The sequence below is a fragment of the Mizuhopecten yessoensis genome, unplaced genomic scaffold (assembly GCF_002113885.1).
Source record: "Mizuhopecten yessoensis strain PY_sf001 unplaced genomic scaffold, ASM211388v2 scaffold775, whole genome shotgun sequence".
Taxonomy (NCBI): domain Eukaryota; kingdom Metazoa; phylum Mollusca; class Bivalvia; order Pectinida; family Pectinidae; genus Mizuhopecten; species Mizuhopecten yessoensis.
The window spans coordinates 282,407-340,867 of record NW_018403715.1 but is presented as its reverse complement, the minus strand read 5'-3'; the positions used below and the strand labels follow the sequence as shown (position 1 = coordinate 340,867).

At 36.5% G+C, this 58,461-nt stretch overlaps 3 protein-coding genes and 2 long non-coding RNA genes across 7 annotated transcripts in view; 2 read left to right on the top strand and 3 right to left on the bottom strand.

Moving 5' to 3' along the window:
* LOC110452760 (muscle LIM protein Mlp84B-like) overlaps positions 1-7,565 on the bottom strand; it is a 32,900-nt gene extending 25,335 nt beyond the window's left edge. The window contains exon 1 of the mRNA XM_021501432.1: positions 7,465-7,565. The gene's annotated coding sequence lies outside the window, so the exon portion shown is untranslated. The remainder of the gene's footprint in view (positions 1-7,464) is intronic.
* Positions 7,566-10,217: 2,652 nt separating this feature from the next.
* Positions 10,218-27,803, top strand: LOC110452734 (vacuolar protein sorting-associated protein 26B-like). 3 transcript variants are annotated; one of them, XM_021501383.1, is made up of 10 exons: positions 10,222-10,276; positions 11,110-11,125; positions 15,622-15,765; positions 19,070-19,145; positions 19,657-19,813; positions 20,335-20,499; positions 23,201-23,307; positions 24,562-24,630; positions 25,805-25,947; positions 26,807-27,803. In XM_021501383.1, the coding sequence occupies exons 2-10, from the start codon at positions 11,120-11,122 to the stop codon at positions 26,954-26,956; spliced, it is 1,017 nt and encodes a 338-aa protein (XP_021357058.1). In that variant the 5' UTR covers positions 10,222-10,276; positions 11,110-11,119; the 3' UTR covers positions 26,957-27,803. The 3 variants fall into 3 exon arrangements, with proteins under 3 accessions (XP_021357076.1, XP_021357058.1, XP_021357068.1); XM_021501393.1 differs by lacking the exon at positions 23,201-23,307 and adding an exon at positions 21,118-21,224; XM_021501401.1 differs by lacking the exon at positions 11,110-11,125 and having other exon boundaries at positions 10,218-10,276.
* Positions 17,274-18,131, top strand: LOC110452750. The gene is made up of 3 exons (XR_002463222.1): positions 17,274-17,367; positions 17,535-17,654; positions 17,707-18,131. It is a non-coding gene; the product is annotated as an uncharacterized LOC110452750 (long non-coding RNA).
* Positions 27,804-28,751: 948 nt separating the features above from the next.
* LOC110452755 lies at positions 28,752-34,019 on the bottom strand. Its single transcript, XR_002463223.1, has 2 exons — positions 33,149-34,019; positions 28,752-32,934 (listed from the first exon to the last, which is right to left on the bottom strand). It is a non-coding gene; the product is annotated as an uncharacterized LOC110452755 (long non-coding RNA).
* Positions 34,020-45,171: 11,152 nt separating this feature from the next.
* Positions 45,172-57,372, bottom strand: LOC110452723 (probable nuclear hormone receptor HR3). Its single transcript, XM_021501373.1, has 7 exons — positions 57,295-57,372; positions 54,202-54,353; positions 53,560-53,701; positions 52,265-52,722; positions 50,834-51,062; positions 48,827-49,051; positions 45,172-47,069 (listed from the first exon to the last, which is right to left on the bottom strand). The coding sequence occupies exons 2-7, from the start codon at positions 54,313-54,315 to the stop codon at positions 46,819-46,821; spliced, it is 1,419 nt and encodes a 472-aa protein (XP_021357048.1). The 5' UTR covers positions 54,316-54,353; positions 57,295-57,372; the 3' UTR covers positions 45,172-46,818.
* Between the last annotated feature and the right edge of the window lie 1,089 nt (positions 57,373-58,461).

Sequence of the window (58,461 nt, the reverse complement as noted above, 5' to 3'; positions counted from 1 at the left end):
TTGGGGAATTGAGTGGGCGGCACCTCGACGATACACACCATCTAATCAGTCGCATGATGCGGTGTATTGCGTAAGCTCCGCCCATTATGACAGGAGGGCTACTGTGCTGAGGTGTGATTGACGTTTCAGACCAACCAATAATTTTTGGTGATTTCACAGTGCAGGGACAGTCGGCTTGTCCGCCTCGGTAGATTTTTCAATAAACTTATGTTGATCAGTAAACTGTGATAACATTTTATACAATGCATACTAAACGGAGACACTTATAATGATGTGTTAATTAACGTACCGGTCCTTTTCAATTATAATCTAGATTGTTTAAAGGGGAAATCGTGTAATCTAGTCAAATTAACCGACACTTGCACATCGTAAATGTTGCCCCAATGTTTATCACGTTACAAGGCAATGCTACTTTATATTAAGCATACATTGGTCATTTTAAATAGATCTCGTGGAACTCGTTTCTTTTTAAATATCCACTACAAGACGGGTTTTCCCCCCTAGTATGTGCTGGCATTTCTTTTCCGTTCGGGAAATTCATGCAAGTAGGGCTTTCTGTTCGGTGTGCCGATTGTTACTGTGCATCTATGGTACCGTAGACCGGAACAGCGGCCACAGCAGACACAAACATGGCCCAAAGTTTGAATAAAACTTAAACTAGTAATATACTGTATTTTCTCTGTCCAGACTTAATCCCCATCACCCATGAACGCGGGATAGTCGCGGAGGGCTTATCAATGTAAAGCCGGCGGATCTACCTTGATATAGCCGGCGTTTCTTCCGCGATCATCCCGCGGCTACGAGCGACAGGGATTAANTGGTCATTTTAAATAGATCTCGTGGAACTCGTTTCTTTTTAAATATCCACTACAAGACGGGTTTTCCCCCCTAGTATGTGCTGGCATTTCTTTTCCGTTCGGGAAATTCATGCAAGTAGGGCTTTCTGTTCGGTGTGCCGATTGTTACTGTGCATCTATGGTACCGTAGACCGGAACAGCGGCCACAGCAGACACAAACATGGCCCAAAGTTTGAATAAAACTTAAACTAGTAATATACTGTATTTTCTCTGTCCAGACTTAATCCCCATCACCCATGAACGCAGGATAGTCGCGGAGGGCTTATCAATGTAAAGCCGGCGGATCTACCTTGACATAGCCGGTGTTTCTTCCGCGATCATCCCGCGGCTACGAGCGACAGGGATTAAAATTTGTCGCTCAGCGGGCGACTGAGTACCAAATCACCTGACGCGTACTGTATGTACTATGTACAAATAGTGGTTCTGTCAGTCAGCTGAATTATGGTTTAAGCACCTTAATTGAGACCCTTACATCTATGAAGAGTATTTGATTCTACCATATCTGGATCTTGAGAAGAAGATTTTTGAAATTTTGGTCAATTTGATCCTTTTTGGCCCCGCCCCTCAGGCGCCTGGGGGCTGCGGACCATATAATTCACAATTTTGGTTGACCTTTGGCCATGGAAAATCAAAATTGAAATTGGTTCAGGGGTTTTGGAGAAGAAGTCGAAAATGTAAATTGTTTACGGACACACGACGGACAACGCACGTAAAAAGGCGATCGCAATAGGTCACTTGAGACTTTGTCTCAGGTGACCTAAAAAGTCACTTTCCTGAATCTATTTGAGGGATTTCCTCCATCTATGAATAGTGAATATAATGCACACAGTATCTTAAATTTCTTTCCTCGTCCTTTCTTTTTTCTTTTCATCATTTATTAGGAATCTCTCATGAGTATTTCTTTCATTAGAACAATGCCTCCATAAAAATGTATCAATATTGTTGGAATTTAATATTATTTCAAAATAGATCTAATTTCAACATCATTTATAAGAAGAAAACATAAATTTAAGTGAAACTCAGTGCCTGGCAGATCAAAAGACAGGCAGATAAATGATATTCAATGCCACAGTAGATCATTGTTGTTAACCCTTTTACCACTGTAGACCATAATGGACTCATTCAGATGAAGGTATGGTAGAGCCTACTCAAGTTACCGAGGGTGAAAGGGTTGAAGGAACTAAATAGAAATGTCATTTTCTTGGTCTTACATGAATTCTCCACTTCTAGAAAATTTGAAACTTTGTCACTAAAGAGTTCATTCCAGAGTTACCTTCCAAATCATAGGTCTGATATCTATCTACAGTTCTATGCCCTTGAATACATCATAACAAAATCACAAGGTTTTATAGGCATCACCTTGTGGATGATACAATACACTAGACTGATGATGTCTTTGATTAGGATGAAAGAAATTATGCAGTGATGCACCTTTATAGTTGACAGGCTTTGAAGTTCTGGGGTGGCTCCTCTAGATCTGTAATATCTGATTTCTGTCGATAAGTGTAATCAGAGCAGAGCCCTGAGATTTTGAAGATGTTCCATAGTCTGAGTTAGAGGTGTGTGTGACGTGTGAGAGAGAGATAAAGGAGGTGGGGGGAGGAGTTCAGATTATATCAGTTTTCTAATTTGGAGATATATTATGCGCATCAGCAAATTTGCAGTCAAGAGGACAACTTCGGAGAAAAAACACACTGCACAGGATTAAGCACTGACCTATAAAAAAAACAGTCCCAGATACAACTTATGATTTTATAATAATAATGAAGCATATTAATTATATAAGATATTATTTTAAATCACTCCTGTATGGAAGCATGCTTGAAATGTTGCAACATGTTTAATATGTACATTCTTGGTGTATCTAGTAAAACTTTGATATCGACATATTTCTAAACTGATGAGCTCATTGAACAAGCATGGTGGCAGGTACAAACTACTAAAAGGAAGAGAGTGAAATCAGCTTGAACAGAAACATGGACTTGAGGAATAGTTGTCAATATATTTTAGGAAACACCAATCAGGGTATTCTCACACTGGTAGTTATAGAGGTGCTCACTATAGACAGGCGATCATTAGGAAGGATTCACTGCATATTTATATTATCCTTAATTAACTGTAAGTGTCCATACACCTGAAGAAAGGAATTGGTCATAACCTCTTTGTGTTCCTTCAATTTAAATCAACTAAGGCTGGAGACTGTACTAGTTCTATTTTCTCAGCTGCATTTGAAATAAGGCCAACGACCCAACATACACAATCCAACCCCGTATAATGAACCGCATCCAAACCGTGTTATCAGCATTTGAAACAGGCTTTGTTGTATATACCGATAGCAGTAATAAAGTTTGGGGTGAAAACATAAACGGCACTATAAGAAATAAAATTACACAGGTCGTTAACCCTATAAACATTGTGATTAACCTTGCAATAATCTACTTTTAGGTCTAGTAATATACAAGTGTAGTTAATTTCACATTTAACCTTTCACCAATCTTACTTAACACTAAATATTCTTTTTTGCCCATTTCAAACACGAGATTCTTATCTTTCAACTCTATTTTTAGCAATACACTCCTTGTATTTCTAAAATTTACTGGTTTGCCAGATGTGAAAACATAACTACTGCATGGTAGAAACTTTTGTGGAAGTAACTCATCCGTGCCATGTGATTTCACACACAATTGCATGTTGACACACAACAGATGTAGTTCAATACACCATTGGATGGAGATCATGACACACAACAGCTGAGGGCTATGATCTAGCATATTTCCTGTACAATCAAAGTTTCCTGGCTGCTAGTGTATACAAATATATCCATCCTGGGTCAGGTTTTGAAGTCTGGTTAGCTTTATTGCAAATTTATGCAAATGTGTCATCTTTTACTTTTCCAAAATATTGGAATTCATTTAACAAAATTTGAATGTACATATCTAGGGATTCTGAATGGCTACTATAGGTTAAAAAGAAAAGAAAAAACTGAAGAAATTGAAAAAAATAGTCTTACAAAAATTAGAATTGCATCTTGTTAAGCTGATCAGACAAATGGTTCCAATATGCACTCTAGAATATTTTTATAATTATATCAGACATCTGTGGAACATTTCTATGAACAAGGATCTAATTATCTACATTGCAGTAATACAATTACCTACCTACATCTAGTATAATTATATGAGCCTATTTTATTGTAAAAATATATCACAATTTTTTTATCGAATTTAATATTGGCAATTGTAGTCATCATCATTCATCAATTAAAATGTTTCCTGTTTTTGTTTTTTTGTATTAATTAATTAAATGTACAGCTCTCCAAATCACAAGTTATTGCAGACATGATGTAGCTATTAGTGGAGGATCCAGACTTTCTGAAGGACTCTAGAGGTATCAGAACCTCAGAATTTTATTTTTACCTTCTCCAAACCCTACAATATCTATCTAATGGTGGGATGAACATCACAAAAAAAAACACTTGTATCGTCATGGCGAATGCTAAAAGAGGTCCATTGGACCTGTATCACATCTTCTTTTTTTTTTTTTTTTAATTTGAACTAGGCAAAGTTTGGAGTTTGTGCTTACTAGAGACTATATATGTAGTGGTCAACTGGTCATCTCAGATTTCCTTTTGACCTAAATATTCACAATTTATACTATAAAAGAAGAAATTCTCAATCTTGTGTGAAAATGTTCGCATTGCAACTCTTGGAACTGATTGGAGTATGGAAAATTTCACAATGGCAATAGTTCTGAAACCTATATATTTTTAAATCTATATGTTTTATATTAATCTATAAAGAAATATTTGCATGTGGACATTTTAAGGCTTATTCACTCAATGCCAAAAAAACCATGAGCATTTCGACACCACAATTTCGAAAATTTCATCTGATATACTATACAGGACAATGTATATAACATTGTATATAACGTGAGATAAGCCTGGAAAGGGCTTGAATAGGCAATGCCTGTGCCTAATACAATTGTGTTTTAAATGCAATGAAATTGATTTGAAATGAGAAATGAAATGTATATAACAATTATACTTGCTCCAGAGATGACAACTAGAAATAGAGATGAAATATCTCAGAACCCATTCCTTCTTTTGGGCTTTGCCCCTTTGTCTCCAATACGGTGCCATATTTTTCAATGATACAACATGTACAGGTTCAGATGTGCAATGCCAAATTGGCAATAGAGGTTAAAATCCTTCCATCCATTCTTAATTAGTATGTTTCAAAATTATTCTCTAACTTTTTACCTCTGATTCCCCAATTGAGCCCCAACTTTGTCCCTAGGGTCAGCATCCTTCATATAGATATCAATCCTGACAACTAAAGCTGATTGCATCTGACACAGGCCACAACTGTAGAATGTTTTAGAGCAATTGGGAAATTTAGAATGCATGCAAGCTGAAATGGGCCAAATCTATACAAAAGATAAATTTTGGTACAATTGTCTGGTAGATATATTCTGGATAACAATCTGGACATTCCCTTATTGACCATTCCAATTTGTCTAGTGTACTGGAAAAGATATTGGATATTCCCTTCCCCAATGTCTAGCATACTGGAAAATATATTGGATATTCCCTTCCCCAATGTCTATTTTACTGGAAAAGATATGGAGTATTCCCTTCCCCACTGTCTACTAGTAAACTAGAAAAGATATTGGGTATTCCCTTCCCCAATTTCTACTATACTGGAAAGATATGAAGTATTCCCTTCCTTATTGTGTTATTATACTGAACAACATTTCTGCTCAATATTCTGTATACATATTTTCCACTATAAAAAAAATCTCTGAGGGCCGGGGATGAATTTGCATACTTGCCAATTCTTCCTATTTAGGAAAGAGACTCCTGATTGTGTACCCTTAACATTGGTAGTTTCAGCCAGAGAGTTTTCTAAACTATACCTTTATTCTCAGATCTAATGATCTCCTCTTACAGATCAACTCAAAAGATATCTTTTTAAAGGGCTATTTTGTCTCTATCGGATATATACACATTAATGTTTTAATTTTGAGCATGCAGAACCTCCCCCATGGAAATTTCAAAAAGTTGGAAAGTATGCATTTGCAATACCTGAAAATAGCATAAGTTATGGAAACTGTATGGAATATGTTGGTTACACGATAAGAAGGATCTGCTGGTAGGTCTGGCATATATAGTTGTATACCAGTTTCCAGATTGAAAAAATGTTGGTTGATTTAATAAATTATACAATCCTATATATATATATATATATACAAATATAGGACTTATCCATTACACTTATCACATCACTTAATAACTTAGGTCACAACACACACAACATACATTAATGGGGGCTGTATAATGATTGAATTAGTTAAATATTATTGGTGTTAGACAAAATGCTGACTCATTACTTATTTAGGTCACACTCAAATTAGATTTCTCGTGACTGATTACCCCTCAATTATAGACAAGAAAAACATCAATATATAATTTTTAAAGGTGGAATAAATCAAAGACATTGTCATTGGCTTAATTGATATTATGAAAAACTTATAAAAATATATAATTGTCTGCTAAATTCAAATTTTGCATTAACATTTAAAATGCACAAGAATGCAATAAATGTGTTATGCATGTACAGCAATTTAGACAGACAACTTATAAGGGTAACATTTAAAAAAGTGTTAAACCAGTTTAAAATTGTACGTCTCTAGTCAAGGACAAACAACATTGTATTTTCAATCTGACTTGCAAATTTATCCACATAGACCATTATGCACATTTTGAAAAGAGAAAAAAACACAGAGTGTGACTGTCAGTATTATTCCTTCACATGTTTAAGAGAACTGTCTGTTATTTTAGCAAGTATATGGCATGATGAATTTACATAATACCAAAATACAAAAACCCTGGTCAGTCTGAATGCGATTTAGTTAAACCAATAAGGTCATCGACCACTGTACAACCATGATCTAAGATCAGAAATATCAATTAAGCTTATACACTAACATAAAACCAAAGGAATTCACTCAACATACCAGGGAGGCCTGTGGCAAGATAAGCACGTAAATTGAACACTCAATCTGACAAATCTCTACTGTAACATTAACAAACCTGTGGCTTAAAAGGTTGGCCAGCCCTTGTGAATTTTACTCTCAGGTAAACTAACACCTACTGCAGGAAATATACATTCATTATAATAATTTATAGACAACACCCTTCTGACAAGTCAAGTCTACCTATATCGCCCATCTCTCGCGGTCGTCTGCTGATAAACATTCATGCAAACAGCTGATGAACGCTTTTAAGCGCGATGATTCATACCGTTTCCCTAGAAGCATGCATACTAAGTTTTAAACTAACAGTTTAATATGTACATAAAAGGTAATGTGTTAATAGCCGTGACAAATCTCGATCAAACTAAACACTGATTATTAATACAGCAGACAGATCAAATGGTAATGTAAACACATGGTCACATATTATCCTTCAAGCATAACATGTTACCGGGAAAACAGCTTGAAGACAATGATGACAGCATATTTTTGACTGTTTTGTGTAACTGAAAACAAACTGACAAATTCAAGCAACAAATCTTAAGAACGAAATGTAACTTAAAACACTTACCTGCACGGTAACACACCTGTCTGGACGGATTTCCAGGTGAGAATAAGATAATTTCCGGTGTATGATCTGTCGGCGCCAACAAACATGTGTATTATACACAGAAACTAACGAACATTTTGCACACGACTCAAAACACATATTTCAGTAGGAGTTACTTCCCTTCGACCTGTATCTGTACGATTTCAGGGCATAACTCGGGGCCGAGTACTCGTTGAGTCAGTACGTCCTATATTACGGATGTGTCTTGGAGTTAGATTTATTTCAGTTAGCTTAATTCTGGCGAACTATTGATTTCACTAAAATAGTGTTTCATAAAACATCTGAAATGGAATATCTCTCTCTAAGTCTTTATAACAAAAAAATCGATTCGATTTTGATGTGTTATCTGACAGTAACAGTTACACACTAGAATGTTTTAGTAATGTTTTGCATGTTTAATTAAGTTCCTGCAGTGCAAATAAAAATACAGATCTGCATATGATTCCCTTTTATTTCTCAAAACTCTTTCTTCTCTTTCTGTTCTCCTTTCCGTTCTGTCTGCTCTCTTCCTGTTCTATCACTTAAATGTATGCCGGTAAGCATATCAAGAATGAAAGTGTGCGTAAGTAATTATGTAATAAGAACATATTGTTTGTACTTGTATATTGTACACTGTATAGATGAAAAAAACCAAATAAAAAATATTAAAAAATCGATTGAATAACGCTTATATCAATATCTTTTTTCCCGCTCTGACGTCATGATATTCTGGCAGTGCTTGTTAATCTATGACGTTGCTTCAGGATCATTTTATGACGTTAAAATATGCCAAATTATATTATATATAACGTCTCCACTTTACAATTAACATACAAATCACACAGTTTGTTGAGCTTCGTGTGTTTACAAAGGGTCGCGCTGGATCTATAATTAAGACGTCTGTACTAAAGATATTAAATGTAGCCGAAGAAGAAAGGCGAGTTTAAAACGTTTTACTTGATTTTTTTCGAGGGTTTCCGACTTTATGGTTACAGATTGAAAACTATTCCGTAATTGGAAACAATAGTATCAAGTGGTCAACGTATGATATTTTCGAACACATAGTAAGTCTAGGATTCTGACTTCAACTGCAGAGGATGTGATGGCTGATGAAGGTAGGGACAAACTCCTGTCGATAGTGAGGAGTTGTCCATTTAGTGCCTTGTATTTTTTACAGCAAAATTTTGTATTGCGGCCTATATCTCAAAGATAACCAGCGTAACAATTACAGCGAAGGTTATGACGACAAATCATCCAGATCTGTTATAAATAAAAGCAATATTTTCTTGGTTAAAACATTGAACCCTGAGAAAATCCGAAACGTAAAGGATTTTATTGTCTGGAGAAAATATATAATAGATCAAAGGCAACACACAACCGCCATCACTCAAATAGGAATGGATCCAGCATAGCCATGGTTTCAGCGGAAAGCACCATTCTGCACTGGATACAAAGGGTTGTGGCAATGTCCCCTAGACACGTAGGATGATCGCTCGTTAAAGTATCCCGTGCAGTAGACCTATTGCGAGATGTCATGGAGAATATTTTCATGAAGATAAACCACTAGCCGCTACAGGACACAATCTCCTCCGATATTTCAGATAGAAATGATACACTCCTTCTTGTCCATTACATGTTTCTTCAAGAGTGATCTTACATTTATTGTTTAATAAAACGGAACTGTTGCTTCAGCTAATGGCATACATGCGTTGATTATAAGGTTAAGAAAAGGAAGTAGTATACCAAGAAAACAATGCTCCAGATGTGACAAGCAAATTCAGCATACAGGTATTTGATTGCAAGTTTGTAACGACCTTGCGTTACTGGACCTGGGTTGTTGTTACGAGCTGTGCCAAGGGTTCAACATCGCGTTTAATGTCAGCAGTCATCACAATAGAGTGACCAACATCAATAGTTTGTCGGATAATGGTTATTGTATTCAAATAGAAATCGCCGATCTTGTTGGACAAGTCCTGTACAGCTTGGTAGGACCCATAAGGTTTCTGGTTGATCTAAAAAAAAAAGTCTGTTTATGATCCAAACCACATTCTTCGATTTTATCTAAATAACATCCCCTCTAACACTGAGAAAGAATTGAACTAGCTAGCCCTATCTGTTCTCATTACATCTGGTGGTGGATGGTCAATTTTGCCCTTCATGCACTATTTTCTTTCTGTACTTTGTTTTTGGCCCCTGTCTCATCTGAAACAATGTCCTTGCCTCCTGTAGTCCAAATCAAGAAAAATGTGCCATTTAGACAGGAGGAATTAAGAATCGTATTTGTTTAATATATGTGTATCCTCCTTACAAAAAAAACATCTGTCTCTCATGTTCCTTGGTTTTGTATCCAAATCCGTGTTTTGGTATACTGTTTAAATTGGCCTGTGATGTGGTAAGACTATAATATATAAATAAACTGTAAATGTGGCACTCTTAGTCTGTTGATTCACTAGGTTCACTGCGCGAATCGGATTATCCAGTCAACAGTTTAAGGAGATTTCGTTACTGTTCCAATCGTTCCGGCCAAATAAATGAGTACCACACAAGTGTCTAAAAATAACGTTTTAATCGAACGCACCTTAAAAAATAATTATCAAAAAATAGATGGAAATACATCAGAATACTTTTAAACTAGTTTTCATCCATTTGATAACATATAAAAATAAATTAAACAGAGGATTTACACAAATAACATAAACAAGTGTTGTTGTTTAATTTATGGAAATGTCACTTCCGCGAGATCTCGACGCCATATTTGATGTACTAGCCGAAAAGGAGGAGGGACCCAAAGATGGTAAATAAACGCAGTTCTCCCTGTCATATAAACGAATAATCGCGTTGGTTCAACATATGAATGCGTAAAGCATATATGTGTCTCCAACGACACAAACTATGTTATGATACCCCTGTCGTTTGACTTAAAATCCCGTGTAAGTGGGAGGTTATTTGAGGTTGTTGCTGCAGCATCATGTGACAGTACTCAAAAGCGAACTGAATGACACTTGTACCAATCTGCCACACAACTGATGTACTATGTATTGCTTTGTATTAAGGTCATAATCCAATCCCAGTAGATTATCAATTATTAATTCACCTCACTCGCCCGTTATATTAACCAGAAGACTCGCAACCCTGTGGTCTGGTCATTTATTATAAGATACCGGCTGGGGAGAAAATTGAAAAAAACACCTTCAAACACCCTTATTAAGTAGTGACTGCAATTATTTGTTCATACTAAGGCCTACTTAAGTTATTTGTTTATATAAATAAAACAGCTCCCTCCGTGTGGAAAGTTTGGATGTCTGTTGATCAAATTTCTAATATTCTGTTTATTTTTTCGTTTCCTTTAAAGACTAGATTCTACTTGTCCAGAACACCTTTAGAGATGTTCTGGAGCATTCATGGTCGCAGAGAATACATTTTGCATAAATATAGGAGTTGGCCTCTCTAGGGGCAGGTTTAGGGATATGTTTGAGGAAGCCCCAGACCTACATTTATTTATTTACATTTTTTCCCTTTTTCTATAAATGCCAAAGGTAAACCCTGGCTGTGAATACGATTAAATTATATCGGTCAATTGTCAGCTGTCTGAGATACTTTTCAGACTCTGTAAATAATCTCTTACAGATCTGAAACCATGATTGTAAGTGTTCACAAACTGCTTGTTCCTATGTTTTATTTTCCCTATAAACGTGTGTTCTACCTGCTGGGGCTGGCTACAGTACAAATCTGGCTTGGTATAATTATAAATATGAAAAGAAAGCATGTAATCAGATGCTGTATGTATATGCAGATATCACTTTCATGATATATAGGTACAGGTTTATCTTAAACATAACCTGGGTAGATACATTTATCTGACTTAAAGGTGGAATAAATATATTTCTCTAAATCAACTCTTGAACTGTCATGTCTCACTGAACTTTGTTACATGAAATTTACCACTTGATCATCCTGCAATAGACTTGTGTAACCCACAAACTGAATGCCACTATAACTGAGCATTTTAAATGTGTAACCTTCTTCTGTCCCTAATATTGATTTACTAATCTATTGAGGGTTTCAATCTGCTTACATTTTTGACAGGTTTCTGGCTAACACTGGAATGAGATAGATTTATTGATTTATTCAAAAGAGTGCACAAAATATTTGAACAGAAGAAGTGATAAAAATACTCTGCAAATAAATAAAAGGATTTAAAAATAACCTGACTTCCCTGAGTTCCATTTTACTTTTTTCTTTAAATCTGCTCTAAAATAAATCTGAAAACCTATCAAGGTTTCCTTTTTGAATAACTTCATATTTTCAACTGATTATATAATTTTCAATCTAAGCTCTTTGACTGTGTTGGCTCATATCCATTTCTAAAAAAACATGCTAGATTGTAGCTAGATAATGATCATGCAGTTGTGTTAAAATTAATGGTAGCTGTGAAGATGGTAAAGTAATATTGGTGATGTATAAGGCCAGCCCTCAGTGTTCTGTCTGGATGAGTCTAGGACAGTACTAGTGCTGTGAAGATGGTGATGTGTAAGGCCAGCCACCAATGTTCTGTCTGGATGAGTCTAGGACAGTACTAGTGTTGTGTAGATGGTGATGTGTAAGGCCAGCCCCCGATGTTCTGTCTGGATGAGTCTAGGACAGTACTAGTGCTGTGAAGATGGTGATGTGTAAGGCCAGCCCCCAATGTTCCGTCTGGATGAGTCTAGGACAGTACTAGTGCTGTGTAGATGGGGTTGTTTAAGGCCAGACCTCAGTGTTCTGTCTGGATGAGTCTAGGCCAGTACTAGTGCTGTGTAGATGGTGATGTGTAAGGCTAGCCCCCGATGTTCTGTCTGGATGAGTCTAGGACAGTACTAGGGCTGTGTAGATGGTGATGTGTAAGGCCAGCCCCCGATGTTCTGTCTGGACGAGTCTAGGCCAGTACTAGTGCTGTGTAGATGGGGATGTGTAAGGCCAGCCCCCGATGTTCTGTCTGGACGAGTCTAGGCCAGTACTAGTGCTGTGTAGATGGGGATGTGTAAGGCCAGCCCCCGATGTTCTGTCTGGATGAGTCTAGGACAGTTCTAGTGTTGTGTAGATGGTGATGTGTAAGGCTAGCCCCCGATGTTCTGTCTGGATGAGTCTAGGCCAGTACTAGTGCTGTGTAGATGGTGATGTGTAAGGCTAGCCCCCGATGTTCTGTCTGGATGAGTCTAGGACAGTACTAGGGCTGTGTAGATGGAGATGTATAAGGCCAGCCCCCAATGTTCTGTCTGGATGAGTGTAGGACAGTACTAGTGCTGTGTAGATGGTGATGTATAAGGCCAGCCCTCAGTGTTCTGTCTGGATGAGTCTAGGCCAGTACTAGTGCTGTGTAGATGGGGATGTGTAAGGCCAGCCCTCAGTGTTCTGTCAGGATGAGTCTAGGACAGTACTAGTGCTGTGTAGATGGTGATGTGTCAGGCCAGCCCCCAATGTTCTGTCTGGATGAGTCAAGGACAGTACTAGTTCTGTGTAGATGGTGATGTGTAAGGCCAGCCCTCAGTGTTCTGTCAGGATGAGTCTAGGACAGTACTAGTGCTGTGTAGATGGTGATGTGTAAGGCCAGCCCCCGATGTTCTGTCTGGATGAGTCTAGGCCAGTACTAGTGCTGTGTAGATGGTGATGTGTAAGGCCAGCCCTCAGTGTTCTGTCAGGATGAGTCTAGGACAGTACTAGTGCTGTGTAGATGGTGATGTATAAGGCCAGCCCCCAATGTTCTGTCTGGATGAGTCTAGGACAGTACTAGTGCTGTGTATCATAGTTGGTTTCCTGGTTGAACTGCTGTACATGTGTGCTGCAAGGTTTCTGTGTCACTGATATATGTATATGCATTGTATACTCCTTGTATCATCCTTGGTGCTGTTTAAAGGTTTACATGCTTAATATTAAATATTTATACACAGCTGTGAGTTTGTGACCATGAATACTGTACATTACATTGTAACTGACATACATAATATATTTAATATTTGATTTTTTCGTTATTGAGAGTAAAATACATACATGTGCCATATTATAAAGGTCATAAGTGTTTTTCCCTTCATGTTTCATGCATTTCTGCTTTTTCGTTGATTTTCCTGTAGACAATTATAATGCTCTTGAAACAAAAATTTGCATCATAAAAGAGAATTGTCTGAATTTTTCTTTAACAATATCTTATTGTCAATTTGTTGAGTGCTTTTCAAGATGTGACGAATTATTCAAAGGAAATTGTTTTTGTTAACTGCATTAACATTGTTTTTCTCTTATTTAAATTGTCAAGAGATAGAAAAAAAATCAAGAGATTAACTTGAATTGTCATTTCTAGAAAACTGCAGAACAGAAAATTATTCAAATATCATTAGATAAAAATTGAAATAATTCTAGCTCTTTCATGATGACAAATTTCTGTTTCTGATGTACATGTATTACAAAGGAATAAAACTTACGGAAAATTTACTGGGAACAAAATGCATGTAATAAAGTAGATAAGAATGCTTGTGATATTTTTTAAGCACAAGACTGCATCTGTAAACAGTCAAAGTTTTATACAATTGTGTTGAACATCAATTTCAAAGGTACATTACACATATTTAACAAGACAGCAATCTATACTTGCACATGCTACAACTTTTCTTGTGTGGAAGCTAAGCTAATGGTTATACAGTACATTTCACCTAATATCACGTCTGTTAATGTCACTTTTCGGTTATTATCATGTTTTTTTGATGCACCGTTTTTCCTGCTATATAATCTATGCAATTCAATTCTTTTATTATCACCTGATTTTATGTTGATTTCTCTTAATATCACTTTATTTTGGCCACTGCCACAAAAAAATACAGGTAAATGGTGGTAATGATTCATCATAAATGCCCTGGGGACCTTCTTTCACACCCTGGACGCATTATGTAAACAATGCCTTGACCTAACAGGGTATTTTTTACACCTGGCTGACTGTCAAACAATAGGTTACACCTGGCTGACTGTTAAACAATAGGTTGACTTACATACTTGTTAACATGATATTCACCTGTGGTTGGGGAGCTAGGGCAGTCTAACATCTGTAAACTTTTCTAATGCCAAGTGTGATGTATTCTTTCAACTAATTATAACATGTGTAACTATCTTCGATTACACACTTGCAGCAAATATCTAAGGAAATTAACCCATAAAAAGATGTTACTAGAGAAAGAACAGTATATATATCAAGATATAGGTAAATATTTACCAAGTCTCATGTTTACAATTGAATTTGATGCAGAAAACCAGCCAAACACTTGTATGCCTACATCACTACTGCAGTAAACAATCATAATTACAATCGTACTGATCGTCATTTTGCTACTTAACAATATGAAATGTAACTGCGTACTGAAATGAAATACAAATAATAAATTTATTTCTATACTTATATCTATATTTCAACTAGGGTAAAGAACAAGGTTAGTTACAAAATATCAATCTTCTTCATAGAGCCACATCACTTAGGCATTTGACTAAGTTCACTTCCGGTTTTGAGGGTTGAAAAACATCAGGAAATATGTATTCTGTTTATGTCATGTTTCGGTTAATATCATGTTTTTCTCTGACAAATGGGAAGTGATATTAAGAGGAATCTACTGTATTTTGAATTAAAGCATGGTGGTTGTTTGGACTGCAGAAAAATGAAACAGCCACCTGGTGTGGCTGATATCAATGTGCATGTATGTTAAAAACTGCATTCATTATTTTGCAGTGACAATTGCACTCCATCAAGGAGATCTGTCACTTAATGGAAGATGATGATGATGATTATACAGTTGTCTTCCCAACAACATGACTTACCTCCCTTGACTGTCTTTGTATACGTAGATACATACATGAATTAATTTATCAATTTTCTTAGTGATTTTTGTTTCTTTGAAAATCTTGTAGATTTAAAAGTTTAAGTTATGTAGATGAGTTGGAATGTAGATTTTCCATGATAAGATTAAATCAAGATGTAGTCAAACAACATTAACAGAATATACTACCAGTAATAACTTAGGTTTTTAAATTGATTTAATGTAATTAGACTGTTAATTGTGTAGTTTAGTAAGTCTGATGCTTTATGAAGCTGTGAGAAATTTCCTAACATAAGCCCATATGTTTCAGAGTTTCTTTGGATTTGGCCAGAGTGCCGACATCGATATCGTCTTGGACGGTCAAGAATCGAGAAAAACTGCAGAAATCAAAACAGAAGATGGTAAAAAAGAGAGACACTACTTGTATTACGATGGAGAGACAGTATCTGGTAAGGTAAGTGATGGAGAGACGGTATCGGGTAAGGTTATTATAAGTGATAGAGAGACAGTATCTGGTAAGATAAGTGATGGAGAGGCGGTATCTGGTAAGGTAATTATAAGTGATGGAGAGACAGTATCTGGGAAGATAAGTGATGGAGAGACGTTATCTGGTAAGGTAAGTGATGGAGAGACGGTATCTGGTAAGGTAAGTGATGGAGAGACAATATCTGGTAAGATAAGTGATGGAGAGATGGTATCTGGTTAGGTAAGTGATTGAGAGACAGTATCTGGTAAGGAAAGTGATTGAGAGACGGTATCTGGTAAGGTAATTATAAGTGATGGAGAGACGGTATCTGGTAAGGTTATTATAAGTGATGGAGAGACAGTATCTGGTAAGATAAGTGATGGAGAGACGGTATCTGGTAAGGTAATTATAAGTGATGGAGGGACGGTATATGGTAAGGTAAGTGATGGAGAGACGGTATCTGGTCAGTTAAGTGATGGAGTGACGGTATCTGGTAAGTTAAGTGATGGAGTGACGGTATCTGGTAAGATAAGTGATGGAGAGACGGTATCTGATAAGGTAAGTGATGGAGAGACGGTATCTGGTAAGATAATTATAAGTGATGGAGAGACGGTATCTGGTAAGGAAAGTGATGGAGAGACGGTATCTGGTAAGGGAAGTGATGGAGAGATGGTATCTGGTAAGATAAGTGATGGAGAGAAGGTATCTGGTAAGGTAAGTGATGGAGAGACGGTATCCGGTAAGGTAAGTGATGGAGAGACGGTATCTGGTCAGTTAAGTGATGGAGTGACGGTATCTGGTAAGTTAAGTGATGGAGTGACGGTATCTGGTAAGATAAGTGATGGAGAGACGGTATCTGATAAGGTAAGTGATGGAGAGACGGTATCTGGTAAGATAATTATAAGTGATGGAGAGACGGTATCTGGTAAGGTAATTATAAGTGATGGAGAGGCGGTATCTGGTAAGGTTATTATAAGTGATGGAGAGACAGTATCTGGTTAGATAAGTGATGGAGAGACGGTATCTGGTAAGGTAAGGGATGGAGAGACGGTTTCTGGTAAGGTAAGTGATGGAGAGATGGTATCTGGTAAGGTAAGTGATGGAGAGACGGTTTCTGGCAAGGTAAGTGACAGTGATGGAGAGACGGTATCTGGTAAGGTAAGTGACGGAGATACGGTATCTGGTAAGGTAAGTGATCGAGAGACGGTATCTGGTAAGGTAAGTGATGGAGTGACGGTTTCTGGTAAGGTAAGTGATGGAGGGACGGTATCTGGTAAGGTAATTATAAGTGATGGAGGGACGGTATATGGTAAGGTAAGTGATGGAGAGACGGTATCTGGTAAGATAATTATAAGTGATGGAGAGACGGTATCTGGTAATGTTATTATAAGTGATGGAGAGACAGTATCTGGTAAGATAAGTTATGGAGAGACGGTATCTGGTAAGGTAAGTGATGTAGAGACGGTATCTGGTAGTGATGGAGAGACAGTATCTGGTAAGGTAAGTGATGGAGAGCCGGTATCTGGTAAGGTAAGTGATGGAGAGACGGCATCTGGTAAGGTAAGTGATGGAGTGACGGTTTCTGGTAAGGTAAGAGACAGTATCTGGTAAGGAAAGTGATTGAGAGCCGGTATCTGGTAAGGTAAGTGATGGAGAGACGGTATCTTGATGGAGTGACGGTTTCTGGTAAGGTAAGTGATGGAGGGACGGTATCTGGTAAGGTAATTATAAGTGATGGAGGGACGGTATATGGTAAGGTAAGTGATGGAGAGACGGTATCTGGGAAGGGAAGTGATGGAGAGACGGTATCTGGTAAGGTAAGTGTTGGAGAGACGGTTTCTGGTAAGGTAAGTGATGGAGTGACGGTTTCTGGTAAGGTAAGAGACAGTATCTGGTAAGGAAAGTGATTGAGAGCCGGTATCTGGTAAGGTAAGTGATGGAGAGACGGTATCCGGTAAGGTAAGTGATGGAGAGACGGTATCTGGTCAGTTAAGTGATGGAGTGACGGTATCTGGTAAGTTAAGTGATGGAGTGACGGTATCTGGTAAGGTAAGTGATGGAGGGATGGTATCTGGTAAGATAAGTGATGGAGAGACGGTATCTGGTAAGGTGAGTGATGGAGAGACGGTATCTGGTAAGGTAAGTGACGGAGATACGGTATCTGGTAAGGTAAGTGATCGAGAGACGGTATCTGGTAAGGTAAGTGATGGAGAGGCAGTATCTGGTAAGGTAAGTGATGGAGAGACGGTATCCGGTAAGGTAAGTGATGGAGAGACGGTATCTGGTAAGGTAAGTGACGGAGATACGGTATCTGGTAAGGTAAGTGATCGAGAGACGGTATCTGGTAAGGTAAGTGATGGAGAGAGATGGAGAGACGGTATCTGGTAAGGTAAGTGATTGAGAGACGGTATCTGGAAAGGTAAGTGATGGAGAGACAGTATCTGGTAAGGTAAGTGATGGAGAGACAGTATCTGGTAAGGTATGTGATGGAGAGACGGTATCTGGTAAGGTAAGTGATAGAGAGACGGTATCTGGTAAGGTAAGTGATGGAGAGATGGTATCTTGTAAGGTAAGTGATGGAGAGACGGTATCTGGTAGTGATGGAGAGACAGTATCTGGTAAGGTAAGTGATGGAGAGCCGGTATCTGGTAAGGTAAGTGATGGAGAGACGGTTTCTGGCAAGGTAAGTGACAGTGATGGAGAGACGGTATCTGGTAAGGTAAGTGATTGAGAGACGGTATCTGGAAAGGTAAGTGATGGAGAGACAGTATCTGGTAAGGTATGTGATGGAGAGACGGTATCTGGTAAGGTAAGTGATGGAGAGACGGTATCTGGTAAGGTAAGTGATGTAGAGACGGTATCTGGTAAGGTAAGTGTTGGAGAGACGGTTTCTGGTAAGGTAAGTGATGGAGAGACGGTATCTGGTAAGGTAAGTGATGGAGAGACGGTTTCTGGTAAGGTAAGTGATGATTTCCGAAGCAATCTCACCACTGTCTTGCAATTCAATGAAGTATGAAGAAATGGTGACAGAAATTTTGAGAACACTTGAACTTTCGAAATTCTTTATTAAAACTGTTTGATGTAAAAGAGGTATTAAATGGCTATCATTGACAGTTTTATGCCGTAGTTATAAATTTGAATTGTCATTAACCCTTTCACCACAGTAGACTATACTAGGTAATGGACACTTCCAGATCAATGCATGGTAGAGTCTACTACTGTTACATAGGGATGAAAGGGTTAAGATTAACACCAACGTTTGATTAACTTGTACAGTGTGGTCTTGTTACAGGTTAATGTTACCCTAAAAAAAACTGGAAGCAAGTTGGAGCATCAGGGGATCAAAATAGAGTTTATTGGTCAGATAGGTAAGAATTATTCATTTACTTCCTGAATTGAACAATAAATTAATGCAGTTATGTTTAGGCATTAAACTATTTATCATTAACTCATTCACCCCTGAAGACACATTTGGACTCTTCCAATTCAAAGGTTGGTATAGTTCATTATGAAATTTCAGGGGGGAATGAATTAAAATCAACAACAAAATTATGTCATTGTGTCCTCATGTTGCAATGTCGAGAAAAAATGATCTACTCTACAAACATGCTTTTACAGGGTCTTTTTGTTTGTTTGTTAATTTGAGATGAGGCCTTTTTGTCTCAATTTGGGAAGAAAATATACTAACTGGGAAGGAAATTTTCAGGAGTTAACTGCAAATTTTGGGAATAATGCATATAAATATGAAATAGTTTCAATTGGGAATGGGGCCCATGATTGATTCGGCCCCAAACAGTCCCCATAAGAATTACTGTTTTAATTTTGCTGTACAATGACATTTCCAGTAGGAAATTTTGAAATTTTGTTGTGTTGTTGTAGAGTTATATTATGACCGAGGGAATCACCATGAGTTTACATCCCTGGTGAAGGAGTTGGCGCGGCCGGGTGACCTGACAAGCAGCACAACTTACCCTTTTGAATTTTTACAAGTAGAAAAACCATACGAATCTTACACTGGTGCTAATGTAAGGTTACGGTAAGTTTGGTCTACCTTGGGACATAGAACTGCAGTTGTATGGGGTTGGATCTTTGAAATTTGCAGACATAAAAGCTTATAAAATCTGCCAGTCTTGAGTCAGAAATTAATTTATCAAATATATCCACATCAGAAATATCCAGTCAGGTCTGGCGTTAACAATCTTAAAAGTAAAGCAGAATTTTTGATAGAATAATCTTTTTATATGAAAAATGTGTCTCCGTATTTAGATTATGGAAGATAATGCAAATTGTTTTTGTCAATTTTCACAAGACACAGTTTCATTTTACGTTGGTTCTACCGACTTTTTCACTTTTTTTTAATGTTGTAGGTGTTTTCTATGAGTATTAATACTTAAGAGTTAAAGTGACATAGATTTGTTTTGAATGTTGTAGGTACTTTCTACGTGTTACAATAGTTAAGAGTTAAAGTGACATAGATTTGTTTTGAATGTTGTAGATACTTTCTACGTGTTACAATAGTTAAGAGTTTAAATGACAGATTTGTTTTGAATGTTGTAGGTACTTTCTACGAGTAACGATAGTTAAGAGGTTAAGCGATACAGTAAAGGAACAAGACATCATAGTACACACATTATCACAGTACCCAGAGATGAACAACAGCATAAAGATGGAGGTCGGAATCGAGGACTGTTTACATATAGAATTTGAATACAACAAATCTAAGTAAGTTGTCATCAAATTTTACAAATAAAATGTTTGTCTTATTTATCAAATAAGAACACCCTTTTAAGGAGAGGGCTTATATAGGCCCTCTCCTTAAAAGGGTGTAAATTCTCCACACAGTCATGTAGAGTAGGTCAATATTTTGACCAGAGACAAACATTAAATATTGATCTGGAGATCAATGCTTATGAGTAACTTGTGGTAAGGGCAATTTCATAATTAATCATAATGGGGGAGATGGGAGGCACTTATTTGGCATATATTAGGGGTGGTAGGGTTGAAACAAGATCTGGTTTACGGCACCTTATTTAATATTTAATGGGTGGTGAAGGCCTATCAATAAAAAAAGTGTCTCCCACCCCATCTAATCTGGTTAATTCTGAAATCGCGCTAATGATATTGTATTTCATGTTCAGTTGCTCCTCACATTAAATATATGGATAAAGTGAAAGTAGATTCAAATATTGCAAATTTTATCAAGACTGACAGTGCAAAATTCATATGAAGCATTAATGGCCCTTGATTACAGCATTGACCATATATATGTGTGTATTTCATTTGATGTAACTTGTTTGTGATGTATACTGATGAATTAATCTTTATTGCTGCGCCGTGGAGGTACCACTTGAAGGATGTTATCGTCGGAAAAATCTATTTTCTCTTGGTTCGCATAAAAATCCGCTACATGGAGCTGGCTATTGTGCGTAGAGAAACAACGGGAGCAGGTATAAGTCGTAAGCTAGGCCAGACAGATGTACAGCATTCAATTAACACTGTACAATGTGTTATCTTACAAAAGTGTTAATACAATGTTAAATTGTGGTCAAACTGAAATATATAAAATACAACAGTACAATCCTATATAAACAACATCAGTGAATATATACTTTGTACTGTTTATGGGTAACTATGGGAGCATACACCACATGGGTGGAAAATTAGCCCAAAAACTAAGAAAAAAGTGGATGATATATTTCTTGTAATTAAACTATCAAAATTAATTGGCTTTTAAAAATGTATTAACTAGAGAAATCAGGATTAATTCATACCTAGGTACATTAAGTAAACAGTTCTGTAAGGTAAATTTTCAAATTCATAAAAATAAAAAATAAATATCTGTAATATTTACCTGAATGTGTCATTAAGCTACCAATGCACAGATTGAAGGTTTTGTGGGGTGTTGTAGATATATGACAATTTATACATGAAACAACAGTCTCGACCAAGTTGTTCAAAGCCTGATTAGTAAAGATGATGATAACCCTTTGTCTCGTATTTGATCAAAATGATTGAAATTCCAAACTAAAACCACCTGTCAAGGGATTAAAAAAATAATCTTAAAACAAATAACACAGAAATTTTAGAATATTAAAATAAAAATGGTTATCAGGTTATCAGGTTTTCAGGTTATCAGGTTTCTCAACAATTAGGGTCCATATTCATGAAACCAATCTCGTTTGCTCAAGCATGGATTATGTACTCAAGCCTCATTTCGTATTCTGGTTATCAATTATTAAAATAAATCTTAATTTGCCAATGATTTGGGGGGAAATTGAAGAGACTTAAAAGCCAAATACTGTTTTGAATGTTTACAATTGACTTTTGATCGTTTGACGTGATTTAAGAGAGTTACAAGAAAGCTTGTTTGAGCACAAAATCCAAGCTTGAGCTCAAAATGAGGACGGTTTCATGAATATATGCCCAGGTCTTGATTCTTGTTACAAGGAGCCCTCATTGCCTGGGGAGATGGTTTTATATGTACTGGATCCACTGTGAGAGGACTTCATACTGGACTGCTGTAATTACATAATATCTGTAGGAATGGGCTTATGGTCTGGATGCAAATTAAAGAGAAAAGACAATTATTTTCTTTTACAGCCCAATAACAATTTACGTCATTTAGTGCCAACTAGTCAATGAACAAAAGTGAAAATCTTACTGTGTAAAAGGTAATAGAAATCAACCGTGCCGTATTTAATTCTTGATTAAATAACGATTGTCCAGTTATTCCAATCACTTACCAGTACATGTGAAGGCTCAATGTGTCTAATTGTTGTTGTGTCCCTACCCCTAACATCTATATTGTAAACAGCCTGCTCCCATCTCATTGTTGTAAGGGTGTGTTGTATACAGGAATTTTTCAGGCCATCGTCCTAAATAAACCAATCCTACATATGTAACCGAGAATATATGCAAAACTAGTGTATACAGTTCCCTATTTTGAATTCCAGTTTGCAGGCATGTTTTTCAAAATTCTAATAGCCAGAGCTCTATTTTCTTAGTAAATCTCTAAAATTTTCACCAGCCCTGGCAAGTGAAAATGTACACCCCTGGAATATAATGTGGAAACTACATGCATATATGTTATACTAAAAATTATATTCCAACTTTCAAACGAGATAAAAATGAAATATGAAAAGAAAAGTACAGATATGCATTTATGAAATACGTTGTACTTCAAAGATATTTCCATACAAATCCAGAGACGTTATTTTCACTATATCTATATATCAAACATGGCCTGGAAACATCCTGTACATAGTCTGATATGCTTTTCACTCTTCCGATTATTTTCATTTTCAGATCTGAGTTTCATGATGCTCACTGCTACCAGATTTTTTCCTTTTTTGTGTTTCATTTTGTGTTTTTGTGACATTTTATATAATTTGATTTTTCCTTTTTTTTCATTTTTCCTGTTCAGGTATCATTTAAAAGATGTAATAGTTGGAAAGATATACTTCTTGCTAGTTCGAATAAAAATCAAGCACATGGAAATACAGATTATCAAGCGTGAAAGCACTGGCACAGGTACAAAGTTACTTCCCTTGTAAATACAGATTTATTTCCCCTGTCAATACAGAGTTATTTCCCCTGTGACTATACCTCTACAAATCAGTCCTTGTGCCTTGTAAAGTTATTCTTATCCTTTAACAATGATAGAAAGATGAAAGAGAACAGGGGATGGGGAGGTTTCTTAACTGAAGGTAACCTTCTGTTCTGTTTTATAGTCAAATAATGAAGCTGTGTTCTGTTTAAAACAATTTTTATAGGAGGAATAGAGTTTCATTTTTCAAAGTTTTCTTAACCAAGATTGTTTTAAAGGAGATTTTTCTTAATAAATGATTTGTGTTTTCTTCTCATGAGGGTTTTTTTCCCCCTGTGAAAGCAGTTTAATTTAACTACCATCAATTATTGTATTATTAAATGATACCTTGTGAGAAAATTAGGTACCTCTTGGTAAATCGGTTTTTACATGTAAGTTACGTTGGCTTTGAGCAATTGATATTGTGATGTGATAGCCAGAAGGAACCCAGATGTTTCTATTTTTAGCAGGGAGGTGTAGTGGAGTAGGGCAATTAAAGTAGAGTCTCAAGTTTCCTACAGACATTGGAATAATTTTTGTATATATAACTTTTTACATAGTAAATGGGTTAGCAACTCCATGTCAGCAAAATGCCAAACAAATTTGAAATTTTTTCGTTGAAGATACATCACAGGATGGAGGGATTCTACCTTAAACTGCAAATTAGGAGTCTAAAATGAAATTATGGTCCCTGAAATGTTATTTGAATATAAGATTCTGAGGAGTTTGTTTTCACTAACGACAGTAGTGGTCTGGAACCCACCTCTCCCCTTCTTCTGCTACTTCCTACCAACCCATACGCCAGTACATGTATTTGTTTTGAGAAATTATTGATGTTTTTATGTCTGAAAGTAATTCAACATGTGTCATTTTTAAGTGTTCTCTGTTCTTATTGCTGAGTAAATACACGTCTTACATGATAAGTTGACGATTTCTTTCCCAAATGTTTCAATGCATTATCAACGTTCCAAGACCGACTGGTCCTTTGTCAAGCTATTATTTCAATGCATATTTCACTTGGTAATCATTATTTGAAGTACACTTAAATGTGCTTGTTCAAAGCAATTGTTTCAAAATACTACTTTGGGAATTTCCATTCATTTCTTTGCCAGTAATTGAAGTCCATTACATGATTTTGAGGAAGTTGAAGATCATTTTGTCTTGTGTTTTTTTAAGAGAAATGTGTTGTTTTCTGACAGGTCCAAATACATACAATGAAAACGAAACTATAGCCAAGTATGAAATCATGGATGGAGCCCCAGTGAAAGGTGAGTAAGCTATAATCAAATGTCTGACCTGGGTTGCCTCGTGTTTTCCACCTCAATTTATAAGGTTGACATTTGATGATGTATCATGATTTATTATAAGTATCTACTTCCTGATGAGGTGAAGTTGAGATAATCTTATCACCTGATTTGATTTGCTCAGTCATTTCCATGATGAAGTTATGGAAATTGGTGAGGGAGTTAGTCTGTAGCCTTGGCCACTGTTGAAGGAGTTAGTCTGCACCCTTGGACACTGTTGAGGGAGTTAGTCTGCATCCTTGGACACTGCTGAGGGAGTTAGATTGTACCCTTGGGCACTGTTTAAGGAGTTAGTCTGCATCCTTGGACACTATTGAGGGAGTAAGTCTGCATCCTTGGACTCCGATGAGGGAGTTAGATTGTACCCTTGGACTCTGGTGAGGGAGTTAGATTGTACCCTTGGCCACTGTTGAAGGAGTTAGTCTGCGCCCTTGGACACTGTTGAGGGAGTTAGTCTGCATCCTTGGACACTGCTGAGGGAGTTAGATTGTACCCTTGGGCACTGGTGAGGGAGTTAGATTGTACCCTTGGGCACTGTTTAAGGAGTTAGTCTGCATCCTTGGGCACTGTTTAGGGAGTTAGTCTGCACCCTCAGAAACTATTGAGGGAATAAGTTTGTAGGGCCTTTTTTTTTTTTTTTTTTACTTACATATGAATTCTAGACAATCAAGTCATGGCCAAATTGAGGATATAGTCAGTTTAATGATTTTTTTTTTAATGTAGAGTAAATAAATTAAATGTATTAGATAAAGTAGAAGTACATTGATATAAGTAAGTCAAATACTGTAAAACTAAATGATAAAAGAGGCCTTAGGACTAATTAAACTTAATCCGTGACATACATTGTGATATTGGGTGGTCGGGTGGTGCAGTAAATAGCGCACTCACCTTCCAACAGAACAGCTAGGGTTTGATTCCCTGATGGAACTTGAAAAGGTATGGGGTCACCTACCACATATGTTTTCTCTGGGATCTCTGGATTCCTCCCACTTTGAGACTTCCTGTGCGCTACTATCTGGGCCAACAAGTGTGATTAATATAAGTGGATGGAACTTAATTTGTAATTATTGGAAGATAAGTAAAGTTTAATTTTACTATTTTAACTGTTGTGTTCAGTGTACTGTGTTTGGTGTTACAGGGGAGTCTATACCAATCCGGCTGTTCCTGAGTGGGTACGAATCAACACCCACTATGCGGGACATCAACAAGAAATTTTCTGTTCGTTACTACCTGAACCTGGTCTTGGTAGACGAGGAGGAGCGACGGTATTTCAAGCAACAGGTGATACATGTAGTGGGGCTATTATTTCATTATTATGCATTTAAAAAACTTAAACTGCTAATAAAATGTTCTCTTACCTTTACTTAAGGTTATAAATTACCAATCCCATAGGAAACACTCCTGTGAGATATGTTTATTCTCTCATTTCCGTGTATGTACAAAAGATCTGTCCAGGGTAAGAAAGGGGTGTAGGAAATTTCTATCTTGAACCTCATTTCACGTGACGTTAAGTCACAATGGTTCAACAATGACGTGACGTCACAAATTTGAAAAACACCGTTGCAGCAATGCGGAAAAGGCAACGTGATGAAATTAAAACCTTTTATGGTATATTTACCATACACTTTATTTTTTCTGCACAAACATTTTATTGATAAAAATTGATATTTGCAAAATGGTAGCCAATCCAAACACATTTTCATGGTTTCTGAGCTTATTCTTGTCGTTGGAATGAGAGAAAAATACACTTCCTTGTCCAAGGGTGTAGGGTAGTTAAATTCCACCCAAGGGGTTTTTAAATTTGGTTTAACCCGAGGCTTTCTATCTTACACCCCTGGACATGAAAGAGTCTAATAATCCCACATGGGTGCACGCGGTGATCTTTGCTTTTATGAATTCACAATCGTTAAACTGTCAAAACATTGTTTGACTGACAATGACAATCCTCTGACCACCATTCTGGTAAAATATCCGTATCCCACACACATATAATAAACAATTGGGAAATAATTTAAGAGAAAACCTACATAAAGAAAACCAACTGAACTTATCTTAAGGAGAGAAATGAAAGGAAAGTTGTTGTGTTTTCTTTTCGACCAGAATAGTTTTAGTTAAAACTGACACTGAATTCATGTTTCAGGAAATCACAATATTCCGCCGAGCTGACAAAGGAAGGAAAGGTGCAATGGGTTACCTACAACACAAGTCAAGTAACCCTCCCCCAAGCATGACGCCGACAACTCAGACTGTAGCGAGCGACGAAAAAGGGTCCGACGCGCCACAGGAATAACGCCCTTGCCAACGCCCAATCATCTCATTGTGTATAGGACCTTGTATGGCTGTAGCCATTGAGATAGTGTTGTGGCATGTTTCATCCTTCACCAGTTATGTCCAGTGTTTGACCGTTGGTCAGTTGTCATACCCAGGCCTGAAAGGACCTGACTCATGCTAGCCCTACCACAGAAACGGGATCACTCTCTAGCGGTCATTTTATATGACAGTTTAATCAAGTTTTAAATCATAGCTTCTCCATAGTCCCAAAAAAAAAATCTATAAAAATAATGTACAAAAAGTATTGATGATTGAAAGCCTCATAAATTTCATTTTAATGTATTACTGAAAAGCCTTCTTTCAAAATCAAAGAAAATCTCCAAATCTGTTTCGTTTTTAATTTAGTTTTTTAAAGCTTAAAAATATTCGATTTTGGGCAAAAAATGTAGTAAACATTACGTCTGTGTTAACAATACAAAGATTTTCAGTTTCATTGTATGGAAGATTGAAGTAAAACCTTTTAATTATCACAATTTACATTGTATGTCAATGTATAACGGTCAGTTGGTAGTGGATGTGTCTGAATGAAATTACACCTCCGAGATATTGTACAAAACTGTTGCCAGGGAGATATGGAGGTCAGTGAGGATTAAGATTCAGCAGTACAATTTCTTTATTAGAATTAAAATATAAGGATGAATAGTAAAACCACCACTTATCATTTCGGTGAAATGATTACCTGGCATGGAGAGGGGCGGTAATCCTATTGACTTTATCAAGTGGGAGGTTATAAACATTGGTTGGAAGTGCGAGGTCCTAGTCAGCGCTAGTTGTGTAACGTCAGTCCCGGACATCAGATTAACTGGTACAGATACAAGACCAAGTGAAAGTTAGTGCTAGCAGGCCGCAGTTTCTTGATTGTTCCTTCACTGTAACAGTAATATTTCGAGGAACTGGAGCCTGTACGTAGTACCATCAAATTCATTTAATTTCTTAATGTTTACAACATATGGTGAAGATTATTCTTTTTAATTGCATTGATGTTTAAAAGAAACCAAAATAAAGTTTAACAGAAGGTTTGTTTTCATTGAAGAAGTAAAAAATGTTTTTTGATTTCCTCTTGATACAAGTTTAGGCAGGGATCATTGTTGTTAGCAAAATCAGTGGAAATGAGCCCACAAAATATTGAATTTACTTTTGTATGCATACACGAAAGAATTTTTTTTCTGTATGTTGTCTGTATGAAAACACAATCATGGCTGCTCAGAATGTGATAGCAAAGAGTAAGATGAAACGAAGTGCTATGGTAACACAGCTTGCTAAAGTTAATATATGTGAGTGTTTGTACAAATGTATTATATTATTATAAAATAATTGTAGATATTCTGTTTTTTTGATAGTCACATTTTCCAATACATATTTAATAATAAATCTAAATGTTCACTGATCGATATTCCTTCACATCAACAGTAGGACTGTGGCATTAGGTGGTGATCCCCAGAACTGCACGCACATGATTGCCATCTTACCGTATTAGCTGTAATTAGTGCCCCTCCCCTTTTTCCAGCACTTCATGAATTAATGAAAGTGCACCCTTTCCCAAACATCCTGCTAACTAAATATGTTACTATATTCAATTTTTAGCAGACAATACAGTCCCACAATCTGACAAGACTATTTTCCAGTGTTTTAGAAAAAAATGATGAGAACAATTTTAAAATCTCCCTGGCAATGTTCTTGACAGTTATGTCACAACTGTCACAACATGTTTTGTTTTCATAATAAGTGCCCCTTCAGCCAATTTTTCATGTGCACTTTTTTTTCACTCTGACAGAGAAAATGTATATTTTCAGCAGTTTTGTTAATGACATGAAATACCATTCTAGTTGCTGTTGGCACTTATTACGGTAATTATGGTAATATATAATTTGGAGTTATCAAAGCTGACATTCGCATTTTGGATTTGCCAGTCAATTGTTACAGTCCTGTATTCAATGTGAAATGGTCTAGGGCATCACTGATTGTTCTGAATAAAGGTTGACTGTACATATAGTGTGTTCTCTCTGGAGAGTTATAATGTGTCGAATACAGTGTTACATTTTAGTAGCATCAGGACTGATTTCTATGCTTTAAGGCTACAGCCTGTCTACACAGGAACATTTATCTAGAATGTAAGCTTTAGTGCATTATGACTATGCAGTGGAAAAATTACGGGAAATTAGATTATTATAAAGTGTATGAAATGTTTGGCCACATTCCGTAAACTTCTAACTTTGGTAGGTTGAGATTTGAATTTTCTCTCACATTTTAACCATTTTATGACAATATCTTGGGAACCTTATAATTTTAATTATCTCTTAAATGAGAACAAATTGCGCGATCTTTGATATTAAATTTTTCATTGTCATTTATAATTCATTATTGAAAACCTTGAACCTTTGATGAATTTACGATCTGTCCCTATTTCGGCAAATTTCAGATAACCTTGCCTCTCGGTGTGAGTCGTTTGAGGGTACTGGTATTTAGAGCGAGGCTGACAAGAAGTCATGTTCATAAAATTCATTTGCAAATGTTCCCAGAATAAATGTGACAAAAAAAAAGGTAATTCATTCATATGTAAGTATGCTAGCTAGTTGACGATATTCCTGTCATTCATTCTTTTTGAGGGTATACATGCTAGAAATACCTGTACAAAGTCCTTCAACATGTGTTATTATGTGGCCGTGCAATAGATGTATATGGCACTGAATAATAAGTTCCTGTATAATTTATATAATTTTGTTCAATATACATATGTGCCAGCTTCTTTTAAAAAAAAATGTAGCTGCTGAAGCTGATAATGAAAGGCAAAAATTACCTGCTACACATTTGCCCCATGTTAACACATTTGTCTGTGGTGTAAGTTTTACGTTAAGGTTTTTATTTCAATAGCTCTTATGTCTCTGTGTGCATGGGTAGGTGTTGCTGGGGGCAGGCAAGGGAGAGGATAAAACTGACCTAAACGTTGCAGGTTTTGTCATCATACATCCTGTCGTTTTATCAGCCAATAACGTGCTGGGAGGATGAAATATATTCTCACTTAACCTGTAGATGGCATGAGCAGCTCTTTGAAGTATACAAGGGATGTTTGCGTGTGTCTTTATTGTATTTCTGTATGAAGGTTTACATGTTGAAAGCTAGATAAAGGCTTTGGTGAGAATGCATGTATGACGTATTGCCACAATACTTGGTGTTAGTGTATTATACGTCAAATTATTACTGTAAAGTTGTTAAGGTGGGAGTATTACAAATGAATATACATACACTGTATAGAAAAGATTTGAGAAAATTAATGCATCTCTTTGTTAATGTCAGGGCAATCCAATTTAAAATTGTTTTTCAAAAGAAAATTTATTTGTTTTTACACCTGTGAAGATGGTATATATTTTGTTCTCACATCTGCGTCCGATCTAGAGTAATCCTGACTTTTACCCCGTTTGAGATTTGTCTTGCCATGGATTTGGATAATTTAGTGTTGAGATCTTACATACAGAGAGACACAGTACTGTTATGTCCCATACAGACAAGACACAGAGAGACAGAAGTACTTTTAGGGTAATAGTGTAGTTATGTAGCGATGTGAGAAAAACTAGAGTGATTATACAAGTAGCTGTGGGATGGAGAAATTTCAACTCCTGTCTTAGATTTCTCTTTACCACACTGTTGTAAATATTGTACATTTTACTGTCGATCAACTTGTTATCGCCCTGAAATAAAGTCTTTTATAATTATTATAACTTGTAATAAGATTCTCATATTTTGAACTATTCTAGACAGAAGTCATGACAGGGGTTACACTTGTCTCTGTCAACATGGGACATAGTCATCATACACAAAGCTTCTTCTTCAACGGATCAGGTCACAATCTTGATTCTAAACCTGAGATATTCAGGAGAAAACAATACCAAGCAATCAATCAGATGTTTTTCATGCCCTTTGCAATACTTTTCTCATTTAATTCTTAAAGCTAATGTTGTAGAGTTAAATATGTAGTTATTTATGATAAAAATTAACAAATCTCCCCATCTTATAGATTTGAATTATATATTGAATTGGAAACAAGGCTTGTAAACTTCAGCGACATAAAACATAGAATGCAGGCATCGTTAATCCAGTCATAACTAAATTACCAAACTGGTCGTCCCACTATCAGGTCAGTGTTTTTCAGCTACAATTTTTCCCCTGTTTGTAATTATCCCAATCATCCAGCGACTTCAGCAGGAAATGGATATGGCTGAATTAAGGTGGGACGGGGTTAAATTTATTGAAGGAGTTATTAATGTTATGCATGAGACTTCACCTGTAGGAATGCCATTTATTCATGTTTAAAGCGCTCCTATATATAGGTATTAATACGGTAGATTGGACATTCCTGATAAAATGTTATTTGTATGTAAATGTATATAAAGGAAATACAACTTTTAGCTTAAACTTACAGGTGCCTGTTATGTTTGATAAGAAGTTATTGGGACCTTAATGTCAGCTTCAAAAAAATAAAGCTCACCAAATGATGGTGTATTTGTCCATAATATATGGGCTGGTAATAAACGTAACAGGACCCTGTGCTTCCTATGTAAATAGTTCTAGTAATATTTGTAAAATGCAAATTGTGCAGTGGTATTCATCTTCTTAGACATGTGGTAAAAACAAAACCCCAGAAACTTCCACATTAACTCGAGCTTTTAATCTTTGACCTTTTGACTAGCCAATCAGGAATCGTATCAAGCCTTTAAACTTTGACCTGTTGGCTGTAGCCAATCAGGACTCATTGCTGTATGTGGATTCTGATTGGTTGATATGTTAGATAATGCTGTGAAAATGGTGAACATTTAGTTCTAGCATACTACATGTAGTAAGTGGGTGATTCTTATTCGTACCTTCCCATTATTATCCCACTTTAAAGTGATCTTTATTCACCTTTAGAATATTTCATGCACTTTTTTCAACAAATTCAATATAAAGGTCATTGTGTATAACAGTTCATTTTCCCCCTTCTTCTAATATTTAATTGAAAGATGTTTTAGTAATGGCTGGTAGTGTTTACCAGTCTGTTTGACTGTGTGTGTGCTAGTGCGTAAGATGACCATGGGAAGTAATATAAATCAGGCTGTGGGAGTGTGCTTGTAGGTGTGTGACTGTGTGCGAGAGGTTGCCATGGTGATATAAAGTAGCGGTGATTCACACCAGTCTTATTGCTGTAAAATTGTTAGCAATAATCCAAACAGAGTTTACCTGTGGTGGACTCCGTACAAATGTCAATTGTAGATGCCACCTCTACTCCAGAATATTTAAAATTGTTTTCACTTGTACTATTAGCTGTTGGTGTGACGTTGTTTTGTGTACGATACATGTTATATTTGTCTGTGTAATATATTAATTGTTCTCCAGATTACATCATGCTATTTGATTCAGTGTTCTAATGAAAACACTTTAATTCCAAAGATTGTTCACTGTTAGTAATGTAGACCTATACAGGTTAACTGTATGCCGTATAAAATGTCACCTAATTGTCAGTTTCTGGTTGCTTCACTTTATATATCTATGATCACCATGGTTATAGTTGGTAGCATTGCAACAACAGTGACATTTGGTATTTAATGTTATTTTACTGCCTTCGATTTCAAATGTATTTGATACATGTATATGACTGAATAGGATAGGTAATGTAGGAGATGGGAAGGGCCATTGGTACCTATACATGTATAGGTAATTTTCATGGGAACTTGAAAATTGGAGATGGCAAAATATGGTTGGTATAAGGGACCCAACAGTTGATATCCGTGGTAACATTGGATAGAGCTGCAATAGTGTATTTCCATAGAATCGAAATGTCAATGGTAACATCATCAAATGCCCTGATACTTAGTAACTGTGGCAACATGGAAAAAGACCCTGATGCTTGGTAATAGGTAATACAGAGAGCTCAGACACTTGGTATCTATGGTAACAGTGATAGACCTCGATACTTGGTATCTATGGTAACAGTGATAGACCCTGATACTTGGTATATATGGTAACAGTGATAGACCCTGATACTTGGTATCCATGGTAACACAGTGATAGATCATGATGCTTGGTATCTATGGTAACAGTGATAGACCCTGATACTTGGTATCTATGGTAACACAGTAATAGACCCTGATACTTGGTATCTATGGAAACAGAAATAGACCCTGATACTTGGTATCTATGGTAACAGTAATAGACCCTGATACTTGGAATCTATGAAAACAGTAATAGACCCTGATACTTGGTATCCATGGTAACACAGTAATAGATCATGATACTTGGTATCTATGGTAACAGTGATGGACCCTGATACTTGGTATCTATGGTAACAATGATAGTCCCTGATACTTGGTATCTATGGTAACAGTGATAGACCCTGATACTTGGTATATATGGTAACAGTGATAGACCCTGATACTTGGTATATATGGTAACAGTGATAGACCCTGATACTTGGTATCTATGGTCACAGTAATCGACCCTGATACTTGGTATCTATGGAAACAGTAATAGACCCTGATACTTGGTATCTATGGAAACAGTAGTAGACCCTGATACTTGGTATCTATGGTAACACAGTAATAGATCATGATACTTGGTATCTATGGTAACAGTGATAGACCCTGATACTTGGTATATATGGTAACAGTGATAGACCCTGATACTTGGTATATATGGTAACAGTGATAGACCCTGATACTTGGTATATATGGTAACAGTGATAGACCCTGATACTTGGTATCTATGGTAACATTAATAGACCCCGATACTTGGTATCTGTGGTAACAGCGATAGACCCTGATACTTGGTATCTATGGTAACAATGATAGACCCTGATACTTGGTATCTATGGTAACATTAATAGACCCCGATACTTGGTATCTGTGGTAACAGCGATAGACCCTGATACTTGGTATCTATGGTAACAGTGATAGTCCCTGATACTTGGTATCTATGGTAACAGTGATAGACCCTGATACTTGGTATCCATGGTAACACAGTGATAGATCATGATGCTTGGTATCTATGGTAACAGTGATAGACCCTGATACTTGGTATCTATGGTGACAGGAATAGACGCCGGTACTTGGTATCTGTGGTAACAGTGATAGACCCTGATACTTGGTATCTATGGTAACAATGATAGACCCTGATACTTGGTATCTATGGTAACACAGTAATAGACCCTGGTACTTGGTATCTATGGTAACAGTAATAGACCCTGATCCTTGGCATCTATGGTAACAGTGATAGACCCTGATTCTTGGTATCTATGGTAACAGTAATAGACCCCGATAGTTGGTATCTGTGGTAACAGTGATAGACCCTGATACATGGTATCTATGGTAACAGTAATAGACACTGATACTTGGTATCTATGGTAACAGTAATAGACACTGATACTTGGTATCTATGGTAACAGTAATAGACCCCGATAGTTGGTATCTGTGGTAACAGTGATAGACCCTGATACTTGGTATCTATGGTAACAGTAATAGACCCTGATACTTGGTATCTATGAAAACAGTAATAGACCCTGATACTTGGTATCCATGGTAACACAGTAATAGATCATGATACTTGGTATCTATGGTAACAGTGATGGACCCTGATACTTGGTATCTATGGTAACAATGATAGACCCTGATACTTGGTATCTATGGTAAAAATGATAGATCCTGATACTTGGTATCTATGGTAACAGTAATAGACCCCGATACTTGGTATCTGTGGTAACAGTAATAGACCCTGATACTTCGTATCTATGGTAACAGTGATAGACCCCGATACTTGGTATCTATGGTAACAGTGATGGATCCCGATACTTGGTATCTATGGTAACAGAAATATACCCTGATACTTGGTATCTATGGTAACAGCAATAGACCCTGATACTTGGTATCCATGGTAACACAGTAATAGATCCTGATACTTGGTATCTATGGTAACAATGATAGAGCCTGCTACTTGGTATCTATGGTAACAGTGATAGACCTTGATACTTGGTATCTATGGTAACATCATTGATACCTTGATACTTGTCGGAATCCGTTATATACCAGGTATCTAAGAAAACAATTGTTTTTGCTGTATAGATAATCTTAACAAAAATTTGAAATTGTAAATTGACCTGTAATAATAGATAATAAAAGAACCTTGTTTATTCAGAACCTTGTGAATCCAAAACCTTGTTAATTTGGACTCCATTAATAAAGGAAAGTCATCAAGAAGTAACACTTTCAAGCAATCTTTCCATCTCTGTGGTTGAAAAAATGCTTCTCTGGAAGGAAAAGCAATTGGATTGATAAGATTCCATTGTATATATATGGAAAACCAACCATCAGTCAAATTAATTAAGAGTTTGGTATGTCTCCTGAAACATATACACCATGCTATAGTTCTGAAAACCAGAAGATTTGTTGTATATGTTGTGTAACATGTGTGTAATACGAGGTCGGACTTGTGACTGGCGTGTGTGATGAATGTGTATGTTTTGTAGTTGCCTACTACTATTGATTTAATATGTTAGTATATCAAGAGAAATTGTACTCTTCTCATCAGTTTGTGATAAAGGTTTGCAACATAACAAAATAAATGAAAACATAAGATTGAACTGTGTTAATTTTTGTGTCAGAATTTAGAATTTCATTTCTATCAGCAGGAGTGTTCACATGTTTGTATTGGAACAGGAGAGGAAAGCGGGCATGGCCAGACGGGTTTGAACCCGAAAACTTCCAAACTCTAGACAGACACTCCACATTTGGGCTACCTGGTTGACCCGGTCTATTTCCACTACAGTATTACACAGTGCGAAGAATCGCTGTAAATGTTCTCCTATTAGTCCCATACTAATGTCACCAGGGGGACTTAAGGATTGCAACATGTCTGTCTGACCATCTCATTCCTGGTTAGACCTTGTGAATGGCTGTAAATGTTTTCTATCAGTCCCACACTAATGTCACCAGGGGGACTTAAGGATTGCAACATGTCCGTCTGACCATCTCATTCCTGGTTAGACCTTGTGAATGGCTGTAAATGTTTTCTATCAGTCCCACACTAATGTCACCAGGGGGACTTAAGGATTGCAACATGTCCGTCTGACCATCTCATTCCTGGTTAGACCTTGTGAATGGCTGTAAATGTTCTCTATCAGTCCCACACTAATGTCACCAGGGGGACTTAAGGATTGCAACATGTCTGTCTGACCATCTCATTCCTGGTTAGACCTTGTGAATGGCTGTAAATGTTCTCTATCAGTCCCACACTAATGTCACCAGGGGGACTTAAGGATTGCAACATGTCTGTCTGACCATCTCATTCCTGGTTAGACCTTGTGAGTGGCTGTAAATGTTCTCTATCAGTCCCACACTAATGTCACCAGGGGGACTTAAGGATTGCAACATGTCTGTCTGACCATCTCATTCCTGGTTAGACCTTGTGAGTGGCTGTAAATGTTCTCTATCAGTCCCACACTAATGTCACCAGGGGGACTTAAGGATTGCAACATGTCTGTCTGACCATCTCATTCCTGGTTAGACCTTGTGAGTGGCTGTAAATGTTCTCTATCAGTCCCACACTAATGTCACCAGGGGGACTTAAGGATTGCAACATGTCTGTCTGACCATCTCATTCCTGGTTAGACCTTGTGAGTGGCTGTAAATGTTCTCTATCAGTCCCACACTAATGTCACCAGGGGGACTTAAGGATTGCAACATGTCTGTCTGACCATCTCATTCCTGGTTAGACCTTGTGAGTGGCTGTAAATGTTCTCTATCAGTCCCACACTAATGTCACCAGGGGGACTTAAGGATTGCAACATGTCTGTCTGACCATCTCATTCCTGGTTAGACCTTGTGAGTGGCTGTAAATGTTCTCTATCAGTCCCACACTAATGTCACCAGGGGGACTTAAGGATTGCAACATGTCTGTCTGACCATCTCATTCCTGGTTAGACCTTGTGAGTGGCTGTAAATGTTCTCTATCAGTCCCACACTAATGTCACCAGGGGGACTTAAGGATTGCAACATGTCTGTCTGACCATCTCATTCCTGGTTAGACCTTGTGAGTGGCTGTAAATGTTCTCTATCAGTCCCACACTAATGTCACCAGGGGGACTTAAGGATTGCAACATGTCTGTCTGACCATCTCATTCCTGGTTAGACCTTGTGAGTGGCTGTAAATGTTCTCTATCAGTCCCACACTAATGTCACCAGGGGGACTTAAGGATTGCAACATGTCTGTCTGACCATCTCATTCCTGGTTAGACCTTGTGAGTGGCTGTAAATGTTCTCTATCAGTCCCACACTAATGTCACCAGGGGGACTTAAGGATTGCAACATGTCTGTCTGACCATCTCATTCCTGGTTAGACCTTGTGAGTGGCTGTAAATGTTCTCTATCAGTCCCACACTAATGTCACCAGGGGGACTTAAGGATTGCAACATGTCTGTCTGACCATCTCATTCCTGGTTAGACCTTGTGAGTGGCTGTAAATGTTCTCTATCAGTCCCACACTAATGTCACCAGGGGGACTTAAGGATTGCAACATGTCTGTCTGACCATCTCATTCCTGGTTAGACCTTGTGAGTGGCTGTAAATGTTCTCTATCAGTCCCACACTAATGTCACCAGGGGGACTTAAGGATTGCAACATGTCTGTCTGACCATCTCATTCCTGGTTAGACCTTGTGAGTGGCTGTAAATGTTCTCTATCAGTCCCACACTAATGTCACCAGGGGGACTTAAGGATTGCAACATGTCTGTCTGACCATCTCATTCCTGGTTAGACCTTGTGAGTGGCTGTAAATGTTCTCTATCAGTCCCACACTAATGTCACCAGGGGGACTTAAGGATTGCAACATGTCTGTCTGACCATCTCATTCCTGGTTAGACCTTGTGAGTGGCTGTAAATGTTCTCTATCAGTCCCACACTAATGTCACCAGGGGGACTTAAGGATTGCAACATGTCTGTCTGACCATCTCATTCCTGGTTAGACCTTGTGAGTGGCTGTAAATGTTCTCTATCAGTCCCACACTAATGTCACCAGGGGGACTTAAGGATTGCAACATGTCTGTCTGACCATCTCATTCCTGGTTAGACCTTGTGAGTGGCTGTAAATGTTCTCTATCAGTCCCACACTAATGTCACCAGGGGGACTTAAGGATTGCAACATGTCTGTCTGACCATCTCATTCCTGGTTAGACCTTGTGAATGGCTGTAAATACTATAAACTGAGAATCTTCTGCCCTGTCAAACATTTACAGTAACCTTTTGTTGGTAAAATTCATATTTGCTCCGTGTTTATGTTAATTTTCGCCATTCACATATATTTCCTCTGTGTAATATAATATTTACTGTCGTGTAAGTCTCGTCCTCATAACAGAGGTCAAGAAAAGTGAAAGTGAAACTGGGACAAAAATTTCCTGTAACGAAATAGATGGATGATGTCTTTACTGGATGGTGTGTCATAATCAAATCACTCGGTCTGTAACCCAAGGGTCAAAGGTCACGGCAAGGATCAAAGGTAAAGTGATTTTCTATGGTATATATCATCTTCTGCCAACCTGATTGTTTTGGGTTTTTTAAACTTTATTCATGGATTTGGCACTGATAAGTATGTCACAATGCCAGAGTCATTGTGTAAAAGGTCAAGGTCATTTAAGGTGGTGAAGTTTAAACTGTTGTGATGCTTGTTCAGACCAAAACCACCTGAACAACTGAACATAATTTCATGAATCTATAGCTTCTGGGTAGCTTATCATTGGATGTGTTCCATTGTTTTGTCAAGAGAAAGATGTACCACTAGTCCAAACTGACTGGTGGGATTTTTCATTAAATTTGGTAAAGCATCCCTGTGCCAAGTTGATCCAAAGGAATTAGTATAGGGTTGGTTGTAAAGAGTTTAACATCAACCACAAAGGTCATTTAAGGATGTGGAGGAGTTAGGGACCAATGTGGAGGAGTTGGGGACCAATCTTTTACTGACTATTCCTCCCAAGGGAAATCTAAGATTATTCCTTTAAGATTTATGACCTATTTGAAGGTGACCTTGAAAGTGGACATATTTGATACCAAATTGTATAGCGGGGAGGGTAAGTCCTCACCCACAGCAAGCAACAGGACAAATATGATTCTCAAGATAATGGCTTGAACACCTCTGACCTCGAAAGTGGATCAAGGTCATTTAACATATGAACATGCTTGATGGCAATTCATTCTAGCAAGCTCCCAAACAACATTAGAATCTATATAGTTCTATTTGTTAGAATTTGTTCTAAAAAGACTTGTAGTCAAGGTTATATATTTACCAAGCAAACTTATAGCCCTCTTTAATTTGCAAGCAAGCAACAGTAGAAATATGACTGTAGTCCTCATGGTTTTGTATGCAAAGTTTTTAATAACTTGACCTCTTTGACTGTGAAAGCTAGGTTAAAGTTATTTATTTGAATTAAGTCTAGTTGGCCTTTACCATCGCCAGCTACAGGCCAAATATCATGTCTCTGGGACTCATCAATCTGTAGAAATATTTTATCTCCAACCCTGTGACTGTGCTTAAGGCAAACTAAAAGACACAAAACTCTCTTTGTATAAAAATATAATACTTTATTCAGTATGAAATGTATGTACCTAGATGAAATTTCTATAAACAGAGGATGGCATCAACATGATATGATAAGGCCACGAAATAAAGATGTTTCTACGTTCTACGTACCTTCTGCTCCTAAAAAATACTAAAGAGTACCGGTATGTTGGTTAGGGACAAACAAAATGAATGCGAACAAAAAGAATCGCGTTTCTACCTTCTACTCTTAAAAATTAAATAAATGAGTTGGCTGGAAAACAGAAAAATATTTTTAAAAAAATCCTTTGCAAAATATTTTAATGTCATATATAGACAACCATTCACACTCAGTAGGACATACATGTACATATGGAAGATCCAACACTTTGGTTTAATCCTTTTACCCCTTTGTAACTTAAGTAGACTCTACCATGCATTGATGTGGATGAGTCCATTATGGTCTACAGTGGTGAAAGGGTTAAATTGTCAAGATTAATTAAAATGGGATTTCCATTTAAAGACTCTGCTCTGCTATACATAACATTACACATATTTTATAGACTCAAGAGTTACATACTAGCAAAATTCATGAAACTACAAATTGTATCAATTTTTTTTTATAAAACAAATGAAAATAATGGATTTTTTGTAAGCTTGTGCATAAATTCCATTGAAATAAAGCAAAATAGCAATGTATTCTTACTGTATGTAACAATGGTAGGCAAATATCTAACAAACTAGAACCCCATACCCCCCTAACCTCGTATTTACATATAACAGGTTCCAGAGTAACATGAATACTAAATGTAAACATATACATGTATATAAAATTACATGAAAATGACAATCTTTTAAGTACAAAGCTGCTGTTAAGTTTTCCCAAACTCAATGTAGTCAAACAACAAAATTACATACACTATTTACAACCACTATTAACTATACAACATGCTGAAATGCAAATATGTTGAGGTTTATTTAAGATATTTTACTGAAATGTCTTAAAAGATATACATGTAATTTGAAACATACAAAAACAACATATCACAGCATTTAATCATGGTAGAAAAAACATTTTAAAAAAAAAGATGCTTTGGTTAAATTTGACTGATCCCTATACATTCAATAAACACTTGAACAAGCTTGTTAAAGATGGAAAGATGATGTTTGTGCCACAAGGTAATACAATGGGAAACATTATAAATGTTTATTTTTACAGTATTGATAAGTCATGATTTTTTTCATAAATACCACACAATTTTACACAAAATTTTGAAAATCTACTCACAAATATAGAAATTAATTATATATTTGCGAGGAAAATTCCATTTTTGTGATCCCCAGTAAGTGAAAATCGTATAAGCACCAGGATAACAAAAGGAATATTGCTAACAATTTAATGAAGCAATTTCCAACTTCATTATCTTTACGCTAAGGTATCATGTACTGCTTTTCCTGTATATTTGCAGTACTCGCGCGACAAAGCAAACATGTTTCACTTATGGTTGGAATTAATATGGATTTGTTCTGTATTAACACAAAGAATTATCATGGTCCCAGTACAGCTACCTTAATGAGATTGAATCATATTGTTATGCAGTAATATATGGTACAATATATGAACCTCATTTTCTAGGATTGATTTCATTCTTTTCTCATTAGGAATCAAATGGTATCAATATAATATTATTATTACCCCATTTTCTACTCTAATCTAGGATCATTCTAATTCTTGTCTTCCTGTTATGAACTAAATTAGTCAAATATCATACTCTGCAATGGAATTAGCCACATACTTTAATTCACAACAACAAGAAAAGAATGAAGATATTCCCAGACAAGAATTCCACGGGAGTGGATGTGTCGCCTGCTCAGTGTTTTTAGTAAGAAAAGTGTCTTGTCTTGAGTTATCACGTAAACAGATATGCCAAAACGCGAAAAGTTGCAACAGAAAAACCTGTAATATGTTGAACATTATTGCTTCTAGTATTACCGTACAAAGTTTGAAAGGAATTGATCAAAAAATAAAAAAAGTTCTTGCATTTACTACACAATGACCTTATTTGGCAATAAAAGAGGCATAACTCCGCCAAAAATGCACGTAAACTTCTGAAATGCGAACTTGTCCAAGCTATATTGATATGCAATATGTGTATTGAGTTTGAGTTTAATCAACCCAAGGAAACTCAAGTTACCGCACGGAAACCTGGTTCCGGACGCCGTACCGACGCCGCCAACAAAGTAATACCTATATGTCGCCTCGTGTTGCAGGCGATACAAAAATAACAAAACCTCTGATCCCATTTTTAAGACTAATTTTTGATAAGGTGATCCATATCAGCCACTGGTACAATATTTTAAGCTTATCGACAGGTAAGATGTCAAGATCAGTCCAACCATACATTTATTGTTTAAGTTTAAGCATACAGACAAAAGTGCAAGGGAATATGAATAATTGATTTGACATACAAACACTTTTCTGAAAGTCATATTTTAGAGGTTGTAAAGTGGAAGAATATAGAGACAAATGAATATTTGAGGTAATAGGTGTAACATATGATTTTATATATAGCTACACATAGATGACTGTGAAATGAGAATTTTTCATAGGGCCCACTTTCGTAGTTTCCCCCAGAAAACATCATTTGGTGGGTATAACGCATACAGAAAAAAAAACACCCGTAATTACTTTCTTGACAAATGAATTTGTGGATGAAGAGACCCACAAAATCAACAAAACTGAAAAACACAGGAAAATTAGTGATTTTACAGTAAGTGAATTTCTGTTTCTCGGAAGCTTTTTGGGGGTCAAATCAAAGGTCAATCTATTCAAATTATTATTGCAAAACTTAATCTATTCTTGATACTTCAAACCAAGGAAATGTTTGCCGCCGTTTCACTTTCACCTGTTTTTACCTTCATGATGAGGTTAGATTTATTGTTAGAGCAGACACCGGTAAACAACATATATAAACATAGTAATCAAATGTTTAATTAACACTGGGCAAATACTGATTTTCCCATCGTAGGGCAAAAGTATCCTGTTATACAGTAAATGTAATACATTAAGAAAACTTACTTGAAGAAATTGACTTCTTGAATATAGGGTCTACTCTCTAGAAATCAAAACTGCAAGTCTAGCCTAATCTTATGCTAGTGTATATGACAAAGTCTAAGGTTGATTCATAACCACAATCAGGAATTTCCAAAATGACTACTGTTTTTTAGCAGATGACATTTCTAAAATAAAAATGAAATGCTATACATTGATATAGCACACCAAACGCATGTCAGGAAAGTAACATATAATTACATTTAAATAAAGTCATCCTTGATATTCCAGGGGTTACATTTACACTCTCTACATGTCTGGAATATGTCGTGATAAAATTGCAGGCTCAGTGTGTGCCACCTTATCAACAGTACAAGTAGGCTAGATTGATCCTTTGATGTACACCCACGGCAGGGTAATGGTTAAATTGACTGGCTTTGAAGTCGCCCAAGCGATTGGTCAGGTGTTTTTTTTAACAGAATCAAATAGCTAACCGTTTGCCTTCAATTTTGCTTTGACATATAATGATATTCCAGGGGTGCAGGGAATGTAAGTGAGTGTATACTTAACTACTGGAGAATCGTGAATAAAATTTAGTATGTCTACAACATAGCAGGGCACGGAAATATGTGGGAAAAGACTGTAACTTGGATTATAAACGTAAATAAAATAATGTGATATATGTAGCAAGTTTTGTCATGTCAAGGCTTTTACCAGTAAGATTTCTGTCAATTTTCATACATATATAGTATTAAAAAATTACCAAAAAGGTAGACTTTTCAAGTGTTTAAGTAATTAATGACATGTTTTGCATTCTTTTTTACAGTTGTAATTGAATACGGAAAACTGAATCATAGATGATGTCTAAGGTTGTTATTGTAATGGCATGGTACATCAATTGGTCAAATCATGTAAGGCAAACCAGGAAAAATCATGTTATATCCATAATTTCCAAGGAATATTGCTTTGAAAATATATTTGACCTGTTGTTTTAAAGTTTTAATTGGAATATCAAATGAGGTTTCAAAAATTCAGATGTGCAGGTATATATTATCAAATTTCCTTGTGATACAGCTAATTTACAGGTGTGAGCAGCGCCACCTGTACGGTGAGAATCATCTAGTATAAATAGTCCATGCAGTGGCCAACACATGTACATGTATGTGTAGTGTCGGTCCACTATTGTAAATTAAAACTACTTAAGGTTAAGGGTACCACTGCATCAGCTATTATCGCAAAGAAGAGTTCCAGTCGTGATTAAATATTCACCTGGAGTTTTCTCCCTTCTTCATAGAAGATGAAGCAGTCAAAATGAGATTTTCTGACTTAAAATAATTTCCCCTATTAATATAAGTAATTGATAGGATTTTCAGTCAATAACTTGGACATTCATTTTGATACTGTGATATTAAGCAATATTGGTAAAGTGTAGGCTTGACAATGTCAATGTCCTGAGCATTATTTCAATTTTCTTTGTTATTTCTATTTTCTTTGTTATTTCTATTTTCAAAAATTCAAATTTCTATCACTATAACTCTGTGATATGCATAACAAAATGTGTTTGTTTATGAAATACATCTTTTGAAAGAGTTTGACTTGTTGGTACCCTTAACCTTAACCCATTCACCCCTAAAGTCCAATTTAAACATGTAGGGGTGAATGAGTTAATTTTCCAGAAAGATACATTCAACATTTTTCATTTACAGAAAGTTCACATACATAACTTTTTTAGTTAAACTCATTCATCCCTACATATCTAAACTGGACTTGCCCAGTCTTTGATTTGGTAAGGTTCAAATATGACTTTAGGGGTGAATGGGTTAAATGAATACGAGAAAGAACACAGTCTTCTATATGTCATAACATTGTTTGTTTAAGCAGGTCAGTCTATAGTGAGGACATTGCAGTTTTCAATTTATTTAAAATATTTTCATACAAAAAACTCAATCACAGCAAATGTACCAAATAATTACTTTAACAAAAATAAACTTAAACTTGTTATTTTGTGGTGCCGACAGTAAAAATGACAAAACGAAAATTTGAGCCAAATGTAAATTACCGTAAGGATGTAATAAGGTCATTTTAACACAATGAACATCAAAATAATTTAAATACAAGTTTTCAAAATTATTCCAAAATTATTTGCAACACATACATACTACTATTCAACATCTTTTGAAACATATGTTAAAGGACCGGAATAATACACAGCCAGACCAGGGTTCTAACCAAGGACCATCCGAACTCTAGACGAATGCTCTACCAATTAAGCTACCTGGTCGCTAATGATCGACCCAGTCCAGTTCCACTATACACGTATGTTCCTTTGGTTTACTTTTTATTATTTCAAAGGTACATTTCACAGACCCCCACCTCATGGTTTATAAATGTGTATTATGTTTCAATATTATGATTAGGTGACACAACTCATTCCTACATCCTCATTGGCTGGATCATAATCACGTATAGGTTGCGATTTTCGATATTGACTCAGAGTTACTATTTTTAGAAACATCTTTAAAATACCGGTAATAAAAACATCATAATTTCATATTACTTAAATATAAATATAACAATTAAGGACTTTTATTTCGGTGAATACATGTTTGTATGGACCTGAAAAGGGTACATGTATATTAACAAGAGACAGAGTCAAGGTCAATATCATGTTTTCAGGTTCATATAACCACATATCAACTTTAATAAAAGTCCATAATTTATCATTATATGAATGTATGCATCCATGAGTTGAGGAGTTGAGGATCTGAACCATACCTCTTTGGCATTTACTATGTCGTAAATCAGTATCAGATATTCATTTCTTCCTTATAGTTGATCCTTATATCTGAATAGTCATTGCTAACGACAATTCATTATGCAAAATTTTCCACATGCCACCCAAAGAATCTACTAATCTCATAGATCTACACATGTCATGTACTGACTTAATATATCCTGTATCATGCCTGACAGTATCTGTGACTGAATATGAGCTCAGCATTGATTGTGATGTCATAATGTGATGATGTATGCCTTCTGATTGTGATGTCACAATCAAATGGTAATGTAAGAATAGCACCCTTCCTCTTAACCTTAAACCAATAATGTTAACATGTCTATAAATGTAATTTTCTTCCTTATGAAGAGTTAAACAGACGAGATATCAATTTGGCATGTTAGGCATAAATCTGAATGCTATTACACTTTAGACAAGAATGTTGCTCATTCATTGACCAAGAATGTTCCCATGGTAACCCTCCCTAAGATTATAGTAGGTCAATAAGTATTTTATATAGTGGGTTAATAAGTATTTTATATAGTGGGTTAATAAGTATTTTATATAGTGGGTCAATAAGTATTTTACATTAGGTGACACGGTTTTTCCTACATCCTCATTGGTTACATCATAATTATAACATGGAGGTCTATGGTTTGTGATATTGACTTGGTGCTATTTTTAGAAACTGCAGGTCAATATTCTCTTTGTGACATCACTACAACTGCAATGTCACAATATTCATATTATACATAACAATTATGAACTTTTATTTTGATGGATATGTGGTTGTATGGACCTGAAAAGTTATATTGACCTCAACTGTCTTTGTATCAGGTTATATCACTTTCCCAGGTCCATATAACCACATATTCACCTCAACAAAAGTTCATAACTGATAAATAGAGGATCCATTATGATGTTGAACACAAGACTAATGTAACAGCAGGCATTATTTTTTCAATGCCTCTGCTAGAAGTCGAACCCGGGACCTCTTGTTTACTAGTCTTACGCTCTACCGAATAAGCTAAAGAGAAATCCCCCCTAGCCAAATCAGTAGGAAGCGCCTAGTATTTTACTAGGGTGACATACTCCTCCTCCAGGAAAGAACTCGTCCCTAGTTTTCCAGGGGTCACAGCAATTCCTTTGCAAGTACCGCCAAGTGTTTTTGTCATATCTCCTGAGTCCCTACGTGGGCGCCAATGTAACAGAGGTCGTTATTTTTCCAATGCCTCCACCAGGAGTTGAACACGGAACCTCTACCCTACTAGTCTTACACTCTACCGAATGAGCTAAAGAGAAAATCTCCCTAGCTGAATTGGTAGGAAGCGGCTAGTATTTTACCAGGGTGACATTAATATCATATCTAGCCAATAAAACCCTCCCTAACTACTGAGATATCCATTATATGAAACTTGTGATATAAAACTTTCACTTAAATACATATCTAATCATCCTCAAACAAGAATTCCAGCATTTCAGGGAACTGCTTTGGAAGGAATTTATCTTTACAAAGTTTCTGGTATTGTTTCATGTAACTTTCCGTTAGTTCCCGAAATGACAGAAACATGTTCATAACTTTGGTAAACCAATGTACTTCCTGTTTGCCATACCGTTCCTTCAGCACATGGCGCAGATAAGAAATCAGAGTCAGTTGTATTTTTTCCACTTTGTCTGGGTTTTCCAGTTTACAACGATCTGAAAAAAGACAAGATGGATTTAAACCTCTTCATAATAATGCTCAGGAGAATGTTTGTATGACTCCTTATTATAATAATAATTTGAGGTTCTTATTATAAACCGCTTTATCACAACCTAGTTCGTAGGGCATCTCAAAGCAGTTCATTGATTATTAGCCGTGGTTATAAGGCCTTTGCAACCAGCCAATATCTTTCTTTACTCCATGGGGAGCATACAGCCGGTGCTGCCATTTTGGCGCTCACAGCTAGCATTCAACAATTCTAGCACTGCCCAACCACATACTCATTTACAGCTGAGTAGACTGGAACAAGCGGAAGTAAAGTATCTTGCTCAAAAATACAACACAGTGCCGTGCAGTGACTCGAACCCGCAACCCTTCGGTCACGACCCTGGCGTCCTACCACTAGACTACCACACCTCCTTCACTCATGTCATTACACCACTACCTATTTGAGTGACACGTGATATTTACCAGTTTCTAAACAAATAGTCCAGTCAATTTACAGGTTGACGTCAGTCTAATTGTAACAAAACTTATTTTAAAAGGAAAAGATGACCATGACAACATGGTGCTGGGTACAACGGCTTTAATCCAAGTTTATGTTGACTGGTTTAGACACATGAGGCATGTCGTCATCAGATCTCCCACTCCCCGTATTTAAAACTTACTTTTGTGTTTTTACAATGACTGAGATCTATGTTATAACAGAAAAAAAATGTGTACCAAATTAAACCTTAGGGAAAATGTATTTTTTGCATTATATATGACCAACTTTTAAGAGTAATATATCTAACTCTTGTGCTATATTGTGTGTATTGGAATTTAAGATTACCGGGTCTTTAATTTGGTCATTTGTCATCATCATGAAATGTCAGGTATCATACTTTTCAAAACATAATAACTCATCAATGAGCACAAAAACCTCATTGATTCAATTTGTATTTATTAAAAACCTGATTCTCTTTGCTGTTTTTTTGCACTCGACGACTTCGACGTCCGGCCAGGCAAAACATGGTTTTGAAGTGTGCCAACCATCTCAATCAACACTAAATGTTGCAGAGGAACTTCTCAATTTCTGCATCAATTTTGTAAATGAAAGTAGGCGTCAGTCAAGTAACTTACGAACATTAAGTGTTAACTTTAAGTTCTAGCCAAGTAAATATAATATCATGACAAAATTGAAGGTTCACGGTAAGCTATTTGATTTGTTTTAGGTATAAAAACCTGACCAATGGCTAGGCTGGTACCTGTCCTATGAAAATTACAGAGAAGCTACATCTAACATCAACATAGGTGTCAACCTCCAATGAGGGAGAAAGTGTGTGAAACGTGACTGAAACTGCTTTGCTCACTCAATTTATCTTTCCCTTTTTAGGTATTTAAATAACTAAAAGCATTTATTTGATCAGACACACCTGTTATGATCATTACACACACCATGTAGTAACTAGGAGATCATTTGACCACAGGATGTAGATTTTGTGTTTGTGTGAGTTTGGACTTGAAAAAGTAGTTTCGAGGGAGATCGGTAAATTTTGGTCCATTTTTCCGTATTTAACCTAATTTTACCCTTATGCAGCAACCCAATTCATTTGATTTTCATGAAGGACATCAGACTAGATCTATTTGAATCACAAGCAAGGTGTAGCGTAATGGTCTTCAATTTTGTCATGATACATTCCAGGGGTGCAAAGAAGATATGCACATGGAGAGCAGAACCATGGACTATGAGGATTCTTTACTGTTAACTTACCTCTGAATAACAGAGATATGGCCAGTACAAGCGCTCTTTCCTTCTCACTGAGATTGAGGCGCCGTATGACTCGGGAGAATTCGAACCAAGACAGCATTATTTCCTTAGGAAAGTAAAAACTGGCTTCGTTGATATGGTAAACATCTCCACCAATGGTCAGTACCATCTGAAGGTCAGGATCAACTGCCCGGTACTCCAGTAACATGAAAAACTCAAAGCGTGCCGCTACAAATCAAATAATAAAACATTCATTAAGTGTAACAAGAGGCCCAATGGGCCTACATTTCTCACCTGCTTTTAATCTCACTTTAAAGCTTAAAAGATGACCAAGGTCCAATATATTTCAATAGCCTAAATAAAGCTACAGACTAAATACATTATATCATTACTTATGACTCTTGAGTATTCAAAATAATATGTTACAAGATTCTAACACATCTTGCCCTAAAGACCTTGAAAGTCTAACCAGTTCATTCAGATGAACAAACTTGGAAGCCCCTAATCTCAAATTTCATTATCCTGTCACTTTTGGTTATTTTGTAGTCTAGTAGCCAAGAAGGCAAAAGGCCTCTAGTTAAGGAGTTGGTGGTCTGGCTCTGGCAACTTTTATTTGACTTTTGTTTCAGTAGGTACACCCTAAACCACAATCATTTTTGCGGGATGCCAAAAAATATTTTGAGCCTTATATTTTTTATAGCCTAATTTGCATAAATTTGAATTTTCGAAGTATTGAGGGGATAGGGCTATGCCAGATGGTCTGTTTCCCATTTAAAATTATCTTGGCTCCTTTACCTAATTTTAAATGAAAGGCAAATGGTTAATACACATTATTTGACCCTTGTGACCTTGAAAATTGGTCAAGGTCATTTTCGTTTGCAAACTCTGTCAGGCTCTAACCAAGAAAGCTACCAGCCAAATATCATGACTCTTTGCCTTTCCATAAGAAATTGTTTAAAGGAAAAGTTGACAAGACAACAGATGGAAAAAGGGACAATGCACCACTAAGCTTGCTCGCCCTTCTGGCAGGGGAGCTAAAAAAAAGACTTACAATGATGTTCTATGTGGTATATAGTGGGTAATGAATTGTGGAATTTTGAATATTGTTGACATCTTATGCCTTGGTAAATTATAATAGCAATAGTTTAGTAGGTCAAATAAATACAGCCAATCAGGGGACGGCAATGAAAGAAAGGCAACAGCAACAGGCCCAAAACCTTTACAGGGTTTAGCTGAGGAGTAAGGACTGATAAAGTGTGACTCAGATGAGATTTATAACTAATTATAACAACACTGTGTTTATTGGCCATGGCGAGAACAATCTTCAGTAAACAAAACTGAGAGGCAGATGACACAAGATACAGTATATATGTAGCGGAACTGGACTGGGTCGATCGTCGGCGACCAGATAGCTCAATTGGTTGAGCGTCCGTCTAGAGTTCGAAAGATCTCAGGTTCAAACCCCAGTCTGGCCGTGCGTTTTTATTCTCCTGTTACATATATTCTATGTGTTAGCAATGAGAAAAATGATGTAATGTGCGGGCTGTCACCCATCCAGCTACTGTCCACGCTGGAGGTTGCTGAACTACTGAACAGGTCCCCTGATTATACCCCATTACTGAAAAAGCTAGCTTGCCAGTAAGGCAATATTTCCCCTTCATATTCCTTAGCTGTTACACCATTCCCCCTCTGAGAAATCTCGTCCTGAGACTTGGCCTGGGGAATCCCTTGTGACCTCCCTGTGTACCGATGCACCTTCCCTAACCACCGGGAACTGGCCCTACATGATCACAGAGTCACTCTGCTGACACCAAATGTAACGTGCGGGCGGTCACCCATCCAGCTACTGACCATGCTCAACATTGCTGAACTAGTGAGCGGGTCCCCTAGTTATACTGCATTACTTGAAAAGCTAGCTTGCCAGTAAGGCAATATTTTCCCCTCATAATCCTCAGCTGTCACAATTGTTCCCAACTGTACAATACAACTGAATAATCAGAAAAGAAATACCTTTGAGGAGTGAGGACTGATCTGGTACAGGAAGATCAGAGAAATCCGGAATGACACGTGAGAATTGGACGTAATGTTTTATTGTTCCTTCAAAGAAACTGCGACACCTCTGCAGACGGCCCTGCCTTCCATCAACGTCCAGACCTGTGGCTTCGTAGAAATGGTTGTAATCCTCAATTGAGACTGGCTCCATCGAACCAAACATTTCTTCCTTCATACGAAACTTATTCTACAACACAAATTCCAACACTGTGTATCTCATGCGGAAGTACCCAAGTGTACATCGTATGAGATATGTCCTGCATAAAGTTAAAAACAATGGACAAAGGCCATAACTCTGTTTATAGTAAGACACAAGACCCAATTTCACCATCCCAAGAGATATTTGCATACAAAATAAGTTATAATTATAGGTGAAGTAGTTTCATATATATCCTTTCTAGTAATACTAGCAGGGGTCTAAAAAGTGTAGTTATTATAAATTTGCTAATTTTCTGATTACTGACAAAAATACAAATAACAATAATTTGCTAGTTATATACAAAATTACAAATGTGATTACAATTAATTATATACAGTTTTCTAGTTTTTTTTCTGTTTGTAAGTATTCTAAACCTATAATATGATGTGACAAAATTTGAGGCTTCATTATTTGTGGGCTCATCATGATCACAGCTAGTGAAAATAGCAAGCAGAGAGTGGAAACATTTAAAACCTCTTAAAAATCCCAGGTATGATACATGCATAGAATCTGGTGATTCTGCGGGATTATGAAGGTCAAGTGTCTAAGCCCAAGGCATGTAACTTTTTGTTACATATATATATATTTACAATTATCCCATTTTCAATTAACTCTATGGGAAGTCAGCCTGCATTATCTGGTCACATGACCATGGTTTCCGTGATGTCAGTGTTAGCAACCACTCCTATTGATATGATAGCCGCCATCTTGTTGTTTTCGTTTATTTCATACAAGTTGCATTTTGAGGGGTTCTGCAGACAATGAAGACATCAAGTGGAAGGTAAGTTCTTACTTTTGAATTAGAATGTTCTGCACATATAATTAGAGCATTTACCTGCATTTAACAATTGTCGCCTGGTTACATTTTTCCATCGCGACTTGTTTGGAAAGTTTAACGGACGTCATTCTATTTATCTGTCACCAAGATTGCATTCATATTGGCTGTAACTGCAATCTGACAACCTTTTAATCCTTAAATATGACCTCTTATGTAACGCATGCACACTCTCATGAAACTAAACGTAATTTTGGGTTTACATATATCGGTATATAATTCTAGTGCATTCTGGCTTTACACCAGAATGTTGATTAAAAAGATATTTAAATGTATGTCCAAGGTCATATGAATTGAACAAATTACAAACGTATGTTCATATACCTGTAAATGAACAATTTGTACGAACACTCACCAAGGCTGTTGTATGTAAGGAGTGAATTTCCTCGTCTGTCAGTTTTGAGGACACTGGCGAAAGGTCTTCAGCACATTTTGTAAGCCTAGGAATTAAATCGTCCAACACAGCTTGAAGGCTCTGGCTATCTGTACCGGCCTGTATATGCCTGCAATCTTTGATTGACTCAGATTGCAAATCAGCAGACAATTCCATCAGGTCACGATCCTCGCGGATATGAATTGTAAATGGGGAATCGACAGGAGTGTTCGACATTGCAGAATTTTCAAAATTGTCCGTGTCACTGGGACTGGTTAGTGATTCGATTCCCGAATCTGGACTCTGCTCAGGCTGACTGGTGTGGTTGTCTTTTGGTGGTTCCACGGGCACTGGATTGTCTTCCACTTTCTGTTGCAACTTTTGTACTTCAATGATGGCCTTTGTCCGTTCAGTCAATGTATAACGGCCCTGACGAACAGCTACACATACAAATACAAGCGAGACATGGAAGTATGTGTCACAGATCAAGGCAAAGTCACAACTTGTCTACAGCTTGATTATCATAACCAGTTATTACCTTAAATTTTCAAGTTAATATTAATGAGAATTATGAAAAAAAAAAAAAAAAAAATTGTGTTTCTTGTCAATAGATAATTGTTATTAATTCTTATAAGTGCACCTTAAGCAGAAACTTTTAGTACTGTATTCACTGAAATAACCAGGGTGCTTAAAAGTTTGCCTTAAAAGGGAGTATTTATATATAATTACATGTATCATAAAATGTAAGTTGAAATAGAAAAAGTTGTGTAACTTGAACCATTGTTTCCACCACAAACATTCCAGTGTGGCTGGAGATTTGGATGTCAAATGTTTCATTTGCTTCCCAGGAAATCCAGCCATGATCCCAAGACTTACAATTGTAAAATTCTGCCTTGAAGTGTAATTACTATAAATTATTGACAAGGCTTACATACTTCAAATTCACAAATGTTTATGCATTTCCTGTCTGTAGGAGATCGTTTTGAGTAAATATCTATATATACAACTTTATTTAATTAAATTTGAATATTAATTACCATGTACTGGCTGGAAGATTTGCATTAACTTGATGTTTGGTCAATTAAGAATTTGAACCAGGCTCTGATCCTCTTACTCTGTTCTGGCTCTGCTTCAAGGCCATTCATTTGATACCCCTGAAATTTCATAATGAACTATTCCAACCTTTGAGTTGGAAGGGTTCAAATGTGTCTTCAGGGGTTACGAGTTAAAGTATTAGAAAGAGTATAAAATTGAAATTATAATCTTTAAATTCATACCTTTCTTTGACATGCCCAGTTGTAAACACTTTTCCATGCGGCAGGCTGAACAGTTCCCCCTGGGACTGTCGGTGATAACGCACTTTCCCCCTTTGACACATTTATAGGGTTCCTTCCGAGAAAGGTATCTACGGAAAAAGCCCTGTGTGCAAACAAAAACAAGATTGTGGGTTGTACATTTTGAAGATAATTTCAATTCAGACTCAAGAATATATCAGATCATACAACAGTATATTCCCAACACAAATAACAGATCTAATAGGCTGCAATGTTTATATACAAAAATTATGTAATCCTTGTTAAAACATCTATAAGCTTACAAGCACCCAAGTCATTTTTGCCGGCAGTTATATTTTGAGCTGAAAATGCTGAAAAAAAAATCTATTCATATATTTTGTGCATCAATTTCTCTTTTTCCCTCAAAAACAATATCTGGTTCAATTTATTCCGAAAAATGACCATAAAACCTAGAATTTGTGATGTACAATATAATACAATTGAATTGGTAGAAATCTCATTTTCTAATCAAAAAAACAAATGTTATATTTATTTAAAAAAAATAATACCTTGTAGATCTAAGGTATTTACAGCGTATAATAGCTCACTTAAACAAATGTGTGAGCCATGTTTCAAGTGTTTTACCTTGCATGCTTCACATGAGTTGACGCCATAATGGATCCCTGATGCCTTCCCATCACATACTTTACAGGGAGGCAGTTGTAACGCAGCCGTCTTAAGTGATATTTTTTCTGTCATGATTAATGTTGATATCTACATCTTCACAATGTTTAAATCTGTGTAGTAAAGAAAAAAATGGTTAATACAGTATATTTTGAGCCGACAGATTTCATTTGCATGCCAGGAATTAAGATAATCTATAATTAGCAAGAGGTCCCATAGGCCTCTATTGATCACTTATTTTTATTTGTTGACTTGTATGCCATCTTGAATTAAAAGAGCAACAATTGGAACATGACATACAGATATTTATTAATATACAATAAAGTAGCCAAAGTTTCCTCTGGCCCTTAAACACCAGACTTAGACATTTTTACATATAGATGTCTGGTGTGGGGCCAGAGCACACTGCAATTCCGTCTTTTCGTATTGCAGAGTTATCTGCTCTTGTGAGCAGGTATTGATTGTTACTTCATTTGTTTGTGAGAGTAAAGTCATCATTTTTTAAGAAAACGACGTAATTTTCTCACAAAAACTAATGACGTGACAATCAATACCTGCTCACAAGAGAAGATAACTCTGCAATACGCAAAGATGGAATATGAAAACGTGGAATTCTCCAACACCGTTTGGTATCGGAGAGTTATGAGGTGCTGACAACATAATCTACTATGACACAACACAAACCTCACATATATTGATAAACGGATTATTTATTGATCCAAATCAGCTCTTATTATTACCAATAGCTGCTAAATTCCTTCAGTAGAGTCCTTGATTTTTTTCAATCGTTCAAATTTGTAGGTCATGAGGTGACTAATCAACAAACCGTACTGATCCCTGCCAAAAACAAAATATATTTGGCCCCACACCAGACATCTATATGTCAAAATGTCTAAGTCTGGTGTTAGGGCCAGAGGAAACTCAGGCTAACAATATAGAAAAGATTTTTTTTCGGGCAAGAATGGCATATGCATAGTGCGATAATATGTCAAAGACGGTTTACACTTTACCATACTCGATATCCAGTGGTTATGGTCACTTTCGCTCTATACACCCCTGGAATATGTCAAAGCAAAATCGAAGGCTCTGTGTGCGCCACCTTGTCAATGAGACAAGAAGGCTAGTTTGATCCTTTGATATACATCAAAAGAATCTCTACCTTTACCTTTACCTCTTCGTCAACACCGTTGTTAGCTTGAAGTAGCTATAATGTAGGCGCATCTTGGTTCGGTAACATACTATTAATCAGTTGTGTAGCATAAAAACTGGGATAAAACTTGGACGGTATATTTTTCCAAAAAGTGTTTAAACGAGATTTAAAACAGTTCAGAGATGGGGCTTCTACTACTGAGATGGGAAGGGAGTTCCAAGAATCCACCACTCTTCTACTAAAAATATTTTGAGTGACCCTGGTCCTGCTCGGTTTTTTTAATAGTTTTTTGTTGTTTCCCCTTGTTGTTGTTTGTGCAAAGGTGAATAATTTATCAAAAAATATATAGCTTATCCAAAACAGACTATCTGTGAGTTAATCAAGTAATTGAAAGGACTTTGAATCATATACAATCCATATACTTTTTGAATTTCATAGTATCTGAGTATTTAATTTAACTGAAGGTTCTTCTCCAGCATTGTTATATAATTGATACTGTTATGTTTAAAAAAAAATACTAACATTTTTGAAAAGTAATTTCGAATTTTCTAAATATTTCCTATTAAATTTATACACATGTATATGATATTAATAACACCATTTTATGACATGAATAGAATTAATATAGTGAGATTTATTATTATATTTCTAACTGCTTGAGTCGTATGTATATGTTTATATGATATACCCGATACAAAATATATAATAATATAAATATAGGTATCATAAGTAATGACGACATAAATATATATATATATTTAGTCCGATTCTGACCCGATCATATCATCGCATTTTTTTTTTATCAAATATACCTTATAACCGATAAGGATAATTAAATATATACAATAAATATATAAAAATAAGTCCGATCCTGCCCCGTTTCTGTCCGTTCCTGTTAATCGTCGCCCGTTTCTGTCCGTTCCTGTAAATCGTTGCCATTCCTGCCCGATCCTTATCAATACAATACCCTTAATTTGTTGCAATTCTTTTATCAAATACATCTTATACCCGATAAAAAATATAATAACATAAATATATAGGTCTCATAATTATATTTATAACGACATAAATGTATAGATATAATTGATTTCTGCCCGTTCCTGCCCGTTTCTGCCCATTTCTACCCGTTCCTGTAAATCGTCGAACCCGATGAAAATATGTGTTTTACGTAAATGAATATTGAAGTCCATATGTTGGATTGTTTGACCACATAGCAGTGGCGGATCCAGAGACCTTTCTGGGGGGGTTTCCAAATTTCCTGGGGGGGGGGTTCCATGTGGGGAAAAATTGAGGAAAATGGTGAAAATATATGATTTTTAAAGAAAATTCTCAGGGTGGGGGGGTTTCCTGAAGCCCAAAAAACCCCTCTGGATCCGCCACTGCATAGGCCATCTGTTTTAGAACGCTTTAACCCTCTATTCCATCCCTCCGGCCCCCCGCCCCCAAAATAGCTTATAGGAAATGTTAAATGTTGTATGAAGAAATGTGTTTTACCTCGAAAACATTCACTAATGAAAATATAAAAAACATATACCATAACTGTAAAATGAAACCGGAAATATGGTCATAATAAGTGAAAGATTGTCAACTTGATCATGTCAATCAGTTTAGGTTCGCATTTAACATTATGTAAGGTGTTCTCCTTTTGTATTTCGGTCATATAGGTTTATTACGCAATACAGTTGCTCAAGTGTGTTATATATAACCAATTGCGAAATAAAAACACCAGTTTGAAGTTTAACTTGAATGTCATGTTCTAAAATAGAAATGATCAAGTTTGATATTGAAATATCTATATTAATATGTCTTTTAAAGTTATGTTATAATATAATTATATAAATATTCCTTCTATGCTAAATCAACGTTTTTGTTTAAACATACAATTGACACGTGAAAATACTTACCAGGAATTGATCAATAAACAGTCTTGACTGGCATTGTTATTACTACAGCATTTCCGTTTCTGCCATTTTGTTTGTCACGTGACTTAGGTCACGATCTGTGCTGCCTTCCTTTATTTAGCGTAGACGGCCACATCGGATATTTTTTCTTACATTTAATATTGACACAACATGACGTAATGGCAACTTTGATTTTCAATCAATGACTAGTTACGTCAAAATCTCAAAATAAAAATTCAGAACAATTTACAATATGGTTCACTAAAGTATCAAAATAAATGGGAAAGAGGAGTTGTTGCTGTTAGGTCATTATCTAGGCACAGGGTTACGTTACAATCACACATATGCTATACCGATATGTGCCACAACACACAGGTGTATGTTTATGTGTGTTGTGACCCATATCAGTATAGCATATGTGTGATTGTAACGTGACCCTGTGATCTAGGCCACGGACGTCGACTTAGATAACAATCTAATCTAATTCCGTGTCTAGGCCTAAGTAGGCCTTTAAAAAAAAATGATGGGGCACAGATATTTCCTCAAAATGTCAACAACATCTGTACATATGTGTATTATTATTTATTTTTTTAATTTTCAATATGATGTTAATCGTGACATTTTGCGTTTGTTTGAAATTTAAGTCCTATAATTATCCATCGAACGGCATTGCTACTATATAACCCTACCAAATTCAGTTGGCTATCACAGGCGCGGATTTAGGGGGGGGGGGGGGGGGNCCCCCCCCCCCCCCCCCCTTTTTTTTTGGCGGCGGACTGACCTTTTCCGGGCCGGCCCATAATGGTCTGATCGACCGGGAATGGAACATATTAACATTTTAAAATGCATCAAATAATGCACGGAGCTTGTATAAAAAAAATCTGGGGTTACGCCCACACATCCCATACGGCATCCTAGCAAATATTGTGGGTTTCCGTTATCTGATATTTTTACTATATTTTCTTTATTAAAACAATATTTGTTGGCATCGCTACGCTCGTCTACTTTGTATCTTGACCCTAAAGTGTGTTTTTTATTTTACCACCTCCGCAAAACCCCAAGTTGCAACTTGCAACGCTCGGCGGAAATATACTAGCATAAGTTTCATAATTATATTATTGACCGCTCGTTATAGATGATCTGAAAATTAATACTTTTTATTGTAACCTT

Bases quoted from the DNA above. Each gene is read 5' to 3' on its own strand.
- LOC110452734 (XM_021501383.1), top strand. The intron at 24,631-25,804 runs GTGAGTAAGCTA...TTGGTGTTACAG, and splicing joins GGATGGAGCCCCAGTGAAAG to GGGAGTCTATACCAATCCGG. The intron at 25,948-26,806 runs GTGATACATGTA...TTCATGTTTCAG, and splicing joins GACGGTATTTCAAGCAACAG to GAAATCACAATATTCCGCCG.
- LOC110452723 (XM_021501373.1), bottom strand. From the start codon at position 54,315: ATGACAGAAAAAATATCACTTAAGACGGCTGCGTTACAACTGCCTCCC. The intron at 53,702-54,201 runs GTAAAACACTTG...GTTTGCACACAG, and splicing joins ACTCATGTGAAGCATGCAAG to GGCTTTTTCCGTAGATACCT. The intron at 49,052-50,833 runs GTATTTCTTTTC...TTTGATTTGTAG, and splicing joins TCAGTCCTCACTCCTCAAAG to CGGCACGCTTTGAGTTTTTC.